Genomic DNA, 72,089 nt, shown 5'->3' with positions numbered 1-72,089 from the left:
GTGGAAAAAGTCTTGAAGAAGAAAGATAACAAAATGTACGTAAAATGGCTGGGTTTGGATAACGAACACAACAGTTGTATCGAAAATGTCGATTTTGTATAGAATCTTATGGAAAACAAGCACAATGACAATGTATAGGGAGGGCCTTTTGTGAAGAAATCTTTGGGTTTTCAACAAACGCACAATATCTGAAATGGACCACGTGATCTGAAGCTATGAGAGCGCATGCAAACACCGATGGATATTCAGTTTGAAAATGTCTCTCGATAGTGGTTACGGTAGTGAAGTTGAAGAAATGTTCGACAGTGATGGTGAATATTACAATGGAACTCTAAATGCAATAGACAGAGCATTGGAGCATTCTCCATGTCATCTTATGAAATTCGATGTGGCCTAAGTTCATGCAGAGACTTCAGCCCATGCATAATTTTGAAGCAGCAGTTTTCCATTCTTTCCATCAATTCAATAAATTATGAATGGGCGACCCTCATTGACATCCTGCAACAAATGAAGAAAAATTTCTTTGAATCACAAATCGATGGATATGTAGACGAATATGATCCAAATACAACACGTTTCGGGGATTACATTTACGTCACACGGTACATCGAAAGGGATACCAAACACGTTTTCATTTTCAAGGACACCATGAACATGGAGCTGTTTCAACGAGATCCTGAACACTCACTTTGGTGTGCTTTCTGACCGTATCGCTATGTTGGATGCTTTGAACTTTTGTGATTATTATCGAGGTGTCTTCAATATAATAAAATCATGGAAACGTGAAAATAAAACTAATTTAACTTTAGAAGAAATCATCATAGAATGTTTTTGTCAAGCCTCAGCTTTAGATAGTCTGTATGCTAATGCTTTACGTGAATATTTATTTTATTATATAGTGTATGATTTATGTAATAAATGAGAATATGTTGTAACATTTGTTTCATTCAATGTATGAGGTGAAAAATAAAACAATTTTAAAAAGTCATTTGATGGAATAAAACACCAGAATTTCAATATATATTTTATTCAAATTATATCAACATATACATGTACAATAATGAATAGTATACAAAAACTGAAACACCCAAACATATTTCTGTTTGCAGCCAATTCTTGCGAAGTTGGTGGTCTCCTACTGCTGTTGAAAATTCTCAGAGTAACACACACCTATCAGTCATATTCAAACAAGGACAAAATTCATCAATGAATCACATCAATGAGAATAAAATCCAAATGATAACCTCATTTCAAGCTATAGTGTCCCTAAGGGTAAAGTGTCGGATGATTTGGGGATTAATTTTCGTTTATCGTCGTGTGGACTCAAGCCTATTTTCACCTGCTTGATACTGAAAACGTTGTGAGCGTATGATCAAAAATTGAACTGCTCACATATTTTTTTTAATTTCTGAGACAATCGATATAATCTCTGAAATCAATTTTATTTTTCACTACATTATATCGAATTCCCTATGATTTTTTGATAACTTTTCCACCCTGCATTTTGTAGGTGTACATTTTGGAACGTATCCCTGCAAAGTGCGTGATGATTTTACCTTTTACTTCATCTTTCATTAACCCAGGAATTTTTTCATTCACAAGTGGAATTTGAAACTTATTATCGGGCGAATAACCGGACGTATCCGATTTTGATCGTTTTTTTAAATTGATTCTGAATTGGCATCTTCACACGTTATTTCGTAGATGAAGCTATCTGTATCTGTATATATCAACTTGCAAATTTCTATACCTAGAGTGGGCACCATGAAATCGTAATGGAAATCAAACATGCATGTTTTTGAAATATCTAAAAATCTAAAATTGCAATTCCAATGTCAGAGGTTTATTGAAAACAAGTTCATTCTTTTTCAATTCAATAGCCACCAAGTCTGTATCAAAAACGGTTCGACTCTGAAATCGGGGGCTCGCAATTGAATATTTGGCGCCATAACGACCGTTCCAGGAGCTCACAAGTTTATCACCCTGTGGAACCGAATGTTCTCCATCGTTTTTCCAGAAATGGCATTTACCATTAGTTTATATAGATTTTTGCCAGAAGAGTTGGTGGCTGCAGCCCTTAGACGAGTATTCAACTCGATGTAGGGACGTAGCCATGCAGATAGTTTGAATTCCACAACCCGATGAATTTTGGTCAGGATCCAACCGTTTTTCAATGCTTGTTTCAAGTTGCGATAATGCAAAATATATTTGTCTTTATTATACAGGGTACCCATTAATTTTTTTTGTTTGGAATTTGGTGGTGCTTGATGTTCTGGACAAAACGGAAAATCTTCATGTGAATCATGTAATCTCTCAGGGTATTCCAAATCAATTTTCAATATGTAGCCTTCTGAAGCATTGTCAGGAATTTCAGTTACATCTTCATCAAAATTTTCCACCCACTCAAAACCGTCGTAAGGTGAAAATTCTGACATTGCACATACATATAAATTATTAACATCTGAATATAACAGATATTTTGAAGGTTTTTCGGAATTGTATGCTTCCCTATATTTATCATTTGCTTCGGAATATCTATTTGGACAAACCGATATTCCACCCCTTATCCCCTCTTCTACAAACATAATCATGTCAATGTCTTTTAAAATGTGTAATTTACACATCGTATACTTCAACATGGCATCCCATGTGTACCCAGGCATAGTATAATACCATGCGGGATCCAACCCATAAGTTGCCATGCTTTTTTGACGAAAATTTTCAAAAACGTTCTCCTAATAAAATATCTGTTTTCAAATATAGGTCCGCATACGATCCCAAATTTGCAATTTCGAATGATTCCCAAACATTTTGTGCGTGAGCATATTTCTCTTCTGTTATGTATTCATCATTTAATTTATTATAGAATTCTTCTCTTGATAGTAACTCGGTGATGTTCAATTTTTCCATGCTATCTATATAATCATAGGGAAATACCCCTTTCCTGGTGAGAGGAGCGAATTTCTCATCATCTAAATAACTGAATTATTTTTTTTTTAATTTCCAAATCATTGTGATCCAATGTGGATACTAATTCATCCAACGATGTTCCCATGAATCGAAAAGAATCTCTAAATCGAAATTTAATTTTATTTTCAGCATCCTTTTGTGTGAGGGAAATGTATTTTGCCTTTTTTTGCAATATCTCTGTTAATGAAGTGACTGTCGGTATCCTGAAAGATTATGAAAAGTAATGGGTACTACGAATAATTTTCGAAAGTGGATATTACAGGCGGCTTGGTACGATAAACCAAGGAACGCCCCCGTATAGTGATCGTGATCGTACACAATAACATCTTTGGGGGCGAACGGTTTTTCGCAAATATGACAAGTCGTTGCAGCACCGATATTATTTGAAGGCACTGGCATCGGCTCGATATTCTTTATTTTTGATTCAACAAATTTTGCAGTATCAGACAACTCATTGGCAAACTATTCCGTAGAGTCTTCACCTCGATAGCTTTTGAAATGAGAAAGATTGTCGTCATAGGAACACTTGAAGTAGTAGCCTGCACTGAAAGGTATATGTTTTTGGTATTTTGTAGTTTTATTAGATATGCTTTCGTTACATTTTTCCAAGAATGATTCAAAATCAGCAAAAATTATAAACGGACATTTTTGTTTATAAACATAATTTCGAAATTTCACATAATCGTATGTAGGAAAGGAAATTTTACAGTCATTTACTTTTTCGCACAAAACAGTATGATCATTTAATTTTTGCTGACATGGAAAATAATTGAGGCATCTATCACAAATGATTTTTCTCATGCAATTTTCGTTCAGTTGTCTACTTAATAATCGGGACATGTCTTTGATCCAACAATAATGGAATTTCATTTCAGTCTCGTCATCGTCATTAATAGGTGGAGCCTCATAATCGTTCAATTTTGGAAAATATTCGTTTTGAAGTAACAATAAATTAACATGTCTGTCTCGTTTTGTTGTCGTGAGTCTGACAGGTACTACTACATAAAATGATTTTTCCTCTACTTGATTCAATTCCAAAGTGTAAACATTAACAGAAATATTATTAAGTTTTTCAAATTTGGAAATTTGATGTGAGTCCATTGGAGTATTAAGCCCTGAAGTGTTCAAAACAGTAGAATAGTGTGGATATTTTGACACTCTTTGTGGATTTATTGCTACAGGATACAAGGCGTTGATAATACTCCAGTACTCCAATACTCCAAAAGAAGCACATTTCGTCATCTTTTCGTACATCAATGCATGCCTGCTTCCTTGCGATTTCTTGCGGCAGTGGAATGAAAGAAGAACCGTCACCAATCACATATTTATTATTTGCCACTCCCAACAAAAGAATTTTACTCAAAGCTCACCTCGACAGTTGCTCTTCAAATTCGCCTATATTATTCGATATAACATCCACAGCGTTTTCATTGTACCAAGCAGCCAAGTTCGTACTTGAATCGATAACTTTATTTGGTGTACTGAAATATTTGCGATCAACAATATCCTCATCATTCGATTTTTTAATAAAATCCCCTGATAATGTAAAGTTAACTTTGAGGCATGACATTTGTTTCAAAACTTTGGAAATCTCACGTTCGAATAATGAAAAAGCATCGTCTAGAAACTTTTTAGGATCTTCATGAGTCAAATTGATAATTACCCCCGTTGTTACTCTAGTATTGAAAACATTGTTAACATTTTTCCAGTTTACCCTGGTGCTTCGTTTCAGACCCGAGCCTATACGTTCATCATTCAACATTTTGATAACCACTTTGAAGCGTTTCGATTCTCCAATTTTTCTAATTATTTTCTTTTTTCCCCAACCGAAAATTTAATTTTTTTCATAGCTAAATCGCATTCCTTTATATGTTTATTGATAAATTGTATAGCTCGTTTGGCAATATGATCTGAATAATTATCTTTGAAATATAAAATGTATTTATCAATTACCGACTTGATTTTTGGAAAATCAACCATTTGGATTTTATTTATTGACGTAAGTCACCGATATTTTGTTCCCAAATGAAATTCTAGGTGTGATGAGTCGGTTTTGAAAGCTGCAGAGAATTGAATCTCGTTCTGTGGACACTGTTGAGATGATTCTGGAAGCTGGTGTAATTTAAAACTCGTTCTGGAAAGTTGGATTTGGATGTAGTTCTTGAGATGACTAAACTGATACTGCAAACGTTGATGTAGTAATCAAAACACATATTCTGCAAGTACTAAACACATAAAAAATATTGAAAACACTTCTTTATGCAGATCATATCTATGAATGAAAAAATTTTTGAGTCGAACAAAAAATATAGTGTGCAACCACAAACTCTATACATATATTGAACAAAGAAAGAATGGGAAAGCTGTACTAACCTTAATTCCGTACAATTTCAGATAAAACAACACGACAGCGTATTTTCCTGATACAATTTTTTTCTAAATTGGGGTGACACTCCTCCGTCACTCGGTGTGGTAACAAATTGTTGTTATTTGGTTTCCTCTCCACGACTGAACTTGAATTTTAGGAAATCCACCTGCGAGAAATCAAAAATAAAAAACAATGTTTTAAATTATACGAACACTCTCTCAGTAAACGACAACATGAATGAAAGTTATTCGTAACTTACTATGCGTTTTATTCAACTAGCTGCTCACAAAATGAGCTTCTATTTACTACATTATTCAAGTGTATATAGACAAGCTATGGCATTATCAAAGGCAAATAGATAAAATACGAGAAAAACTCTTATTCAGCTTGGATGATTCTCGAGTAAAATTCATAATCACATTTCCCGGTTATGAGGCTGTCATCTAACATCAAAACAAATTGTGCGATACAATAATTACTGTAAGAGATAATATTCAAGAAAAATTTATGTCAGCAATTACCGGTTCTTATCTTTTATTCGTTATTAAAGATTGAGAAATATCAGCAATTGTCATTTTTCATCTTCTGATGTATGTAGGATGAAAATAATAGTCCAGGGTTGGCTTGAGGAAAAAGTAATTACCTCTAAACCGTTTTGTATTACAAAATAACCCTCAAAAATTATGTATAGAAAAACTTTCAAGTAAATTAATCTGGGAGAAATTTTGGAAAATTAATGATAATTCAACAACAACTCTCACCACCTTTGAATAAAATCAAATTTGAATAGATTCATTCGAGGAAAAGTCAAAAACGTATAAAAAAATCTTGCAATAAAAATTCATAAAGTGAGCATGAAAAACACTTACTTTCAGATGAAATCGTTGCACTCGTTACTGGTATCACTGATACAACTAACTCATCATTTCGCCTCGCAGTAGGTATTTATAGGAAAATAAGTGATGACATATTTCAAAACCAAACAGAGAGCCTTTGTTCCGTCGCTCTGAGAAGTCTGGGTGCTGATTCAGCATTGACAGTGATCAATGTCACCTTGGGTAAGAATAGGAAAATAGGTGATGACATATTATGAAATCAAACAAACGCTTTGAGCCACGTGTCTGGCTTTATCGATAAGTGATAGCGATAATTCTGTATACCTATATTATATATTTTTACCAACTTGAAATAAAACAGAAAATTTACTGTTTCAATCAAAATATCCATTTTTTCTAATTAAATTTCATAATTGTTGTACAAGTCTAATTAGAATACATGCTGACATCGTAGATTCTATGATAACTAAATAAACGTCAAATTCCATTTGTGACTTTTTTTCTGTAGCCTTGTTGCATGTTCTGGAACAAATTTAACAGTTTTTTGTATCTAACTGACGAAGATCTTGAAATATCAACTTCAATTCACATTTGAATGGTATATTCTTTAAAATTGCGCCTGCGCAAATACTGCTAACTGACCATCATTGACTGATGTCGAACGAATAGATTTTCATTGTTCACATGTATAAACACTAGCGCATATTTCCTTGGAATTTCACCCACATTCGGTACGTTTACATATTGAACAGAAATTATTGTAGTCGGAAGTACAAAATATGTTTTTCAGCATCGTTGACGACATATTCTACACTTTGAGGCTGGAAAACTTTGTCTTGAATGTCTAAATTATTCAACTGCTTGAGAACCTTTTTCTTTTCCTCATATAATTGAATATCTTAACGTAATTGTTGGACACGTTTCTCAAATTCCTCTCCTTCACGTATGTATACTCTGAATGCCATTTTATTACTAATTTTTGTTTACCAACGACGTATTCTGAAATGTCATTGTCGAATACTTTGCTCCTCCATTGTCCTCACGTAGAGTCTACAACGCGTAACCCCTTGACACTTTTGGGTGTTATCTTTCTCCTTATGATGCTAACTTGGTTAACAAAGATACGAGACTCAGTGCCCTTCTGACATGTTGGAACGCAAGACTTCTGTTAAACTGACATGTTTTTCTAAATGGTATATTTTGACGCACCCTGCACACTTCGACGCCATGTTTTCTTCTTTAAATGATTCATTTTGAGACATCCCGTACACAGTCGTATTCCCAACCCTTCATTTTCAAACCGGCAACGCTATATTACTCCATAAACAATGATTTATTGACAACCGGCAAGGCGGAACATGCCATGCTGGCATTGGCAGCGTATAACCTCGATATCATCCCCATCTCTCTTTGCCTCGATCACGTCACACGCGTCTCTCGCTCTTACACATCTTTACATGAAATATTAATTATTTCCCAAATCTAAGTATCCGGCAACGCTACATTGCTCCATACAGAACGATTTATTTGTACAACCGGCAACACCTGCTTGCGCTAGCAACCGGTAAAACCTCGATACCATCTCCATCTCTCTTTGCATCGATTACGTCTCACGTATCTCTTGCTCTAACACACACATACACATCTTCACATGAAATAATAATTATTTCCCAAATCTAAGTATATTCCCCTATCTTCAACATGATAATGATTATTACAGACTACGGAAATCAAAATAATGTGGTCAAGTATATAAAGTGAGTCAACTTCGGTCCCGACAAAGTTTACGCTGTAAATACCCAACATTCGCAGTTACTTTCAATATCTCACGTGGGTGTAGAGGCTAAGGACAATGTCTACCGCCCGGTCGATCCAGGTTCGAATCTCATAACTATAAACTTCTTTTAATTAAAATCACGTTACAAGGGGGCCTGGGAGGTGATTCGGAGTCCCAAGGGGGCCAAGTTCCATGCTTGAATCGCTACGATACTCGTTCCATCCTGCGTCGATGACGTCACACGTTTCCCCCACTCTTGTTTGAACTAAAAATTGCAAAAAGTTCAGCTCCATAAGAAAATACATGGGGGTTTGAGCTCGTACCGGTCTTGTTCATCTACTAACATTACGTTTGGAGCCTTCTACAACGACACACCGACTCATACGATATACGAATTTGCTGTTTGTGTTGATCCTGGGTACGCAATTGACGAAACACCTAATCACCCCATTTACCTACCTATTGCACATAGAGACGAAATAAACAATATTACGCTGCGAGTGCTCGACCAACATTCTAGGCTCATTGATTTCCGAAACGAAGAAATAATAATTCGTTTGGAATCGAAGTGAAAGTATGGTGCTGACTATAAAAATAATTTACCTCCATACCCCAAGTCAGTCTTCACCAAGACCTTCACCAGTTGATAACTATTGACAACGGAAAATAAATTGTTTGTTTCTGGAATCTTTTGGTTATCATGTTGTCCAATCAAGTGTTCAACATTTTCCGAAAACCGCAAATCGATGAGTCCATACAAAAGGTAGAGTGGCGTACCTACTATCCTTATGTCAAGTCTTTTCGCAACAACAATGTTATTGAAATCAACATCAATCAATCTGATGCCTACGATGCTTTGTACGATAGTCTGCTGTTCATTAGTGGAAAAGTTGAGAAGACCAAAGGGGACGGTAAGGTGTCATTCGTAAACAATGCTGGCGCTTTCATGTTTCAATCTGCTAGTTATGAGCAGAGTGGTAAAGAATTGGAAGCAGTACGTTAACTTGGAATTGATAGTACTGTTAGTGGCTTTCTCATCTACACCGACGAAGATATCAAACACTTGGCCACCTCCGGTTGGACTTTTCCCAACAATACAGGCGTCATCAACACAACTCATCTAACATTCAACATGATCATACCCATGAAGCATTTTTTGAATATCTTCAATGATTATCAGTGCGTTTCCTACGGTAAACATACCATTCGATTAGTACGAGCTGGAGATGATAGCAACTGTTTCAAAATAGAAGAGACTCCTGCTGCACTAACACCGAAAACGGAAGTTGAAATGGAAATTGAAAATATCGAACCGAAAGTTGAACGAATCTTTCCTTATGATCAAAATAAATTGCAACGTTTGAAAGCTATCCAAGCAGACACTCCTATTCTCATACCGTTCAGAAAATGGGAACTTCTTATGCTGCCTACTCTCACACAAAGTGCAAAGAATGAAATATGGGTCGTTAAGACTTCCTCGTTCCTCGAAAGCCCTCGATATGTGATTGTATGTTTCCAAAAAAATCGTGACTACACTAAAGTCAACAATGATCCAACAATATTCAATCATTTGAATATCACCAATATGACGCTCACTCTAAACAGTGAGAATTACCTCAAGGAAAGTATGCATTTGAATTTTGCAAAGGCGAATTTTTCGCAAGCTTATTTCAACTTCTCGCAATTTGGTCTCAGCTACAAAATGACCAATCAACCTAATCCTTTCCTCACTTCCATCGTCTTTACGGACAAAGCTCTCTTTGTCATCGATTGATCCAGAAGGAATGATAGCATCAAAAGTTCCAGTGTTGATGTAAAACTTGAAATCGTAGCATCCGAGGGATTTCCTCAAAATACTAGAGCCTATTACATAATTGTGCATGACACTGTCATAAAACACCTCCCACTCAGCGAAATTAATAAAAAATGGAACTGAACATGTGATTTTGCTTCAGTATCAATCGAAGAGTCGACATGAGAATAGCTATTGTAGATATTCAAGGCCGTCGAGCAAAAATTCCATCCTGAAGAAATGGCCATTAAGATTGGAATTCAGTGTAGTAAATTTTTACTGCTGCCAAACATACCATTTTCCTGTTTGAGTAAAGGAGATCGCCGTACCGCCTGTTACTTGGAGCGAAACATTCACGGATTGAAGTATTCCTCTGGCTTTGTGGAATATAATCACGACAATCCTCACGAAAAATCTACAAGGTGTCGATGTCATTTATGTGCAAGGACATCAAAAACATGACTTTCAGACTGAAAAATTTCACGAGTTGAATATACCTACACGCGTTGTGAATTTGGAGGACTATGACAATACAACATGGATGGTTCCCACATTCAAAAACAACGAAGGTGTCTCAACCTGTATGCATCACATTCGCAACCGAACCAACTACAATTGCAGTCTCCGTAACGTAGATATTTTATACAAATGGCTTTGTGACATATTACGAAAATAAAAATGTATAATAAATTTCTATTCACATTCATTTTTTCTTTTTTATCAACCTAACCGTCTTATGATAATATACCCTCAACAAAATAGAAAACGTATGCAAAACGGTCGAAAACGAATGAAAAACGATCGAAAACGCACGAAAAACGGTCAAAAACGCTCGCAAAATGGTCGAAACTCATGCAAAACAACGTATTTTGAAATGGCATTGTCGAATACTTCGCTCCCCCATAGACCTCACGTTGATTCCACAAAGCTTAACCTCTCGACGCTTGTGGATCTCCTCTTTCTCCTGATGATGCTAACTTGGTTAACAAAGATACGAAACTAAGTGCCCTTCTGGCATGTTGGAACGCTAGACTTCTGTTAAACCGACATGTTTTTTTCCTTAAATGATGTGTATTTTGACGCACCCTGTACACTTCGACGTCATGTTTTTTTCTTTTAATGATGTATTTTAAGACATACCGTACACAGACGTATTCCTAACCCTTCATTTCCAAACCTACATTGCCCAATAAACAACGACATATTTTATTACCGGCAACACCTGCTTACGATAGGACGTAAAACATCGATACAATCTCCATCTCTCTTTGCCTCGATTGTGTCACATGCGTCTCTCGCTCTTACACACACATACACATCTTTACATGAAATATTAATTCTTTCCCAAATCTAAGTATATTTTTCTATCTTCCACATGATAATGATGATTACGTTCTACGGAAATAAAAGAAAATGCTGTCAAGTATATAAAATGAGTCAATTTCGGTCCTGACAAAACAAACGCTATAAATACCCATCATTAGCAGTTACTATCAATATCTTACGGTGGTGTAGAGGCTAGGACGATAGCTACCACGCGGACGATCCGGGTTCGATTCTCATAACTATAAACTTTTTCCAATTAGAATCACGTGACAAGGGGGCCGGGGGGTGAGGCGGAGTCCCAAAGGGGGCCGATCGGTGATGCGGAATCGCTACGATACTCATTTCATTCTGCGCCGATGACGTCACACGTTTCTCTCTTCCACTCACCAAAGTTTCTCTCTGAAATACTTACCAGCAACGCATGACCTTGAAGTGTGCCTGGACATACATTGTTTATCTACTTCGTTGGTACCATCTACCTGAGTTTCTCCCCCTGCCTATGTTGGCCCGATTACTTGTGCTATCCCGCCTGCCTTCATCATTATACCTGAATTATCACGTGTTAAGGTTTGATTTTGTGATAAGATGGATCTTCACGTTGCTGGTAATCTTTGCGCGTCATCCCTTTTGTTCATACTACTAGGTTGTTTTTAAATGTCTACTCTCGAATAATCAAAGAGGCTATCGAGATCTAAAAACGACTTAGTAGAATGAACGAAAGGGATGACGCGCAAAGATTACTAGCAACGTGGAGATCCATCCTATTACTCTACAAAAAAACAGACCGCATAACCCAAAAAGCAAAACTAATCACATGATAATACAGGTATAACGAAAAAAGCAGGCGAAACAGCACAGTTAATTATGCCAACACAGGCAATCGGGTTAACACAGGCAATGGAAGAAACTCGGGTAAATGGTACCAACCACCCTTATACATTTCTTAACAGAGTTCGAATTTATTAGTTTAGTTCTGAACTCCAGATATCACCAGAAGATGGCAAATGAGACTATAGTATTGACTTGTGGCTCATTTACAAAACTTCATATTGGTGAAAATTACATTTTCATCACTGTTTCCCCATACCGGTATAATTTCGGAGGCTAAAATTTTGTATGAAGGATTGTCTTATATTGCAGGTGTGCAATGAAAAAGAATTTTTAAATAATCCATTGGGGCTCCAGCCGCGGGGGGAGAGGGGCGTTCATGAAATGAAGTTACGTTTTCATCACTGAAAACGTAACTGAAAATTTGTATGTGGGTTTGTTTTATGCAGGGTGTAACTAAATAAGTGTAAAATATTCGAGGAGGTGATTCCTCATCAAAAAACATAGTATCTTTCATATAAAGAAATTCCATTGGAGCATCCCTTGTTAAGATACAGCCCCTTAAAGGGGGTACATAAAATTTGTATGACAATTTTTTTCACAAGCACTAAAAAAGTTACAAAATTGAAATTAGCCTGACGTTTCGTACTACCGAAAAGACACTCAGCCAGAAATTCATTTGGTTTACCCCATGATTGCAAGGGGTGGAAAACGCAACTTCTAAAATTTATTTCCAATGTAACTTTTTGTCTTATCATGTGTTTATCATATAAAAATTTATTTCCAATAGCCTGTTTCATTCTAAACAAACAATGTCTCTCGGGTTTTTTGCCCAAAATAAACCAGTTCGCAGCAAAAAATTATTTTAAAAACAACTACAGAGAAACATCGTCATGAATGCAAAAATACGAAACTAACCTATCTAGTAGATCGCTATTAGCGATAGTGACAATTAAATTGATATGACGCTGTCAATTTGTGAATTTTTGAAATTGAATTAATATTGATTATGTGTTATTGTTCTGTTCTTAATTTGTTACTTTGATAATTCAGTTGTTATTGAAATGGCATACACAAATGAGGAAATGGCTGATAAGCATTACGTTTACGGTCTGTCGCAGGGGAATGGGTTAGAAGCTTCTAGAAGATATGCTGAAATGTATCCTCAACGGCAGCATCCTTCGCATAGAATATTTGCTCTACTTCATCAACGATTACGAGAATATGGTTCATTCGACAAAAGAACGCAGGATTGTGGTCGCCATCGAGAAGTACGAACACCACAGCCTGAGAAAGCAGTACTTAATTTGATTGAAGAACCACCTACTACCAGTACTAGAAAGATTGTTTTTCAGCTGAATGTTGATCATATGACGGTATTTCGAATTTTGAAGGAACAACTCTTTTACCCTTACCATCTGCAACGAGTATAGGCACTGTTACCGCTAGACTTTCCGAACCGTCTTGAACTTTGCAATTGGATACTGGAAATGATTAGAAGAAATTGTGACTTCCTGAAGACGATAGAATTCACAGACGAATGTAGTTTTTCTCGGGACAAGATTATCAATTTTCATAATTACCACATATGGGCTGATGAAAACCCTCACGCTATTGTCGAAACTAACCATCAAGAACAACAGTTTTCTCTAAACGCGTGGGTCGGTGTTATTGGAGAAGATTTAATTGGGCCTCATTTTCTACCTACTTGATTAAATGGTGAGGCATACGTTAAATTTTTAAGTGATGTGCATCCAGTACTGCTGGAGGAAGTTCCTTTGGGCGTCAGAAGGGACATGTTTTTTATGCATCATGGGGTTCCCTCCCATTTTAGTCAAGTAGCACGTCAGCATTTAACTGAAACATATGCAAATCGGTGAATAGGTCGAGGAGGACCACAGAACTGGCCCGCTCGATCCCCGGATCTCAATCCTCTAGATTTCTCTATTTGGGGCCATTCACAGCATTTGGTTTATCTTACTCCTGTTCGCGATGTAGAGGACTCAAGAAACCGCATCATCGATGCGTGCAGGGTAATCAGAGAGACTCCAGGAATAATTGAGCGAATACGTGGCTCAATGCACCGACGTCTAGACGAATGCGTAATGTCTGAAGGTAGACATATTGATCATTTACTAAGATTTCTACATGTTATGTGTTTTGTTATTAATAAATTAGTTTTGTTTATTACCCTCTAATCGTTTAATGCAGTTACTAACTACAAAATAACAATAAATCCAGTTCGTAAAATAATTTTTGGCTGCGAACTGATTCATTTTGGGCAAGAAACCCAAGAGACATTTTTTGTTTAGGCTATCGGAAATGAATTTTTAAATGGTAAACAAATAATAAGACAAAAAGTTACATTGGAAATAAATTAGGCGTTGCGTTTTTTACCCCTTACAACCATGGGGTGAACCAAATAAATTACTGGCTAAGTGTCTTTTTGTTAGAACAAAACGTCAGGTTAATTTCAATATTGTAACTTTTTCAGTGCTTGTGAAAAAAATTGTTATACAAATTTTATGTACCCCCTTTGAGGGGCTGTATCTCAACAAAGGATGCTCCAATGAAGTCGCGTCCATGAAAAAAAATCATGTTTCCATAACTGTTTCTCCATGCCTTTGAATTTTCGATGGGTGATTTTATATTTAGTACCAGCATTGCACCCGTGCGGAGTCGGGGGGTCGCTAGTATACCAATAATTTTGACGATCACATTCTGGAAACTATTCCAGCTGAAACCCTAATGGACATAGTTTCAAAAATTTCTTATATATATTTTACCATAAATACGTCGATGGATACGCCTCCAGATGTGTTTAAAGATGAATCGTTTTTTCATTCTTGAAATATCATTCAGTTCTAATTGGGTTCGTTATTCAGTTATGTGGTAAATTTTATATATGGGAATGTATTCAGTTGGCATAGTAAAAAAATAACACGCGAGTGAAAGGAAGCGGATTTTTTTCCAAGAATATACTCCTATGATTTACAATTCAATTCTGAGATCACGTCCCCTTTTTCAGTTCAATATACTGGCATGAAATAGGTGAACACCGGGAAGAACAATGCGGCGAAATGAAATATAAACTGTATTAGACCTACATATGCCACTTGAGGGCACTCAGCATGCATTGAATGGGAGTGTATCTATTACATTTTAAAATGATTCTTAAACCTTGATTTTGCGGTTTCTGTATATTGTTTTTATCTAAAAGAAAAAGTAGAGTGGATCAATAATCAAAAGGGGGCTGTATAATGGTTCTGTATATTGTTATTTTTGAAAACATGGAAACTTCCGATGAAATCCTGGAGAAAAAAAATAGTTTTTTTGATATCTTCTTACAAATGTAGTCACAGTGTGCATTTAGTGTTAGTGATTCATTCAACACGAAGCCTGAATACTAAAATTCTGTCTCCCTCCACTTCGAGTTGAAGCTTTTCATAGTCAATTGATTTCAGTTTATATTTCTTACTGATTATCATTGATTTGGTTTTATTCGTAATAATTTTTAGTTTATTTTCGTTTAGATATATTTCAATTTTTTTCAACAATCGATTCATGCGCTACACTGTTTCTACAGCGTCATGTCCATAGCATGCAATTAACGTGTCATCTGCAAATAAATTCGAAAAATCAAAACCTTGTATATAATTCACATCATTCAGGTGAATTATAAACAATAGTAGTCCCAGGGCACTCCCATGAGGTACGCCTATATTGTTTAAAATTTCATTTGAGAAACACTTTCCCACTCTAGTTATTGTGACCTGCCATTGATATAATGTTTGAACCAACTTAAGGCTGTTCCATCGATTCCATAATATCTCAGTTTACAGAGTAATATTTGCCTAGAGATAATTTCAAATGCTCTCTTGAAATCAAGGAACACTGCTACTATAAATTTATCGCTATCGATTTAATTCTTCCTTTTTGAAACTGTTAATTGAAGGGCAGCTTCACACGAGTGGTCTTCTCTAAATCCGGATTGATTTCCTATAAACAGGTGATTTTCAGTAAAGTAGCTAGATTTGTTCATGTAAAACAATTTCCAAAACTTTCTCAATAATCGGCAAAGTATTTATTGCTCTGAAGTCTGACATTTCCACTGCATTATTTTTTTTTGGGATAGGAATAACTGTACTTTTTTTCAACATACTTGGAAAGTTGAAAAATGTTGATTTCAAAAATGTAGCAGACGTTACTTTTTCAGCATTGCCTTCATTTTTGAGAGAAAAAATAATTGACTTCAGCTTATTTATATCAATCTTCTCGAATTCAACAAATCTCGTTTCTATATTACTTAGATTTTGAGGAGACCATTGTGTTACATTCACAATAGAATAGGAGATATCTTCAATGCTTTTAACAAAAAATGAATTGAAGTTGCTAGCAGCTTGCAGCTCCGTTCTCGCTTTGGTAGACTTCCATCCAAAATACTTAGGCGGGCCAAATTGGACAATTTTAAAGAAAAACTGCTGTTCTCAATCTATAGAGATGAAAACTGATGGCTGTGTCGGAGAAACAAATTTTATGACAAATCTGAGTTACAGCATGTTGATCAAAAAGGTGCATTTTTGAAAAGTTGTAACTTTTTCTGTCAAAAATTCCTTGTTTCTAGGGAAACATTTCCATAACACTTTATACGTAGAATTCAATAGAATGAAAAACATATTTTTTAAAATGAGATATCAATAGTTTTTGATGGAAAACTGTTTTTTCAATGGGACATCCTATATATTCCTGTCATCTTTGAAATACAGAGCTTCAAGGTTTTTTCATGTAGACTTTGAAACGAACACTTTGATTAAGTAGGCTTTGGATGACGCGGCGACACTTTTTCTGAACTTTTTTGCCGAATTAATAAGTTCAATAGGGGTGAGAGGAGCAAAATTTTGCATCACAGCCGCTGCCAATTCGTATCTAGAATTGATCGGCAATTCAAATTAATATAGTTTAAAAAAGTAAAAAACACGCTTTAAAAAAACATTGAACTGAAAAGTTGAAAATATTTTTTTATACGCTTGAAACAATAACGAACAAAAAATACTAGTTTTATTGTGAAAACAGCGACAAGCGCTTGGTATACAAAAAATATGGCACAAAGCGCCCACGCTTTTTCCACAATACTAGTATTTTTCGTTTGTTATTGTTTCAAGCTCATTTGAAAAATTATTTCTAACTTTTTAGTTCGATATTCTTCAGAAGCATGTTTTTAAGTTTTTTAAACTATATTTTTTTTTTTAGTTTCGTATGTTATGAAAGCGTGTGTTTTAGTCTTGTCAAACTATATTCATTTCATCTAAACTTTGGGATTATTCAGAAGTATATTGTTTAGATGAGGGAGCCTGAAAATCAGCTACCAAGCCCAAGGCAGCAGGTGCGCGTGTTAATGAAAAAAAAACTTATTTCAAATGAAGAAATACATGTAAAGTGAGTTCGAAATATATCAAGGAGGTTACATCCAGCGCCATCTGCCCGCGAATAGATCAGGCAATAATGTCCATATATCAAGGAGGTTACGTACAGCGCCATCTGCCCGCGAATAGATCAAGCAATTATGTCAATAATTCTGGAGTTACAAACAAACTGACAAACAAACAAATATACTTACATACAGGCGAAGCTAATATAAAGCGTGTAAAATAAGATTTCTCAACCTTCCCCAGAGGTGAAGGTTCATAGGCGTTAGGTCCTGTGACCTGGCAAAACAACGGTTGGGTTCTTGGTTGGCTATCCAAATATTATCAAATGTCGTAGTAAAAACATTGGTGACAATTACAGTGTTACGAAGCGAAACCTTATCTTGTTTGAAATATTTTTTTCTGAACTCTATTGTAGCAATTCATCAACAATTACCTCTGAGACATGACAGTGCCATTATAAATGAACGGGCCGTGGTATTATCTAAGGGAGTATATTTGTTTTCTGATAGGTGTCCGTCCATTAACCTACAGTGTAAGTGTTTTGAGACTGGCCAGAACGAATTGTTCTTTTGGATAACTTGATTTACGGCCTGCTCCAAGTATGCCCACATATATATGAGGAACTAGGTAGATTCTGAATATGCGGTTGGTTACTTCGTTCACAGGCAGAAGGGGCGATGACGAATAAGTTGTTTGTTGTTCGCTTCAGCCTAGTTAGAGGAATGATACTATAGGAATTTTTCAATTATCGGAAACCATTGACTTTTGTTGATAATAGACACTACCTTGCATTGACGAGTGACTAAACAGTCCGAAATCAGTCTGCAAATATGTTCCAACATTTGAAAATCGATTGCGGCAGTTATATCACCAACAGCATATGCAGGAATAATTTCAGTGAAGAATTTTGCACTGACACCTGTCGGAGATATAATTCAACGCCCTTCGTGGTATTGACCTGGGAAGTAGTTATTTTCTGATATGTGTCAGTCCAATAACCTACAGTGTAGGTAATTTGAGACTGGCCTGAACGTTTTGGATAATTCGATTTACATCCAGTCTGCAAGTATGTCCCAGAATTTGTAAGTTTTTTTTCTTATACGAGAAATTGGAAAATTTTGGATATGCGGTTGGTTACTTCGTTTACAGTCAGATGGGGCGATGACAAACCAGTTGTTTGTTGTTCGCTTCAGCCTAGTACGAGAAATGACACTCTGAAGGAATTCGATTTTCAGTTATCGGAAACAATCGACTTTCGTTGATGGTAGACACTATATTGCACTGACGCGTGGCCAAACAGCCAGAAACTCGTCTTAAAGTGTGTTTCAGTTATTGAAAATCGATTGCGGAAGATGTATTGCCAACATCATATGCAGGAATATCTTCAGTAAAGAATCCTGCACTGACAACTGTCGGATATAATCCAACGCCCTTCGTGGTATTAGCCAGGGAAGTAGTTGTTTTTTGATAGGTTTTAGTTCATCAACCCACAGTATATGGGGCGATGACAAACATGTTTGTTGTTCGCTTCAGTCTAGTTCGAGGAATGATGCTTTGAAGGAATTCGATTTTCTATTATCAGAAATCATCGACTATTGTGGATGATTGAAACTACCTTGCACTGACGAGTGGCCAAACAGCCCTAAACCGGTCAGCAAGTGTGTTCCAATTAATGAAAATCGATTGAGGCAGTTGTATCGCTAACAGCATATGCAGCAATTACTTGTGTGGATAATCATGAAACCTACTGTATGTGTAAGGGAAGACTGGTCTGAACGAATTGTTCCTTCAGATAATTTCACTTCCGAACCAGCCTGTCGTAATGAAGAGGTACCACATATTACGAGTATTGAAACTTAACATCAGTTGGAAACTCAGGCAGACATCTTTCCTCGGAAGAGCCGACTAGATAACCTAATATGGCGCCACTGGATGTTTTTGAAGAGAGACACTTGGATACACGTGGATAGAAGAAGTGGTGCTTGCAACAAAATTACACTACAGCATTTCATAACAAAATAAGTAAATTTGTTAACATTTCCCATCATTATCAAGTAGTGAATGGTAAACCTTTTGAACACTCATTATAAAGGACTAGTGAGTTTTGGATAAATTTTTTCTTGGAAATATGATATAGTTTGTTAGAAGAGTCCTGAAGCGAATACAAAACTGATAATAAGTATTCTATTTAAAATACCTAGCAAACGAGATGTTATAAAATCTTCTGTTCTGTTTTTCTGTCAAACAGCTGTCATCCTTCAACGAATGACAACCCTCAAATTCGAATCTTGTGCGAGCTAAGGATTAACGATGCCTAACCTTTCAACGTGCTATTTTATCATGAGTTGGATGATAGGCGAAGAAAATCGATCGTCCGGCCTCTCGGATAGAACCTCCGCACTATGGGACAGAATCGGGCGTACAGTCTCAAAAATAGGTTTCGCGAATGTTTGATATTAGACATTTTTCAATGCACATATATCTAACTGAATGTGTGATATGTATCATGTTGAATTCAGAATCTATTATTTCTTTTTTTTTTTAACGAAACTTGACTTGCAAGTTGACGCTCAAAATAATGTCATTCATATAGAACAGAATTGCTCTAGTTCACATCTGCATATTTTCAATATCTTCAATGCAAAATGTAAGTGTGATATATGGTTGGAAAAGTTATTAGGTACCTGATTTAAAAAGCATTCCACTTGATCATAAGATATGTAAAAACAAGAGGTACGCGATTGTTTTTGCAGAATCTGATATCCTAACCTTATAACTTTAAATAGGCTTTCAACAGTTAGCGGTGTCTGCCGGTGACATAATTTTGTTACCATCATATAGAACGGCTCATATAAAAGTTGAGGCAGAACAAAATTTTGCCCGAATCTGCCCTTTCATATGGGGCGAAAATCAACAGATGGAGAGGAAAGTGTATAATATACCTTTTTTTTTAATTTGATTCAACAGATTTTTTAAAAAATAAATAATTTTTGACATTTCATTGTCGAATAATATTATCGATTAGCGTCTATAGTGGATATACTTAGGCAGGTAGGTTTGCAGGTCAAAACATTTTTTGTGTTTTATATATATGAAAATTGATCATTAACTACATTAACAGATGTTTGTCTTTCATTATGTTGATTTCATAAAAAAACAAGTAATAGTTTACGTCAAAAAATTATTATTTGTCAATAAGTTGAGTTAACTTTTTTTTGGATGAAAAAAGTAATTTGTGTCATTGTATTATTTTTTATATGTTATCCACATATAAACGCATTCCTCGCTAGGTTGAAATAGTTGTTATTGTTTGTTTCTCAGTTTTCTTCACCTATCATTTTTTCAGCCGTTGTCTGCCTTATTCCCTATACCTTTCCGAGAATATTTCTTGCATAGACTGTTATTCATCACTTCCAGAAGGTTTACTGACATATTAGAGCCATATCGCCTGAAAAACAATATTAGTTAGCTCTGGTTTCTGAATACTGTTTGATATTTTCGGTAAATATTCTGCATAAGATGAATGTTCAAATATTCGTACTGAATGGGAAAGATGTGACGACTTACCTTATATGTTTCTATTCCATCGCATAAATAAGGATTGGTAAATAGTTGAAAATAGGTTGGAGTGAATACTTTTGTAAACATTATAATATACAAGGTTAAGAGACAGCTGTTGGTTGACATCTGCCGAACTTTCGTAGTGTCGTTCCGTCGACTTACACCGAACTAGTTCTACAGTTGTTCACGGGTGAGGGATTGATCGGTTACTCAAGTTGTCAAGGGTTGTTTAAGGGTTGCATTGCTTTGAGAAGGAGTTTTGATGGGTCATGGACTTGTTGATATTGTCTCAAGTGGCTGTGGAGGAATTGATAGATTTATGATGTTGTGCATAGCGCCCCCTTGGTGCTTGTAGGGTAGGTTGGACGCACTGTGGCAACAACTGGTTAGCTGTCAGATGTGGCAGTCTCGGAGTATTCGGAAGCTGGCCTTCGATGAGCTTGGTTCGGAGTTCAAAGCGTACCATCAGACTGATTGTAGGATATATTTGGTTGTATTTGTGCCATCCTTCACGGGGATTATTTCTACAAGTCAGGATTGTATAGTGGAAGACTGATTGGTCATTTTGGTGTGGATATTTGCAGTCTGAAACTTAAGCTCTTTTGAGGATTTGTGGTGGTTACCGAACTCGTGCCAGGTGGAAGGATTTCCGAAATTAGGTATGTCTGAATCACTGTCGCATCTCTCATGTGGTCTTAGCTATGATATCACCTCTTCAATTCTACAACCTTCGTTTCTCGTCTCTAGATTCATAAGAAACAGAAGGCCCTCAGTCACTCATCAAGTCCCAGTAGGACTTCCGTGCAGAACACCGCACACGAAGAAACGTATAGAAAACCCCTTGGCCAGGGTAAGAATTTTACCATTAAATGTGTTTTAACTGATTTCAGTAATATTTGCTCCCAGCGTTGTCATTCAAGTGAATATTAGTTTTGAAGAGAGGTTTCAACACTCATTCAATTGTTTTGATTTTTACGGGTCATATGGTTATACAGGGCACCCAAAAATATACTCTTGTTATCTTGCTACTTTGCTTAATGAAAATATACCAGGGGTATTGATTAGTCAAATAGTCCTATTGAATGGGGGTTGAATCTCACCTTGTTTTTATCTGATTCTGATTGAGAATTTTCTTCCGTAGAGTTTTTTTTTCTTCTCCTTTCCTTTTTTTTTCTTCTCCTTTCCTTTTTTTTTTCTTCTTCTTAAGTTTTTTTTTATCTTTCTGGATCTTATTTGGTGATCCAGTACTGGTCCAGCTTGTCGTGCCCTACAGGGTGATCTATCTTGGTGGTGCTACAGGGTGATCCATCTCCGCCGTACTACAGGGTGATCCACCGGTGCTACAGGGTAATCCATCTCCGTCGAACTACGGGGTAGCCTAACACCATATACCGGGTGACCCAAAAGGAGCACGCAAGTTATAATTGATTTATTTGAAAATTTGTGCTATACTGAGATATTTAAATAATTGTTTGCCCTTATGTTTATTGACACCTGTTGATATAGTGTTGTTTATCGTTTATTGATTAAGAGTTGTTTATTGATACCTGATTGATATAGATATTTGTGAAACGGAAATTGAGGTATATTCTTCCTTTCACGATTGCTGATTGACACCGATGCGCCTACGCCTGAGCTCACGCGACGCAAACGAGTTTGTCTTACCATCCGATACTAGTATTTACGATTTCACCTACTCAATTTTCGTGGTAGTTTTACTCGACGTATTGTAGTTTTTTTGAGCGTCGCTACTACCGTAATTTATGGCTGATTGAATTCGTGGTTATATACACCGCGCTCTTGTATTGACATCTGAACATCGCGTAGTAGTGTGAATATTGCATTGTTGTCTTAGAAGCGTTGTTGGTTAATCCATGTAAGTTAGGATTACCGAATAAATCATATTGGGGATCTTTATCTTTTATTTCCAATATTAATTGGTAAGTTATTGATATTGTGAGTTACTTAGGGTATCTGGAGGATTAAATTTACCTGGCGCCCATCAAGATCTATTTGAAATTTGCTAAGTTGTTTAACCCACTCCCGTCTCCACTGTTTAGCTTAGCCGCGGATACCCATCTGTCTTATTTGTTACCGACAGATGATTTAGTCTCCTCTTGTGGTTTGTGAGGTGACAGGGAGGGCAATAAGATCAAGGAAGACCAAGAGAAAGACCCAAATTTTGGTTTAGTCATCAGATGGAAGAACATTTTTCAAAGACCATCGTGGCAGAAGGTAGCAGGTTATTCGAAAGCGGTTGAGTCCTACTGGCCATAATAAAACTCCCTTACTTTGGAAAATAGGGTTCTGAAGCGGGTGTTGGGTCTGAATCCGGTTGATATGAAAGGCGCCAGACAGTGGTAGCCAGGAACAGACGACGGGAAGTACTCAAAGAAATACATGATGGAGTCACTGAAGGACTGGTGCAGAAAGTATGCGCTGCTGGTAACGAGTCTCGGATACGACCGAAAGCTCCGATGCGCCAGTATAACGTGTGTAGTCCCTTTGAGAGAATCGCCATCGCCATCGCCGGCCCGTTTCCAGAGTCCGACCATGAGAACAAATACATCCTGGTAGCCATGAATCACTTCGGTAAGTGGGCAGAAGCATATGCTCTGCCCAACCAAGAAACCTTTACCATCGCTGGCGTCCTGGTGAAGGAATAGATATGTCGATTCGGTGTCCCATTGGAGCTGCATTTGGACCAGGGCAGAAATTTCGAGTCCAACCTGCTCTTAGAAATGTGTAAGCTGTTGGACAATCAAAAGACCAGAACTACAGCCTTATATCTACAGTCCGATGGAATGGTGGAACGAATGAATAAGACAATAAACCGCCACTTGTCCAAGGTAATCTCTGACCACCAAAGAGACTGGGATCAGTACCTCCATCTGTTCCTGTTGGCCTATCGTTCGGCAGTGCACGAGTCAACTAATTGAACTCTTGCCAGTATTATAATGGGCCGATCTGAAATTTAGGATCCCGGCAGAATAAGACACTGCGGGAAAACACTATGTCAGCAAGCTTCGGCAGAGAATGGACGACATCCATGAACGAGTTCCTCTGAACATCCGGAGTGCCAGCGATAGGATGAAGAAGGTCTATGACATCAAGGCAAATGATGGAGGATTCGAGACCGGTGACCTAGTTAGGCTGTACAACCCTAAGCGACACCGTTGTTTATCATCGAAGTTGCGGAACTCGTGAAAAGGTCTGTACAAAATCATAAAGAAGATAAATCACCTCGTCTACCGAATCCATAAGTCACTTCCAGGAAAGCTTAGGGTCGTCCATTTCAATTGATTGGCTCTTCATGCTGGAAATCACGACCAAGTTCGCGCCCTCAGTCCACCAGAGGTTGAAATAACGTTCCAGAATTTCATGTATTTATACTCGAACGGACAGAAGGTCGTACATGGGGTAACTCATGAAGAGTCACGAGACTTTCCCGAGATTCCAGTTGATTACTCACTAGCTCACTCACTGCATGGCAGAGGATCTCCAATTGTCTAGGGGTATCGCTGTGTTATCCAACAAAAATTCAGTCAGCTTTAAACATTACGAGAATAGAATCCAGAAGTCGGAGGAGTGCTACAGTTAAAGAAGGGCCAGAGGAACATTCTCTACTTGGTGACCAAAAATCATAATCGAAACAAACCGTCCTATCAAGATGTGAGGAGCTTCACCAGACTGAAGGACACGATGCTCGACCAGAATCTTGTGGACTTGGTAATCCCGAAATCATTCTCTGTGCTCGACAGACTGGATTGGAGAATTTTTAGAAACATATTGGAAACGATATTCAAATCCAGTGGTGTGGTGTGCGGTTACCATCTTCCTTGACCGAACATCGAACTTCACAGTGCAGATATGGAGAGCAGGTATCGACACACACCAAGGATGTCATTTCGGGGAAAATGTCTATGAAAAGGGGGCGACGTAAAGAATCTGAAGACGCCCCTGACCGATATTAGCCCGTCTTCCCGACCCAAGAGGCCAGTTTGTAGCGCTCGATCACGCTACGGTGTTGGGTAGTCACTGTGACAGCCCAAAAATTCGGCTCCGGCTAACTGAGTGAAGACGGGAGTGGGGGGAAATATGCAAGCTAAATTTCAATTGTGGGCGTCAAATAATTTACCCCTTCCGAATGCTTGTCTGAACCCTGTTCCTAAATTACCAAATGAACTTAAGCACATCTGTCACAAAAAATTAGCATAATGGACTGAATTATCATCAATAAGAAAAATAACGTAATGATCTGGTTTATTATGAATATTTCACGAAAACATCATATTATTTTTCAGTATACAAATTCATATCAATAAATAATATTTATGGACATACAATTTGTATTTGGTGTTGAAATATTATTAGTCATTAGAAATTAATGTAGGTTTCGAAATAACCAAAAAAAAAACCATAAATAACCCCAAAATTAAACAGCCGCTAGCTTTGGATCCAGAGCGAAAGGCGCGTTTCACGTATGTCAAACATAAAATAAAATCATCAGTATGAAACTAATTTCTACCCCTGGTACAATATATTGTCTATATATGAAGGTATTATGGCAAGTGGCGAGAAAAGAAATATTTAAAAAAAAGCGACGAATCATTCACTATCTACTTGCGTGGCTTGATATATCCTGAAGTGCCAAACTCAAGGTTAAAGCCCCTGACTCCACTGAATTCGTGAAAAAAAAACACAGTCCTTCTTCTATAATTTTTCACTATTGAGTGAACAGCTCTCATTTAGATTCGGCTAAAGGATGTTCAAAATGAAAAAAAAATGCAGCTTCCGCACTGCCCCATAAAACCCTAGGAAGAATTCAAAGAATTAGAATTTCTCCCATTTGAATAAAATCAAATGCATTTAGATACAAAAAAAGAAAACTTCCACTGGCCGTTAAAAATAATCGCTGCATGTATATTTTTTTCCAATAGATCATTACAAAATAATATAAACATAATGAATTGTTTTTTCCACCAGGACAACAGAAGTGCTGATTCAATTCTTTTTAAAAAAAATTCGATGTTCCTTTCATTTTTATTATACGAAATTCTGTACTTTCCATGAAATCTGGCAACCTCGCCGTGAAATATTTAACGAAACTACTCATTTAAGTAATTTCAACGTAACTAAACTCAATAATGAAAATAAAGGTGAATAATCATTTAGTAAAAAAAAACAACACATTTCAGCTCACCGGTATAAGCTGAAGAACTGAGGAAAGAAAACATTAATTGTCGCCAATATTGTTCACCTTCCTTTCCTAGATTCTAAAATAAATATTCTCGGATGAAGTTCCATGTATAAAAAATAAACTATTCAATTAAATTACCGGTCGAATGTTTTCCCTGAACGGTAAATATGATGAGAATTTAAAAAAACCTAATACATATTTCGCTAGTGATTTCGATCGGAAGGTCAGGACAAAATCTATGTCGATAACAAATGGAACAGGAAGCAATTAAAAAAACATTCGGAGGACTGCAGAAGTTGTGAAATTAATTTTTTACAAATCAACTTCGTAGCTACCATTTCTGATAAATAAAATTCACCTTTTGATGGAAAATAATTTCCTCCGAAATTAATTAGCAACCTCTTCCTAGCTAAAAAAAATTCTAACATAAATAATAATTGAAATTTCAACCAACTAACCGAATTTATTTTAAAATTACGAATAATCCGAATGAATTATTGCCGATTCAATAAAAAAAAATGTATCCTTTGTGATTATTCTCACATGTAAAAATAAGAAAATGCATTTACCACAAGCTCGTGAAAGTCAAACAAGTATACGTTTATTATGATATATACAGAAGGAAAAACCATAATGAAACCTACCTTCAAGTTTCGGAAGGGTTTTCCAAAAATCCTAATCGGAATTTTATTTCACAATCTTTTGGGCAATGTCTTCAATTTTTTCAGTAAATTATCAACCGATTGTATGGTGAACACCAACTGAAGAAAGTTATGAAACGACAACAGGTCCTATAAGAGGAAGGAAAAGTACATAAGTTGAAGGTCCAAAATGGCGATGCTGAAAAGTCGGGGAAAATTTGATGTCACTTACGTGAAGTTCTTTTATCCTCCAAAGAGAGTGAAAGGCCAATTTACATCAAATGCTATACCCAAGCAAGCAAAACTAGGCACTGTTTTCACTAAGTGAAGACCCTCGGAAATAATCCTCAAAGAGATGTTTCTATAAACAAATTTTCCAGGCGGGTCTTCTTCGAATATTCACAAAACAACCTCAAAAATGGAATCCGTAGGATCATCATATTGAAACGGAATAATATGAATTCCAGCGTATGACCATACGTCATGGACAGGTGTGATGAACCAATGGGCAATCGAATAGAGCTGTTTCAGAATATCAAATCATTTAAATGCATTTTCCAAACTGGAACAATCTACTGAACGATTGGAAAAGCAGGGATGAATACTATGGGGAATATTTCCTCTCAGAGACAATTCCACTAAGATATTCAAAATATAATATGAAATGAAATATCAACATTCCTTCAGGGATACGGTAGTTGATCTTTAATTATGACCTTGACTACTAGGTAGTTGCAAGTATGAAAATATATTTTCATAGGGATCGGTTCTACAAAAAAACTTAAAATGTGCAAGATTTCGCCAATAGGATGCCGAAATATACTTAAAAAGAGTTTGAAAGGGATATTTAAAGATTGGAGCAGGGTGGTACATCGCACTCTTGGTATAGCATGTCAGTGGAATAGCGTTTATTTTTTTTTTCAGAATAATTCTTAGAAGAATATTTTGTGTTTTTTGTAGAGAATCAAGTGTAGTATTGAAGGCCCCATCCGATGCTGTAATACAGTAGGTCATTACAGATTCAGCTAGGGAATTGTAAAGTAAAAGGAAATTTCTTCTGGTGAGTACGTCTCTCAGGATATAAAAACTGTGCATCAAGACTCTCAAACGGTTATTAACATTTGTGATGTGATCTGACTACAGCATTCTCAGTGTTTGAGTTCTGCACAAAACCATATTGCCTATCAGTGATGACATTATGTTTGTGAAAAAAATCCAACAGTCTTTTTTTTACCACCTGTTCAAATATTTTTGCTAAGTTGTTTATAACAGATATTGGTCTATAATAACTTGGTTCACGACGGTCACCTGATTTGAAAATTGGAGTGATGAGAGACTCTTTCCATTTCTGTGTAATTTTTACACTTGATAAGCATAGATTAATTATGTGTACTTGTGGGGATAGGATAAATTCATGAATGTATTTTATGGTTTTAACTGAGAGTTTGTCTGGACCTGAAGAACAATTATTTTTCAGTTTAGATATCTAAATAATGATTTCATTTTTTGTTGCAGGTTCTAAATATATAGTTGAATCATTTTTTGCTGGGGAGTGTCTGGCTGAATTCATTTTGGGAATTTTTTCTGACATATTGATACCGAGATTGGTGTAAAAATTATTAAATATGTTGGCTTTTTCTTTGTTGCTTGTTATCATATTTCCAGTTTTATTTTTCAATGGTATGTCTTCTATTTGTATATTGTTCTTTTTCTTATTGCGAACAGTTATATCATTTATGACATTCTATAATTTTTTATTGTCTTTTCCAGCTTCCTCTATTTTGTGCTGATAAAATTCATTTTTTGTTTTTTTAATTGAAGCATTGAGTTCATTTCGAAATTCTTTGTAGTTTCTCTCGTTTTCGACAGTGTGGTTTTTAATTAGTTTTTTTCTCATAAGATCCCTGCGTTTAATAGATGTGATGAGACCTAAGGTAATCCACGGTTTGATTTTTTTATACTTTTTATTAATTATGATTCTTACTTTACTTGAATTTGTTTGGGATTCATTTGATATGAGAACGTCATCCCATGTTTCATTTATAAGAAAACTTTTCAATTTTTTACAATTTACGTTGGTAATTCTGACATCATTTTCTGTATTTTCAGATTTGTTATTGTTCAATGGAATATATATGAAAGGTGTGAAGTGGTCTGTCATGTCAGTTCGAAATATCACGGGTTCGATTTCGGTTTCGTTTTTTATACTGTTTTTCATTCGGACAAATATATGATCAATTATAGATTTTGTGTTTTCTGTAACTCTTGTAGGTTGATTTATGTACGATATGAAACCATTTGAGTTCAATATATTCAGGTAATTGCTTGATTCTTTTTTCGAGGTGTCACTATTAATGTCTCCAATATATACCTCTGTATTTTGTTTTTCAATGTTATTTAAGTATGTCTCGAGGTCGTCCATAAATACTGTACAATCTGTTGCAGGTTGTCTATAGTATGCAGTAATACCTATTTTACATTTTTTTGTTGAATACCCTACGTTACATATCAGCCTGAGGAATTTACTTTTACTTTTTTCAACAATAATCGCTTCCACTGATATGCTATTTTTTACGTATATAACCACACCATCACATTTATTAATTGTAGATTCGTTGTAATGAATACTATAGTTAGGAATACTGAAGTTAGAAATGTTTTTAATATTTCCCGTTTCTGATAATACAACTATATCTAATAAAAATTTTGCATTCTCAATATAAACCAAGAGTTCGTCATAGTGCTTTTGAAGACTTCTAATATTGAAGTGAGCTATTCCTATGCCATACCTGTTTCTATCTGTTATCTCCTGTATGTAGCCCTGGAAATTATCGTGAACTTTCGTATCAATTTCAGTGTTATTATCTAGCACCTTCACATAACCTAAGTACTTCATCTGAGGCCGGCAAAATTGACACTTTTCAATGCTTATGGTTAAGTTAGCTTCGCGAAGTCTCCTGAAGACTTCCTCCAGCACGGATAGGTTCTTTTCGAATGTTTGAGTAACGACTACCATATCATCTAGGTAGACGAATACATGAGGTTCCAATTCTGGACCGAGGACAGAGTCAATAAGTCTCTGCCAGGTAGCGGGGCTATTATGAAGACCAAATGGCATACGCTTAAACTGAAACGATCCTCGCCCAGGAACTGTGAACGCAGTGTATGGCCTAGATGCCTCAGCAACCGGCACCTGCCAGTAAGCGAACTCAATGTCGAGAGATGAAAGGTGATGCGCATCCCTCAATTTATCTAAGGTGTTTGACACATATGGAAGAGGGTAACTATCTCTCTCAGTGACAGCATTCAATTTTCGATAACCTACGCAGAATCGATAACTCTCATCCTTCTTTTTAACCAAAAGAACTGGAGAAGACCAGGCGCTCTTTGATGGCTCCACAATATCATTGGCCAGCATTTCGTCGAGTTCCTTATTGATATGTTGTTGATTTACTGGTGAAACGGGATAATATCGCTGCTTAATAGGAGTGGAATGAGTAACAATCACATGTTCCGCCATACTGGTACACCCTAATCTGGTTCCCATCAATTCCATATTCCTACCGATCACTGCCTTCAATCTAATTTCCTTCATTTCTGTTAGGACAGTTTGACTACGTAGATGATCAACTACACCCAGGTGATAGGTTTCCTTTGAAAACTACCAGTCATTATGTCTTAGACCAGGTACAATTCCCATCTCTTTCCAGAATTCTATTCCAAGTATCAATGTATGATGCAACTCCGGTACCAATAATACCTTAACCAACTTGACTCGACCTCGAAGAGAAAATAGTATCTCGCACTCACCACTACTATGACAAACATTTCCATTAGCTACAGTGCATGTCGTATGCTTCGATGTGTCCAATACTAAGTTAAAGTACTTTATGATATTCCAACCTCGACTTTCCATGATCGTAGCAGACGCTTCAGAATCAAGAAGACCCAGTACTTGCTTTCCAAATATTTCCACTTTGAGGTATGGACGTTCATCATTTTCTGCATGATCAATAATGAAATCCAATACCGGTTGGAGAGGTGTAGTCGAGTACTTTGAACGAGCATTCCTATCTCGACTTTCTAAGAATGCCCGTGTCCGTTTCCCTTATTGAAACAATTCGGACAGTTTCTTTTGGTGAATCCTTCTCTATTACATCCGTAACATTGCCGTTTCCCTGATGAAGCACAACCTACTGCTCGATGTCCTGGCTGTTTACATCTGGAGCAAATTACTTGAAAGGACCCCTGTCCACTTGTTGCAGGTTGAGTAGTAGCTACATTCATTGCACACATATTTTCAGCTAAGTCCACAAACGCCAAATCTTTTTCAATGATATTTCCCCTACGAGTCGATGGTTCGACATAACTGTTGATCACGTCTCTCCTGGACTCCATTTTCCTGCAGGTATCACGAAGTTCAGAAATACTCGTAGGTAACGGATCCCTAAGACGATCCTGATAAAATGGATGGAGATTTTTCATGATGATGGCTAACTTTGCATCTTCGGACATCGGACATCCCAAACGACTGAAGTAGTTAGACATAACAGCCAAGTAGACTCCCATGCTTTCGATCGGGTGCTGAGTTCGCCTTTGCAACTCCTTAAAGAGTGCGTCCATATGGTTCGCAGATAACTACTCATCACGAAGTTCGCCAACAAGTTTCTCCCAACTATCAACACGACCACGACAATCCTTATAAAATTAGTAAGCTTTTTCAGCAAATAAGTCCATGCCAGAATGCAGTAAAATACTGTCGAGAACGTGTCTTGCCAATCGATGCTCTTCTACCATCTCAAAAAAAGCCGTAACTGACAAGCCTTTAGCATCACCAGTAAATTTCTTTATGTTCCACTTGTATGGTGGAATCATTTTTCCATCTGAAGCGACCTGATTTGGAAAGGTTACGGCAGCTAAAGATGAGTGGGCTACCGGTTGAATATTTGCATTGAGAGCCTGATTAATGATTCCATTTTGTAGTTGCAAAAGTCCGGAGGAAACTGTCCTAGTGGCTTGCTGTGCATTGTGAATTTTCTGGTTGAATTCATCCATGAGAATCAAAGCTTGTGCCACAAGATCCGCCTTAGTAGTCTTTTCTGTACAGTCCTTTGGTTCCATCCTATCAATCCGTCCCAATACATAGGAAAGTTTCGTTTGAAATTTTAGTCCTTCGCCACTATTTCTTTGTCCATCAAGATTCGCTAAGAGGACTGTCAACTCATCCAAAGCCGTCTTAACTGCCGTCTCATCATCAGAAAAGATGAAAGGGTAGTCCGGGTATCGTAAGCTGTCCCCATCTTTTTCCATTTGTGAGGCTACAGAGAGCCTATGACGCATTTCATCGACAGTACCCACTGCGACACCACGAACAGTTAGTTCGTAACATAATTCGTCTCTGTCTAACCGATTGATCTGCATTTTACGAGCCATATTATACCAAATGATTATGTCAATGATAACAACTCAACAAATAAAAAAATCTTTCAAGATTGTCAATAAACTTATCTGTTTAAAAAGAAAAATCATTCAACACGAACTGCAAGAGTAGGTTTTCAAAATATCTCCAAAATATCAAAAAAAAAATCAAAGTTTCGCAAAAATTTTCGTCCCTTTTTTTTTCATTCTATAATAATATTTTTTTATACAGGCCCCACGTTGGGCGCCAAAATGTAACGCTCGATCACGCTACGGTGTTGGGTAGTCACTGTGACAGCCCAAGAATTCGGCTCCGGCTAACTGAGTGAAGACGGGAGTGGGGGGAACTATGCAAGTTAAATTTTAATTGTGAGCGCCAGGTAATTTACCCCTTCCGAATGCTTGTCTGAACCCTGTTCCTAAATTACCAAATTAACTTAAGCACATCTGTCACAAAAAATTGGGATAATGGACTGAATTATCATCAATAAGAAAAAAATCCACATAATGATCTGGTTTATTATGAATACTTTACGAAAACATCATATTATTTTTCAGTATATAAATTCATATCAATAAATAATATTTATGTACGTAAAATTTGTATTTGGAGTTGAAATATTATTAGTCACAATCAATTGTGGTAGAAATTAATATAGGTTTCAAGATAACCAAAAGAAACCATAAATAACCCCAAAATTGAACAGCCGCTAGCTTTGGATCCAGAGCGAAAGGCGCGTATCACGTATGTCAAACATAAAATAAAATCATCAGTATGAAACTAATTTCTAACCCTTGTACAATATATTGTCTATATATAAAGGTATTATGGCAAGTGGCGAGAAAAGAAATATTTAAAAAAAAGCGACGAATCATTCACTGTCTACTTGCGTGGCTTGATATATCCTGAAGTGCCAAACTCAAGGTTGAAGCCCCTGACTCCACTGAATTCAGGAAAAAAAAAACTCCTTCTTCTATTATTTTCCCACTATTCAGTGAACAGCTCTCATTTAGATTCGGCTAACGGATGTTCCAAATGAAAGAAAAATGCAGCTTTCACACTGCCCCATAAAACCCTAGGAAGAATTCAAAGAATTAGAATTTCTCCCATTTGAATAAAACCAAATGCATTTAGATACAAAAAAAGAAAACTTCCACTGGCCGTTAAAAATAATCGCTGCATCTATATTTTTTTCCAATGAACCATTACAAAATGATATAAACATAATGAATTGTTTTTTTTTTCACCGGGACAACAGAAGTGCTGATTCAATTCTTTTTAAAAAAAAAAATTCGATGTTCCTTTCATTTTTATTTTACGAAATTCTGTGCTTTCCATGAAATATGGCAACTTCGCCGTGAAATATTTAACGAAACTACTCATTTATCAATTTTAACGTAACTAAACTCAATAATGAAGATAAAGCTGAATAATCATTTGGTAAAAAAACAACACATATCAGCTCACCGGTATAAGCTGAAGAACTGAGGAAAGAAAACATTAATTGTCACCAATATTGTTCACCTTCCTTCCCTAGATTCTAAAATAGATATTCTCGGATGAAGTTCCATGTGAAACAAAATAAACTATTCAATTAAATTACCGGTCGAATGTTTTCCCTGAACGGTAAATATGATGAGAATTTAAAAAAACCTAATACATGTTATATTAGAAAAATCAATGCACCCTTTGTCCAAGGATTGCACCATAATAAACAAACATTGCATCAGCCACTACGCAGTTACCCAGGAAATGACTCAGCATATTCAGCACATTTCCAAGGTTTTTCTAGAACATTCGAAGAAACGCATATCTACATCAGCAGTTCCTGATCCTATAAATATGGGAAAACAAGAGGACGCCTCATTCTTGAATCATTTCGCGACTATCCAAGTTCGTCGATTTCTTGAATCATTTTTGTAACATTTCATACTTTATTGTAAATAATTATATTCAATAAAGTTTATTTTTAAAAATATAAATTCAGTGTGAACCACATAACAAATTGGCGCAGTCGTACGGATCTTGAGAAACGCTGACATCCAAACAGCGGTAGTCTCCAGACTTTCGACAAGAAGAAGAACAAGCACCAACCCCAGTGGACAGGACGGTCTCTTCAGCAACAAGAAACCCGCATAAGTCGTCGCCGTTGCCCATCCGTTGTGAAGAAATCACTCCAGGAAACACGCGTAAGTCGTCGAACGCTGCTCATCTTGCTGTAGCCAGAGCTCATGAAGTAGGATTTCATCCCGCCACACCAAGCAACCAGAAGCCACAACGAAAAAAAGAAAAACAAAGAAGAATAGAATAAGAAACTAGGATAAGGAAAAGCGTGAGTACACTTTGAATTATCATCACAATTGAAGTTGAAATTTTGATTAACCCTTGTTCCAATTTTGAATAATAATTTAAAAATGGCTGAAAATGATCCAATTGAACCCTACAAACTTTCTGAAATATTTTCAATTGTTCCCGAATACGATGGTGATTCAATTTCGCTAGGAAATTTCATAAATGCTTGCGATCATGCCGAACGCATGGCCGTAGACCAACAAAAAACTTCACTTACAATACATATTAGAAATAAATTAAGAGGAAAAGCTGCTCAATTGATAAATTCCAGAAACCCAGGAACTTATCAAGAGATCAGAGGTTTATTAAATTCTCACTTTGGTGATACGCGAGATCTAACGTCACTAATTGAAGATCTACAGAGAATAAAACAAGGAAATGGAGAAAATGCACTGACATTTTTCTCAAGACTACAAAGTCACAATGCAAAAATGTTATCTTGCATACAAGCTTCAAACTTGACTCACGAACAAAAATTAGCACAATCAGTACTAATCGAGTCAATGATATTAAATACTTTATTGACAGGATTAGAACCCAAATTAGGTCACATTATACGAGCAAGTAACCCAACAACGATGTTAGAAGCATCAATCAGAATAAAACGTGAGATACAGCTCTCATACTTTGAAAATCAAAGATTGAATACACGTTTACCCCCAAATCAAAGTCAGAACAAGCCAAGACAAATGGCAAACACCCAAAATAATTTCCAAAGAAATTATCTGCAAAGCCAAAATCCAATAAGACCCATTGGAAATCAAAATCAAAGTCAAAGCTTTCAACAAGGTTTTCAAAGACCACAAAATTACCAACAATCATATATTCCAAGACCCAACTTTCCAGTACAACAACGTACACAACCTAATCAAACAAACCAATTCAGACAACAGAATTACGGTCAACCACAAAATAGGCCAACAGTAATTCAGAAAAATCCCCAAAATCCAACAAATAATAACATGAGAACCCATTATCTTGATTATAATGATTATAATTATGACAATGAGTATGACCAAAATGAATACTTTTATAATGACAACCAATATCAAGACGAATACAGTTTGGAAAATAATTCATTTTATGATGAAAACAATTATTTTCAAAATCAATATGAAGAAGAACAATTCTATGAAGATTTTCACAATACTCTGTCTTTAGACAACCCTCCTATAGCCAACCCTCATATAGAGAACCCATGTATACGAACTACCAACAGTCATTTAGACAATATCAATCCCCAATTACGACAAACCCAGTATACAGACAAGTTATTAATAGACCCATCATGCGTAGCACAGCCGATAACCGAGAAATTTGCGGCAGTCATCAAAACGAATATCAGTCCCGTTCGAACAATGAACAAAGAACAATTATTCGTATAAGTCCGATCCTAAGCCATCTTTATTACATAAACAGTCTAAGCAACTTTAAAATACTAATTGATACCGGAGCAGGAATATCAATTTTCAAAAAGAAAACTGTAGAAAATTATTCAAAACGATTTAAAGAAAATATTCAAATAACAGGAGTAACTGAAGGAAAGGTAACAATCAATGAATCCGTATTATTACCATTTGGAAAAAATAGAGTTGAACACAAAGTTTATATTCACGATTTAGATATCGATTTTGACGGAATTTTAGGATGTGATTTTTTGGAACATTTTGAAGGAGTTGTAGATATAAAAGATCAACAATTAAAATTAAATTATGGCACAATCCCGCTAATAAAAGCAACAGAAATGATTGATGACCAAAAACCGGAAGAGGAACAAAATCAAAATAAAGTCACTCTCAATCCTGAAACATCAATGGCTGAAATAAATGATATTTTTGAGTATGACCCTGATAATTATTTTTTCGAAAGTAAATACGACTATTATAAATACTTAGAAGACGAAATTCCCATCAATAACATAAAAATCGAACCAAGAGTAGAAAAAGTTTTTAAATTAAAATCGAAACTAAGAAATACAGAAGCTATACTGTTAGCTGCTGAAAAGGAAAAAGTAAGACTTCCAAACGCTCTTGTAAAAATAAATGAAAAAGGAGAATTTTCAGTAACAGTTGTAAATGGAAACGCAATTGAAAAATCCATTGATTTCCCAGACTTACAATTTGAAAAATTTAATGAGAATGAAATTCAAAATGATTTTAGTGAAATTTTTCCAAATCGTTCAACAGAAATAAAAAGTTTGCTTCGTTTAGAACATTTGAATGAAGGAGAAAAAGAACTCATTGAGAACCTTTGTTTAGAATTCTCAGACATATTCTATATAGAAGGAGATCCTTTAACATTCACGAGTGAAATAAAACATTCTGTAAAACTAAAAGAGAATGCCCCACCCATCTCAACAAAATCTTATAGGTGTCCACACATTCATAAAAATGAAGTGAAAACTCAAATTTCAAAACTATTAGAACAAAACATAATACGACCATCAGTCTCACCTTGGTCAGCCCCAGTTTGGATAGTACCTAAAAAACTTGACGCATCTGGAAAACAGAAATGGCGCGGTGTAATTGATTACAGGAAATTAAATGAAATCACAGTAGACGATAAATATCCTCTACCTAATATCTCAGACCTTTTAGATCAATTAGGAAAGTGTCAATTCTTTACAACACTTGACTTAGCATCAAGATTCCACCAAATTGAAATGGATCCTAAAGACATAGAAAAAACTGCATTTTCCGTAGAAAATGGCCTCTACGAATTTCTGAGAATGCCATTCGGGATGAAAAACTCACCCTCCACCCTTCAACGAATTTTAGACCATATATTAACTGGACTTAGAAACGAAAGATGTCTAGTCTACATGGACGACATAATAATTTATTCCCCAACAATTGACGACCACTTGCAAAATTTAAAACTAGTATTCAAACGCTTAAGAAAAGCTAATTTAAAAATACAACCCGACAAATGCGAATTTTTAAGACAAGAAATCGCATACTTAGGACACCTTATAACCAAAAATGGAGTAAAACCAAACCCAGAAAAGGTGAATTGCATAACAGACTTTCCAGAGCCTATAAACGTTAAAGAAATAAAACAATTTTTAGGTTTAGCAGGTTATTACCGAAAATTTATCCCAAATTTTTCCAAAATATCTAAACCAATGACACATTTATTACAAAAAGATGTGAAATTTAATTTCGACAATGAATGTAAAATTGCATTTCAAGAATTGAAAAAAGCATTAACGTCAACCCCAATTTTAATATATCCTAATTTTGACGAACCCTTTATTTTAACAACAGACGCATCTTCCTTTGCAATAGGAGCAGTATTATCTCAAGGACCCATAGGAAAAGATTTACCTATAGCCTATGCATCTAGAACATTATGTCCAGCCGAGACAAAATACTCTACCACAGAAAGAGAATTACTAGCTATGGTATGGGCAGTTAAACATTTTCGTCCCTACCTTTATGGAAGAAAATTCAATTTTATAGTAGACCATCGCCCTTTAACGTGGTTATTTTCAATCAAAGACCCTGGCAGCCGATTAGCCAGATGGCGATTAAAATTAGAAGAATATCAATTCAATGTAATTTATAGACCCGGAAAAATACATAAAAACGCAGACGCTTTGTCTAGAATTAAAGTAAATTATTTCAAAGAATGCGCAAAATTTCATTCAAAAATTTTCGCTATTGAAAATGAAGCAATCGAAAATGAAAACCAAAATGAAAACGAAGAAATTTCAGATACTGAAACTGAAATAGGTCAAGAAACAATTTTTGAAGAATTGAAAAACTTCACAAAACTTCATGAATCAAAATCACTAATTGACTATTCTCAATTCATTTTTACTAATGACCAATTTTTAGACAAAAAACATAAAGATATAATTGTTTTTCTGCAAAGAAACAAACTTACAGAAATTCATGACAAAATACTTGAAGACATTTTTGAAGAATATCCCGATTTCTTCTATAACAAAATCAATGTTGTATCCAGCAAAACGGTGAAAGATCGAAAATATTACTTGATCCCATTACCTTTTGATCATGACGGAGCAATAGAATACTTGTTTAGCTCCCTTTATAAAGACCAAAATTTATTTGTACCAAATAAAGTATACCAACTCGAAACAAATGTAGGATTCCCAATACAAGAAATGTTATCCTATATTTTAGCTGACAAAGATGACATAAAATTCCAAATATGTCAAAACATTGTAACGACCTCTGACAAAGATCAGATTCCAATAATATTAGACCAGTTTCATAACGGTAAAAACAATTTACACCGAGGAATAAATGAAACTTTACGAAGAATAAAACAAAAATACAACTGGAACGGTATAACAAAAGATGTTGAAAATTTTATTAAAGCCTGTGAGGTATGTCAAAAAACAAAAATCTGCAGGAAAAACTTAGAAAATCCGTTAGTAATCACGGAAACCCCCAAAACAGCTTTTGAAAGAATAAATATAGACATTTTAGAAATTCCAACAAAGAATTATCTCCTTACAATTCGAGATGAACTTACAAAATTCACTCAAGCATACCCTATATCTGATAAAACAGCGAAATCAGTTGTAAACACATTATTACTATATTTCCAACATTATGGAACACCACTAAGAATCCATGCCGATTCAGGAAAATAATTTAACAATTACCTATTGAAAGATATATGTTTACTCTATAATATTAAATTAACATTTTCTAGTGTTGACCATCCACAATCAAATGGCTACTTGAAAGATTCCATGCCACCCTAATGGAAATGATAAGAGTAAATCTAGCAGAAAACCCCAAAGACCTCCCATTTTCTATTATACCCTATGCTGTTATATGTTATAACAACAGTATTAATAAAACCCACGGATTTAGTCCTTACGAATTAATATTCGGACACACATCCGGTAGACCCCCAGAAACCTTATATAATCAAAAAGACCTTATGACGAAGTATGTCAGAGATCTTAATAACCGTATGGAATATTATTACAAAGTAGCACGCACAAATACTGAACGAAAGATTTGATAGTAACTTACATCATGAACCAAAAACTTATAATATAGGTGACAAAGTATATGTAAAAGAGTTCCAAATCAAAAACAAGTTAGAAAATAAATTCAACGGACCTTTTGAAGTAATAGAAATTTTCAAAAACTCAGCATTACTGAGAAATCCTGAAACTAACCAAACAACAAAAGTCAATTTCGATAGACTGAAACCAAGTTTTGTTTCAGATCAAGAATGATTCTTCTACTGGCACTAACGATTCAAATAATCAACGCCCAGTATATGCTAGTACCTGTGAACAACACTATAGGTATTTATTACCATGAAACCGGAAGCATGAAAATATCAAATGAAAAATGGACTTTATTAGTTGTAAAAGACATGGCACCTGTAAAACAAGCCATTGCCCATAATCGAAATATTTTAAGTAATATCATTCACCTATTTGAAACAAACAATTTAAGAATGAAAACTTTCAGTTCAGAGATAAGCACACATATTAGCCTTTTAAATAAAGTAGCTGATTCAGTAGAATTAAAATATGAAGAGACGCAAATAGACGCGAATGATTACAATAAGAATAATTAGCGATATAAACGAGGACTTTTAAATGGAATAGGTTCCGTATGGAAAGCAATAACCGGCAACCTTGACGCCAGTGACGGCGAATATTTTAATGAATGTATTAACAAGATTTATAAAGATGAACACCAAATTGAAAATTTATTAAAAAACCAAATTTCAGTCACAACCTCTGTAATTAAAGAATTTAATACTACAATACGACAATTACAGGTTGATGAACAAGCATTTAATGAAGATATAGTTCAAATTGAAGCATGGATATATACGCTATCCGACAGAGTATCTTTAATAAACGCAAGGTTGAAAGCCATCCAAATTTGCGAACAACTTTTAGAAAGTTATGTATTTCTAGAAGATTATTTAAATGATATGCTGAACGCAATTACTTTTGCCAGACTTCATATCATTCACACATCAATTATAAAGCCAAACGATTTAGTTTCGTCCCTTCAGGAAATTGCTCAAACAATACAAAGAAACAATTTACCTTTACCAACAAGACTTTCTTCAATATCAAAATATCTTGACATAATTGAATTACAAGCTTTTCAAGCAGATTCAAGACTTGTCTTTATTTTAAAAATACCACTAGTAGAACCTGAATTATATACTGTTTATAGATTGTACCCCATTCCAATTTTGGATAATCGAACAGGGTTACATCACATTTTACCCACAAACAAGAAATTTATAGCAAAAGATGATGATTCAATGCTGTATGCTGCATTTGAAAATCTAAATTCATGTAAAAACTTAAACTATAATATTGATATATGTCAAAATGTAATTTCGTACCCAATTGATAGTAACGCAATGTGCGAAGCTCAAATTTTGAGACCACTTTCAGAACTCCCTAAAATGTGTTCAATTTCACTTTTATTTGCAAAAGATTATAATTTGTATGAAATCCAAAGTAATACTTGGCTAATTGCATTATCAGATCCCTTAGCTGTAACAATAAATTGCCAAAAACGTGAGGTTGAAACACGAATTATAAAAACCAATTCAATCTTGAAACTTCAAGATAATTGTAATGCTTTCATTGGAAACACAAGAGTGTATTCAAAAATACTTGCAAATGAACAGAATGTAACTTATAAAAGTCATCCAATTTTGATACCATATCAATGTTGCAAAGATGTACCAGAAAAAGAAAGTTTACCACATTTAAAACCTTTGAAATTGAGTAAATTGAATGTAGACAATCTCAATATTGCTCAACATAAATTAGATCAATATTCAGATCAGTTGGACCAAATTATAAATGAACCATTCGTAAACCGACATGTTTCATGGTTTACTATTTTCACAATTGTAATAATTGTAATAATAATAGTACTTTACATATTTTGTAAATGTAGAAAAAGACGCTCTATGCAAATTGGTATAATGACATCAAGCAATGATGATCAACCACCTGGACCCAGAAGAACTTTCGCTTCATTACGAAGACTACTCCCAGCTCCAGGAAGAAGACCCAGTATCCACCTAGAGGAACCCATTGAGGAAGAAATTGAGTTAAACTCAAATAAAACATTTGCTTGACTGAAAGTTGCAGCACCGCATCAAGGGGGAAGTTGTTATATTAGAAAAATCAATGCACCCTTTGTCCAAGGATTGCACTATAATAAACAAACATTGCATCAGCCACTACGCAGTTACCCAGGAAATGACTCAGCATATTCAGCACATTTCCAAGGTTTTTCTAGATTATTCGAAGAAACGCATATCTACATCAGCAGTTCCTGATCCTATAAATATGGGAAAACAAGAGGACGCCTCATTCTTGAATCATTTCGCGACTATCCAAGTTCGTCGATTTCTTGAATCATTTTTGTAACATTTCATACTTTATTGTAAATAATTATATTCAATAAAGTTTATTTTTAAAAATATAAATTCAGTGTGAACCACATAACATACATATTTGGCTAGTGATTTCGATCGGAAGGTCAGGACAAAATCTATGCCGATAACGAATGGAACAAAAAGCAATTAAAAAAACATTCGGAGGACTGCAGAAGTCGTGAAATTAATTTTTTACAAATCAACTTCTTAGCTACCATTTCTGATAAATAAAATTCACCTTTTGATGGAAAATAATTTCCTCCGAAATTAATTAGCAACCTCTTCCTACCTAAAAAAAAATTCTAACATAAATATTAATTGAAATTTCAACCAACTAACCGAATTTATTTTAAAATTACGAATAATCCGAATGAATTATTGCCGATTCAATAAAAAAAAATGTATCCTTTGTGATTATTCTCACATGTAAAAATAAGAAAATGCATTTACCACAAGCTCGTGAAAGTCAAACAAGTATACGTTCATTATGATATATACAGAAGGAAAAACCATAATGAAACCTACCTTCAAGTTTCGGAAGGGTTTTCCAAAAATCCTAATCGGAATTTTATTTCACAATCTTTTGGGCAATGTCTTCAATTTTTTCAGTAAATTATCAACCGATTGTATGGTGAACACCAACTGAAGAAAGTTATGAAACGACAACAGGTCCTATAAGAGGAAGGAAAAGTACATAAGTTGAAGGTCCAAAATGGCGATGCTGAAAAGTCGGGGAAAATTTGATGTCACTTACGTGAAGTTCTTTTATCCTCCAAAGAGAGTGAAAGGCCAATTTACATCAAATGCTATACCCAAGCAAGCAAAACTAGGCACTGTTTTCACTAAGTGAAGACCCTCGGAAATAATCCTCAAAGAGATATTTCTATAAACAAATTTTCTAGGCGGGTCTTCTTCGAACATTCACAAAGCAACCTCAAAAATGGAATCCGTAGGATCATCATATTAAAACGGAATAATATGAATTCCAGCGCATGACCATACGTCATGGACAGGTGTGATGAACCAATGGGCAATCGAATAGAGCTGTTTCAGAATATCAAATCATTTAAATGCATTTTCCAAACTGGAACAATCTACTGAACGATTGGAAAAGCAGGGATGAATACTATGGGGAATATTTCCTCTCAGAGACAATTCCGCTGAGATATTCAAAATATAATATGAAATGAAATATCAACATTCCTTAAGGGATACGGCAGTTGATCTTTAATTATGACCTTGACTACTAGGTGTGTTGCAAGTATGAAAATATATTTTCATAGGGATCGGTTCTACAAAAAAACTCAAAATGTGCAAGATTTGGCCAATAGGATGCCGAAATATACTTAAAAAGAGTTTGAAAGGGATATTTAAAGATTGGAGCAGGGTGGTACATCGCACTCCATCTACATTGAAAGTACTTCAATAACAATTGGAAAGGTACTGTCCATTAATTTAATGAAAGTAAACAACAATGGTTCAAATCTGTAATCTCACGGCCCACCACAGTTTACAAACGAAAAGGAGAGAGGGACCTACGGGTGCTTGAAAATTGTTATTCTGGCGTTTACGAATGATTATACCTTGTGGAACAAATTGGTACCGTTACAAGTTTAGCAGTAAATCGAACGGCTAAACAAGAAATTCAAATAGTGGACATAAATTACGTGTTAGTGGTTAAGTGTTGTAGTAAATAAATTAGTTGGTGATTATTGAAATATTGTTAAAAAAAAAATTGTTCAAGAGAGTTGATCTATTAATTTTTTCAAAATATAATTATATAGTCATCGATTGTTATTGAAATATACTTCATTTCGTTCATTCGTGCATTCGAAGTTTCATTGTAGGTCAATGGTTCGCCACATTTCTTTAAAATTTCTCCACCTATTTATAAATATTTTTTTTATTATCTATTTGAAATTATGATGAATACGACTTTGCATTGTGAAACATTTGGTATTTTACAGAACGCCGCAAATTACGACACACGAATCAAATCTTATCTTATTGCAGAGAGAGTTAAATCCCAGATTAATTAAAAGAACTTCCTGAAAGTACCCCAGCACATCCCGCAGATTACGTTATTGTTCTCGAAAATTTGGGCGTGTGCCGAATCAAGAATGGGCCAAATAGAATACTAACCTTTACTTGGTGCAAATGCTTCTTCCAATAAATTGTCGAAGTTCGGAGACGAGGCCAGAGAACTAGCTCTACGCTAACTATACATTTGAACAAAAGCTGTCGGCTCAATTTTCCTGAATGTAGGTAGCGCCTACACAAGAGTGGAGTATTAATAATGACAAAGACTTCGGAACTTTTCTTTGGGGCCATTGTGTTCAAAGTTTTAACTAAATTATGAAGTTCGCCGTCATTTAGAACAATAGGAAAGATTTACGTCTTGTACAGTTTCTCTTGGAAAGGATTCGCTTTTTTTGTTTTATTATTCAACTATGGCTGTTAAACGTTGGTATACGAAATTAGTTTATGTTTCGAGCTCATTCTTTTTCTCAATTCACTGTTTCTCCGATTAATTTAGTGGGCGAAATTGTGGCTGGAAAGTTAATGCAGAAGTTTCAACAGTTTTGTGTATTGTTTGAATGATTCGAAACAGAATACAAATAATAACGACACAGATTACATAGTTATATTTATCATTCTCAAATATAATGAATGGACCATAAAAGATCTTCAGCAAATTCAGAGTCTGTAAGGGTTTTTGTATAATTCAATGTCCCTATGAGAGGAATTGGTCAGAAAGTAATTTTCTTTTGTACACTTCAATTTTTATATGAAAGTAGTTGTTTCAAAAGTCCATTTCCTACAGTTCGTGTGTGAAAATTAGTTTTTTTTTTGATCTATACATATTTGGAAATAGTTACTTTTGAAATGAATTGCTTTTTTCCTTTCTTTGGAAGATTCTCATATTTTTTTATATAAAGATGGAGAAGTAGAAAGCTAAAACCTTTCTTTCCAAAAAAATGTTAATATATTTGAACTTTGTTTTTTCATTTTCTTTTCAATTCTCAACGGAGTTGAGAAACAGAAACAGAACAGAAGAGAAGTGACATTACTAAATCTGTAGTTAATGATTTGAGTTATCTGAAAAATATATTCCAACAAGACAAACCAAACGATGGTTGAATGGAATTTCGCAAAGCATATATCCGTAAATTTCTGATCTGGTCAGACCACTCAGCACTTTGGTGGCTCTTCAACTTCAGAACACCAGAAGGACAACGATTTTGAAATTCGACATCAGAAAGAAAGAGTCACGTAAATGCAGATAGCCTGACATCCGGATGCAAATTTTGCCAACGCCAGGAGGACAAGGATACCCAGCTTCCAGAAGACAAACTTCCCACCAGACGTGATAAGGTAACTGGAAGAGACTTCTTTATGGACAGCTCTGATAGAGAGATAAATAAACTCCTCTACCCAACGCCGCTTCGGGTTCCCTCTGGCCCGGAGGGTAGCCACCTGTAAGGGTCCCTTGTCCAGGGATAGGGACAGACAGTTTGAGACATCACCTGACCATGGTGTAGTACACTCGTTAACAGCCACTGAGGGTGACACTACCTTCGTGACAACGCAAGACATCATCGTAGCGCAGAAGGAGCATTCCGTCTTGAAAACTGTACGAGAATGGATTGCTGAAGGAGTGAAGCCGGAATGGCAAGAGATTTCGAAACACGGCCAGCAGAAAAAAAATGTTACTGGCTCCAAGCCCGGATGGAAGAACCCACCAATTCCAGATAATCCTTCCAAAGACGTGTATCCCGAGTATCCTTGAACAGCTTCACGATGGTCGAACTGGAGGGCATTTTGAGGTAAAAAAAACTCTAGCGATAGTGCGTGAGAGGTAGTATTGGGTCAATTGCCGTCAAGATGTGAAAGAGTTGTGAAGGCGCTGTGACCTGTGCTCTTCGAGAAAGGGTTCGAAGACGAAGCAAAAGGAAAAGTTGAAGCAGTACCTCAGTGGGACCTCTGTCGAGAGAATCACTATTGACTACTCCATAGGGACTACTCCCTATGACCACATCCGGTAACAAGTACCTTATGTTTGAGATGGACTAATTTTCCAAATGGCCTTACCCAACCAAGAAGCTAAAACGGTGGTGGCAGAATGTTACAGAATGTAATTGCTAGACACGGAGTACCCCAAGAACTACATTCGGATCAGGGCCGTAACTTCGAATCGGGTTCATGGAAGGAAATGATGACTCTGTTGGGAATGAAGGAAACAAAAACAACTGCTATTCACCGACAGTCCGATGGAATGGTCGAGAGGTATATTCGCATCATCAATAACTACCATAACTACCTTTCGATGTTTGTCTTTGAAAACCAAAGAGACTGGGATGAATTGGTTCCTCTTTTTTTGTTGTCATACAGGTGCACCCAACTTGACGTGACAGGTTACACATCATCCATGCTGTTATTTGGTAGGGAACTGAAGTTTCCGATAGATGTATTGTGTGGCAGTCCTTTCAATAAATCTCAAGAGGTACCTCTTTCAGAGTATGTTAATGACCTGAAGGACAAACTGGAAAGTGTACACAAATTTCCTGGGATCAAATTGAAGCTTTCCAGCGACAGGATGGAGTTAGATTTTAAAAAAAGTCTCTGCCAGTGAACTTCAAGGAGGGCGATGCAGTGCGGCTCCACCAAACCCAGTTGCAAAGACCATGGCAAGGACCTTACTTGGTTAACAAGAATATAAGCGATCTGGTGTACAGAATCCAATTATCACCCAGAAGCAAGCCCAAATTTGTCCACATAGAGAGGCTGAGTCCTTGTCTTTCTTGTCTTTTTTGTCTTTCTCTTACTCCATATTGTTACAGAAAAATATGGGAATCTTCCAAAGAAAGGAAGTAAGTAATCAATTTCAAAAGTAGTAACTGTATACACATAGATATGTAGACCATTCAAACCTTCATACACAAATCTGGAAAAAAGTATTTATTTCGAAAGAATTTTTTTTCATGTAATTCAATGCTTATATTAAAGTAACTGTTTCAGGAAGGATGTTTCTTCCATATTTGTGTCCGGAAGTTGCTTCTTTGCATGATCTACATCTATGTATACAGTTACTTTTTTTGAAATTGATTATTTCCTTCCTTTCTTTGGAAGATTTCCACATTTTTCTGTATCAAGACAGAGTAGTAGAAATCCAAAAACTTTTTTCCCAGAAATCACATATCTTTGAATATCACGCCGCAATTTTCATTTGCTCAAAAAAGAGAAGTTCACACTGAAAATACGAGGACAGACTTTAATGTGATATGCTTCAGGAAAATCCCTATCACCCGTGATATATCGGTTTCGAATACTCAACATAAAAAGAGAATGTTTTGTAAAGTTTACGTTTGAAGTAAAACGGAAACTTTTAAATAGATTCATAACTCGTAATGAACACTCATGAACACTCCAATCATACATCAGCAAAATTTATTATATGATGCTTTTCTAATGTATTCAAGAGAATGAGGAATTTCAGATAATTTCAAAAGAATTTTTCTTGAGGAAAAATATAGTAAAAATGGCAACATACTCACATCATAATGAATGTTTCGAAAGTCAATAAAATTTTTTAAATGTGATCAAAGTAAAAGGGTTTTATATTTTTTGATACAATACATACTTTGTTAAATTAAAAAAAATGTAGTCCAGTCTAGAATTACTGATGAAGCCTATGGCGAGTCGAAACAACGCTGTCTGTTGATATATGATAAATGCTTTGTATTTGGGCCTACTAAACAATTTTCTTACTCACTAGAATTGAGAAAAGTCTCATCAATGAAGATGAAATAATCAGGAAATCATCTAGAACAGATTGCATATAATCATTCCATTCTTTAGGATAATTCCAACGATGAAAATAAAATAAATCTAGAACTTTTTCCAAATCTCTACATTTGTACCGCGTTTGTAGTTTTCATCTTTTTGACGTTTCGGCTTCTGCTTTGAAGCCATTTCCAAAAACCTCTTGAAATTGAAGTTACGTGACTCGACGATGGGGTCGTAATCTATCTGATCTCCTAATTCTCGTCACTGACTTAGTCTCCAGGAAGATTATAGAAAAAGAAGAAATAATTTGAAAATCAATAAATATTTTTGACAAGGATGCATAACCATTCCAAAATAACTATATTTGTTTCTGAACAAACATTTTCGAAATGAGAATGAGAACTATCAATCACCCTAGGAACATTCATGTTTTCTGCAACGGTTCGTAGATTTTCATGAATTAAATTCAGGCTTTCTGCTACCAGGTCGAATAAATGAACGAATATCCCTTTTTGCTATATATTTCAATTAGAGTAATTATGAATATCTGTTCGTAATACACGAATAGAACTGTAAGGATTCACATAATCTGGAATGAAAACCAATGTCATTGAAATAGCTTCTCTGAAACGCATTTCGTTTCCGTTCTCACTGAAATGGCAGTTTTTGTACCAATTTCGCGTTTCGACGTTCTATATATACATTCATGCTAAAAGATCATTATGATTCACTGGAATTTTTGTAACTGAATTCCGAGGCAGAAATTGGTTTTCATGAATTGAAAGTAAAAAAAGTAGTTACAATGATAATAAAAATAATAGTATATACTTCCAAAAACTTTAGGATTATATAAAATTGTAATGACTCCTTCCAGGCACTGAACACCCCATTAAAATCAGTGAATCTGATTTGTGCGTGGGAATGAATATTTCCAGAAAGGGATTGTAATTGAATAGAAAAACGCAAAACAATATTCGAAAGAGAAAAGTAAATATGAAACTGAAAATGAGTTCATACAAAAACTGAAAAAAAGAGTGTTTGATTTCATACGAATATTTCAAAAACCATTTGACATTTTTTCAAACTTGAAACAAAATTCAAAAAGAGAATGGAATTTCCCAAAAATATTTCTGCCTGCCAGAATTGTTGAATCAAATTTTATAATGTTCCCAGAGGGTTGAAAATACATCCTGAAACGGGTACTCTGGCTTGCGCAAGACACGCCAATTTTGGACCTTCAATTATCAGCTTAGGATAATAAATTTGAAGAAAATATTTCTTGTTAACTAATTTTCATTCATAATTCAACATAATTCAAAGAAAAATTGCTGAACTGAAATAATTAATAAATATTCATCAGATAGAAAGTACCATGAATGATATAGTCATATTAATTGAATTTATCAGATATTCAAACATGGTAATCAACATAAAATTCTGAAACTTCATGAAACAGTCAATGAAACACTGAAAAAATTTCAAAAACAATTAATAGAGATATCTGAATTTGAGAAAAGTTCCTAAACCCTTCATTTCAACACCTCGACACGTGTTTCGAGCACCAAGTGATCATCTTCAAGAGGAAGATTAAACTACTCATACTTAATACAAAGCTATCCCTACTTATACCCTAGATAACTGTTGCAGGTACCTGCGTCTTGAGTGTCTTAAATTAATTGCACATTTTGCCTTATGTACTTGTCTTAAATTAATTTTACGTGTCCTCATGTAATTGTCAGGTGAATCTAATAATTGAAATATTATAAGCTATATAAAATTATTTCACATGTTGCCTTATCTACTAGTCTTATATAAATTTTACAATGTGTCCTTAAGGTAAATCTATTAATTGAAATATTATGAGGTATATGAATTTAATTGCACAAATTGCCTTATCTAACGAAAATGTCGACCTTTAGAAGGGACAAGAACCAAGATGAATATATCCCAGTTCCATACCACCAATACTCGGAAAAATTTGGAAATATTTTGAAGGAACTAGGTATGAAGGTGGTTTTTAAAACAAGTCATACACTAACGAGGCTTTTAGGAAGTTCAAAAGACAAATTGAGAATTCAGAAAAGTCTGGAATTTACGAAATCAAATGTGAGGACTGCCATGCAGAATATTATGGGCAGACAAAAAGATCTATCAAAATAAGATATAAGAAACACTTAGCACACCTAAATAAGTATAAAAATAAGCAGTCACCCATCATATTTTGCAACAAAACCATTCCATAGAGTTCAGTTCATAAAGATTAGTCAGACAAGTCAAAGTCAACAACAACAGGCATCTAGATGCCTATGAGAGTGTAGAAAAAGTGAATATAATAATATTTTGAATAACCAATATCTGAACCAATATCTAATAGATACTATATACTCTGTTGATATAATATTTTATTTATTAGATTCACCTGACTATTACATAAGGACACAGCGTAAAATTAATTTGAGGCTAGTAGATCTGTCTGTCTGTCAGACAGACAGCTAGACAGACAGACAAAAAGAACAATCAAAATAAGATATAAGAAACACTCAGCACACTTAAAATATGGGAAACCTGAAAAATAAGCAGTCGCCCATCATATTTTGCAACAAAACCATTCCATAGAGTTCACTTCATAAAGATTAGTCAGACAAGTTAACAACAGGTATCTAGAGGTCTATGAGAGTGTTGAAATAAGTGAACATAATAACATAATAACAGTGAACATAATAATCTTCTGCACTACTTTCGGAAACATGGTTCAAACCAAATACATATTATAATTTTTCTGGTTATAATGTAGTTCGATTGGACCGAGATGATGGTAAAGCAGGAGTAGCTATTTTGGTTAAAAAAATATTCATTGTGAACAAATACCAGCCAATATTACTTCATTTCTTGCCGTGTGTGTGAGAGTTCAATTGGGCAATATCGGTAACATAACTGTAGTGTCACTATATGTTAAACCTAAAACTATGATTTCAAAACAAGAATGGATTCACTTTTTTAATAACATACCGAAACCATGTCTGATAGGGGGGGGTTTTAATTCACACCATACAGCATTCGGTAGTGAAGTTAAGGACTCATATGGCCGAAATCTTCTGGAATCCCTAGAGGAAACCAAGCTGATATACCTGAACAATGGAGAACCAACCTTAGTATCATATCTGAACCAGAGAAGAAGTGCAAGAGATATCACATTATGTTCACCGGAAATATCTCAATATTTATTAGTGTGAAGTTAGCCACGCTTTTCTATCCACAGTTTCTGACGTGTTGACTGTCGATGTTGGGATAGAGGAGATATTGTAAGCAGTGTTGCCAAGTTTCTCACAAATCTAAGACTGGTATTCAATTGGGCGATATCATACAAATGAGCCGAACAAATCAAGAAACATTTTCTAAACGTATATACAAAGAGAACTTGAAATGAAATTTGTCACTGATAATTATTCATAACCGTATTGAGTAAGCATAGGAAGCGTATTGACAGTACCGATTTTGACACGCATTATTATTTTTTTTGAAGATGAATACCTACTTCCTATTCTCTGACAAAACTTCGTATTTTACAAATAACGGCAAGAACTTCGTGAAATTTTGTGGAATACCTTTTAGTGCACTGATAAAGTGAATCATTAAATCAGCGTGACGTGCCGTATCGCCTTGATTACAATATTTTATACTTAGGAAAATAAAAAAATCATATTTTCCTATTTACGATGAGTAACCCCATGGAATTTGGTGGAAAACCATTTGCTGATGTGTACTAACAGGGTGACTCCTCAAATTAGCGTCACCTGCTGTACCAACTCTGATACAAACTTTAATTGGTGGGAAAATAGAAAAGTCATATTTTCCAATCTACGATGAGTACCTCCATGGAATTTTGTGAAAGACAATTCGAAGGGGTGTGCTAACAAGGTGAATCATCAAGTTAGCGTGACATGCCGTACGGACTACCATACGAATTTTTATTGTTTTAAAAATGAAAAATTAGTATTTTCCAATCTACGATGAGTACCCCCATAAAATTTTGTGACAGACCATATAGAGGGGTGTGCTAACAGGGTGGATCATCAAATCAGCGTGACATACCGTACGGACTGCGATACGAATTTTTTTTGTTCGAAAAATAAAAAATTCGTATTTTCCAATCTACGATGAGTACCCCCATGAAATTTTTTGACAGACCATATAGAGCAGTGTGATAACAGGATGAACCATCAAATCAGCGTGACATGCCGTACGGAGCGCGATATGAATTTTTATTTTTAGGAAAATGAAAAATTTATATTTTCCAATCTACGATGAGTACCCCCATGAAATTTTGTGACATACCATATAGAACAGTGTGCTAACAGGATGAATCATCAAATCAGCGTGACATGCCGTACGGACGGCGATACGAATTTTTTTTGGTGGAAAAATAAAAAATTCGTATTTTCCAATCTACCATAAGTACCCCCATGAAATTTCGTGACAAACCAATAAGAGGTGTGTGCTGAAAGGATGAATCATCAAATCAGCGTGACATGCCGTACGGACTGCGATACGAATTTTTATTTTTCGAAAAATAAAAAATTCGTATTTTCCCATCTAGGACGAGTACCCCCATGAAATTTCGTGACAAACCAATAAGAGGGGTGTGCTAACAGGGTGGATCATCAGATCAGCGTGACATGCCGTACGTACTGCGATAATAATTTTTATTGTTAGGAAAATGAAAAATTTATATTTTCCAATCTACGACGAGTACCCCCATGAAATTTTGTGACAGACCATATAGAGCAGTGTGATAACAGGATGAATCATCAAATCAGCGTGACATGCCGTACGGAGCGCGATACGAATTTTTATTTTTAGGAAAATGAAAAATTTATATTTTCTAATCTACGATGAGTACCCCCATGAAATTTTGTGACATACCATATAGAGCAGTGTGCTAACAGGATGAATCATCAAATCAGCGTGACATGCCGTACGGAGCGCGATACGAATTTTTATTGTTCGAAAAATAAAAAATTCGTTTTTTCCAATCTACGATGAGTACCCCCATGAAATTTCGTGACAGACCAATGAGAGGGGTCTGCTAACAGGGTGGACCATCAAATCAGCGTGACACGCCGTACGGACGGCGATACGAATTTTTTTTTGGTGGAAAAATAAAAAATTCGTATTTTCCAATCTACCATGAGTACCCCCATGAAATTTCGTGACAGACCAATAAGAGGTGTGTGCTGAAAGGATTAATCATCAAATCAGCGTGACATGCCGTACGGACTGCGATACGAATTTTTATTTTTCGAAAAACAAAAAATTCGTATTTTCCAATCTACGATGAGTACCCCCATAAAATTTTGTGACAGACCAATAAGTGGTTTGTGCTAACAGGGTAAATCATCAAATCAGCGTGACATGCCGTACCGACTGCAATACGATTTTTTTTTTGAAAAATAAAAATTCGTATTTTCCAATCTACGATGAGTACCCCCATGAAATTTCGTGACAGACCAATAAGAGGGGTTTGCTAACAGGATGGGTCATTAAATCAGCGTGACATGCCGTACGGACTGCGATACGAATTTTTATTGTTCGGAAAATAAAAAATTCGTATTTTCTTATCTACGATGACCCCATGAACCAGTTGAATTTTGTATGAATGCCATTTGTTTCTTTCAGATACTTCCAAATTGAATATTGGCCAAATTAGTGCTACAATGCATCTTCACGTCTTGGTTATGTGAGAATTTTCTTGTACTGTTTACAGAACGTCCACTTGATTGTCTTCAGAAATTGACGTTTGAACTTTTCTGGCGTTATCTTTTACGTAGCCCAACTCTCGTTATTTGTTAGGTACTCAATTGATAGCATAATTGGTCGAACAGGCCCCAATTTTCTTGTTGTGTCTGAAATTTGTCACCGAAACCAATCAGCATTAAATTCAATCTCTCTGTGTTTCACTTGAACCTACAATTTCTCATTTAAGTAACGAAGAGCACATCAGCTAAGAGCAAACTAATCAGATAACATCAATTGACAAGTTTCAGAGTTCATAAATATTAACCTCATCCGCTGTGCAAAATTCAGCAAATATCGAAGTATGAAAATATGTAAGTAAAAAAATTCGCATCAGAGTCGGTACGGCATGTCACGCCTCTTATTGGTCTGTCACGAAATTTCATGGGGGTACTCATCGTATATTGGAAAATACGAATTTTTTATTTTTCGAACAATAAAAATTCGTATCGCCCTCCGTACGGCATGTCACGCTGATTTGATGATGCATCCTGTTAGAACACCCCTCTTATTGGTCTGTCACGAAATTTCATAGGGGTACCCATCGTAGATTGGAAAATACGAATTTTTTATTTTTCGAACAATAAAAATTCGTATCGCGCTCCGTACGGCATGTCACGCTGATTTGATGATTCACCCTGTTAGCACACCCCTCTTGTTGGTCTGTCACGAAATTTCATAGGGGTACTCATTGTAGATTGGAAAATACCAATTTTTTATTTTTCGAATAATAAAAATTCGTATCGCAGTCCGTACGATGTGTCAGGCTGATTTGATGATTCACCCTGTTAGCACACCCTTCTATATGGTCTGTCACAAAATTTAATGAGGGTACTCGTCGTAGATTGGAAAATACGAATTTTTCATTTTCCTAACAATAAAAATTCGTATCGCAGTCCGTACGGCATGTCACGCTGATTTGATGATCCACCCTGTTAGCACACCCCTCTTATTGGTCTGTCACGAAATTTCATAGGGGTACCCATCGTGGATTGGAAAATACGAATTTTTCATTTTTCGAAAAAAAAAATATGTATCGCGCTCCGTACGGCATGTCACGCTAATTTGATGATTCACCCTGTTAGCACACCTCTCTTGTTGGTCTGTCACGAAATTTCATAGGGGTACTCATCGTAGATTGGAAAATACCAATTTTTTATTTTTCGAACAAAAAAAATTCGTATCGCAGTCCGTTCGGCATGTCACGCTGATTTGATGATCCACCCTGTTAGCACACCCCTCTTATTGGTCTGTCACGAAATTTCATAGGGGTACCCATCGTAGATTGGAAAATACGAATTTTTTATTTTTCGAAAAATAAAAATTCGTATCGCGCTCCGTACGGCATCTCACGCTGATTTAATGATTCACCCTGTTAGCACACCCCTCTTGTTGGTCTGTCACGAAATTTCATAGGGGTACTCATCGTAGATTGGAAAATACGAATTTTTTATTTTTCAAACAATAAAAATTCGTATCGCGCTCCGTACGGCATGTCACGCTGATTTGATGATTCACCCTGTTAGCACACCCCTCTTGTTGGTCTGTCACGAAATTTCGTAGGGGTAATCATCGTAGATTGGAAAATATGAATTTTTTATTTTTCGAATAATAAAAATTCGTATCGCAGTCCGTACGATGTGTCAGGCTGATTTGATGATTCACCCTGTTAGCACACCCTTCTATATGGTCTGTCACAGAATTTAATGAGGGTACTCGTCGTAGATTGGAAAATACGAATTTTTTATTTTTCGAACAATAAAAATTCGTATCGCGCTCCGTACGGCATGTCACGCTAACTTGATGATTCACCCTGTTAGCAAACCCTTTTTATTGGTTTGTCACGAAATTTCATGGGGGTACTCGTCGTAGATTGGAAAATATGAATTTTTCATTTTCCTAACAATAAAAATTCGTATCGCAGTCCGTACGGCATGTCACGCTGATTTGATGATCCACCCTGTTAGCACACCCCTCTTGTTGGTCTGTCACGAAATTTCATAGGGGTACCCATCGTAGATTGGAAAATACGAATTTTTCATTTTTCGAAAAAAAAAATATGTATCGCGCTCCGTACGGCATGTCACGCTAATTTGATGATCCACCCTGTTAGCACACCCATCTTATTGGTCTGTCACGAAATTTCATGGGGGTACTCATCGTATATTGGAAAATACGAATTTTTTATTTTTCGAACAATAAAAATTCGTATCGCGCTCCGTACGGCATGTCACGCTGATTTGATGATTCACCCTGTTAGCACACCCCTCTTGTTGGTCTGTCACGAAATTTCATAGGGGTACTCATCGTAGATTGGAAAATACCAATTTTTTATTTTTCGAACAAAAAAAATTCGTATCGCAGTCCGTACGGCATGTCACGCTGATTTGATGATTCACCCTGTTAGCACACATCTCTTATTGGTCTGTCACAAAATTTTATGAGGGTACTCATCGTAGATTGGAAAATACGAATTTTTTATTTTTCAAACAATAAAAATTCGTATGGTAGTCCGTACGGCATTTCACGCTAACTTGATAATTCATCCTGTTAGCACACCTCTCTTATTGGTTTGTCACAAAATTTTATGGGGGTACTCATCATAGATTGGAAAATACGAATTTTTTATTTTTCGAACAATAAAAATTCGTATCGCAGTCCGTACGGCATGTCACGCTGATTTGATGATCCACCCGATTAGCACACCCCTCTTATTGTTTTTTCACGAAATTTTATGGGGGTACTCGTCGTAGATTGGAAAATACGAGTTTTTCATTTTTCGAATAATAAAAATTCGTATCGCAGTCCGTACGGCATGTCACGCTGATTTGATGATTGACCCTGTTAGCACACATCTCTTATTGGTTTGTCACAAAATTTTATGGGGGTACTCATCATAGATTGGAAAATACGAATTTTTTATTTTTCGAACAATAAAAATTCGTATCGCAGTCCGTACGATATGTCACGCTGATTTGATGATTCACCCTGTTAGCACACCCCTTTATATGGTCCGTCACAAAATTTTATGGGGGTACTCATCGTAGATTGGAAAATACGAATTTTTCATTTTTCAAACAATAAAAATTCGTATGGTAGTCCGTACGGCATGTCACGCTAACTTGATGATTCACCTTGTTAGCACACCCCTCCGAATTGTCTTTCACAAAATTTCATGGAGGTACTCATCGTAGATTGGAAAATATGACTTTTTTATTCTCCCACCAATAAAAATTCCTATCAGAGTTGGTACAGCAGGTGACGCTACTTTGAGGAGTCACCCTGTTAGTACACATCAGCAAATGGTTTTCTACCAAATTCCATGGGGTTACTCATCATAAATAGGAAAATATGATTTTTTTATTTTCCTAAGTATAAAATATTGTAATCAAGGCGATACGGCACGTCACGCTGATTTAATGATTCACTTTATCAGTGCACTAAAAGGTATTCCACAAAATTTCATGAAGTTCTTGCTGTTATTTGTAAAATACGAAGTTTTGTCAGAGAATAGGAAGTAGGTATTCATCTTCAAAAAAAATATAATGTGTGTCAAAATCGGTACTGTCAATACGCTTCCTATGCTTACTCAATACGGTTATGAATAATTATCAGTGACAAATTTCATTTCAAGTTCTCTTTGTATATACGTTTAGAAAATGTTTCTTGATTTGTTCGGCTCATTTGTATGATATCGCCCAATTAAATACCAGCCTTAGATTTATGAGAAACTTGGCAACGCTGCTTACAATATCTCCTCTATCCCAACATCGACAGTCAGCACGTCAGAAACTGTGGATGGAAAAGCGTGGCTAACTTCACACTAGTTCAATATTTTACCTGGACTGCAAGTACAGACCCCCACGGATCGAATCACCTACCAATCTTCATCAAATGCTCAATGGAGGAGGCGACATCAAAATTTTGGAAAAAAACACACAAAATATGGAACCTTTGAAAGGCAAACTGTGAAAAATATACAAACCATTTTGAACAAACAGAAGGAGAGGAGATGAATTACCAAGAGCTAATAAACGAAATGAATAAAGCCGCAAAAAAATCTATACCCAAATACCCCGTCAAAGATAAATCAAAGAAGAAAACTGGTAGAGTCTGGTGGAATGATAAATGTGATAGGGCATGTAAGAAAAGGAAAGAACTGTATATCAAATACAGAGATGAACCGTGTATTGAAAATCTCAGTAACTACAAAAAGCAAGATGCGATGGTGAAAAAAATAACAAATAAAGGGAAACGAGACAGCTGGAAACATTTTTGTTCATCGCTAAACAGAAATAATAATATGAAAGAAATATGGAATAAAGTTAATAGGTTCAAAAACCGGAAACAAAGTAATAGAAATCCAATAGTCGAAGAAGGGTGGATAGAAGACTTTCATAACAAAATTGTACCAGCCTGGGTGAATCCCTTGATAGAATTTGATGAAAGCCATATAAACAACGAAATACAAAAATCATTCACTCTCATGGAACTCAATATAGCTCTTCGTCAACATAACAATACAGCTCCAGGAAAGGATAACATTCATTACTCCATGATTGCGGAACTGCCAATCAAAATGAAACAAAAATTACTATCTATTTTTAATAGAATATGGAGTGGGCAAATAGAAATCCCTCAGGAATGGCACGAGTATATAGTGGTACCAATACTCAAACGAAAAAAACCCGAGAATCAAGTTGACTCTTATAGACCAATCTCTCTTGCTTCAGGCGTCATGAAAACATATGAAAGACTTATAAAAAACAGAATTGAAAGGTGGTTAGAATCGAACAAACTCAGTCCGCATAATCAATATGGCTTCAGGAAAAAAAGATGTACTCAGGAAGCTGTTGCAAATCTGATAATAGACGCAAACTTAGCATTTACCAAAGGAAATTCCATATCAGCATTATTTTCAGATATACAAGGGGCATACGATAATGTGAATATGGATATTTCAAAAGGCAAGATGAAACAAATGGATTTTCCCCACATTATTACAAAAAGTATATTAATCCTCTATCTAGACAGAAAAATATATATTAAAATTATTGAAAACATATTAGGACCTCGCTATACTCAAGCAGTATTTTGAGCCCTTTACTATTCATCATCTACACTGCAGATATAAACCATTCTCTGTCCATGTCAACCAAACTTCAATTTGCGGACGACTTCTGTTTCTACAGCGAAGGAAAAAATATAGAGCAATCTTTACAGGAACTCGATTCAAACATGAATATAGTTGGAGAATATATTAAAGATCTTAGAATGCAAGTTTCACCTGAAAAATCAGCAGCGTGCTCCTTTTCCCGAAGCCGTTTTCAACAAGATCCAACAGTATCAATAGGACCATACATTTTACCATACAAAAGCTCAGTATGATATTTAGGAATTGTAATAGATAAGAAATTGACATCTGCGTAGACAACTACTCAGCCACGAACTCATCACTGAATTATAAGCCAAGAAAAGTGATTTATTACTCAAATTATATGACTTGAGCGTTTTGGGACTGACCAATAAATATTGGCGTAAGAAAGTTTTGCCACTTCACAACACAACAAAAAAATATTTTTTGAATGTTTCCTACACTAAATTAGTCAATTTCTACTAATTTTGGGGTGATAAAAACGAAAATAACAATGAAAAATTTTTTTCAGCTCTGGTTTTTGAGATACACAGTACTTAATCTTAAAGAGTAGTTATACTATACGTGAAAAGTGAAAGTACATAAAACAATATTGTTATGTTTCTTTTAGAATATTTTAAGTACAAAATTATTAAAAAAAAACATTATTCTTAGTGTTTTGACAAATAAAAGAAGTTTGTACCACCAAATTTCAATTAAGTCCATCCGATTCATTGTAAGATCGCTGTCGTTTAGCTTGTCTTTTATAAAACACTTCTGGAGCATCCCTACACACAGACCAGCAGTAGTCTGCAAGCATTGCTTCATTCCAACGGCCCTGATATCTCTGTTCCATTAAGGCAATGTCTTGATGGAATCTTTCTTCATGTTCGTCACTCACAGCTCCACAGTTTTGTGGGAAGAAATTAAGATGAGAGTGAAGAAAATGAATTTTTAAGGACATGTTGCATCCAAGTTGGTGGTAAGCTTGAAGAAGCTCTTTAACCAATGCTGTGAAGTTATCATCTCTTTTGTTACCTAAAAACCCATGTACAACCCCCTTGAAGGCTTCCCAGGCTCTTTTTTCATTTCCTGTTAAAATCATGTCAAAAGCAGGATCATTTACGATTTCACGGATTTGAGGCCCAATAAAGATGCCTTCCTTGACTTCAGCATCACTCAACCTGGGAAACTTTGCTCTCAAGTACTTAAAAGCTTGTCCTTCCTGGTCCATGGCCCTCACAAAGTTTTTCATTAGTCCCAACTTAATATGTAATGGGGAAGGAGAACATCCTTAGGATCTACAAGAGGCTCGTAAACTACATTTTTCTCATTAGGGTTTAGGTCTCGTGTGGGCCAGTTCATTTTTTTATAGTGAGATTTTCTCTCCCGACTGTCCCACAGACACAAAAAACAACAGTACTTGGTGAACCCTAATTGCATTCCTTGGAGTATAGCAATGACTTTCAGATCACCACAGATGTGCCACTTGTGTTGTTCATATTTGATTGATTGGAGAAGTGTTTTTATATTTATATACGTTTCCTTCATGTGAATTGCATGACCTATAGGAATAGAGGGTAGCTGATTTCCATTATGCAGAAGTACAGCTTTTAAGCTTAGTTTTGAAGAGTCTATAAACAGTCTCCATTCAGATGGAGTGTGATCCAAATTCAAGCAGTCCATCAAACCATTAACATCAGAACAAACTACGAGGTTTTCTTTTTTCTCAAAAAAAGGAAGCAAATCTTTTTGACGCTGTCTGTACTGAGATATTTTCACATCATGTTTTAGAAGATTCCACTGTTGTAGTCTTGACCCTAACAGCTCAGCCTTTTCCTTAGACAAGCGAAGATCTTTTATAAGGTCACTCAACTCTGCTTGACTAATTCTGTGCGGATCACTAGACCTATCGCTTACCTCAAAATCAGGGTCATAGGATGTAGAAGGATGGGTTGCTCCTTCTAAACAGTCTTCATCACCTTCCTCTAAAATTTCATAGTTTTGGGGTGGAGAAGGGACTGGCAAATTGTCTGAGTATGGTACAGGCCGAAGAGCAGATGGGAGATTAGGGTATTTAACCGTTCCTCTTTTCTTCATAGATAAACCTTGCTTAATGGGAGGAGTTAAGCAGAAATAACAGTCGTCTGTATGATTGGTAGGCTCACGCCAAACCATAGGTACTGCAAAAGCCATTGCCCGGTTTTTATTTTTCAGCCACTCTCGCAATATGACGGAACAAGAATTACAACATATATGAGGAGCCCATGATTTATCTTGGTCCCCAACTTTCACACCAAAATAATGTGCATAGGCTGTCTTAACGATAGGTGTCATTTTACGTTTCTGAGCCTTAAATGTTATTTCACCACATATATAGCAAAAGATATCGACAGAATTCACACACTTTCGAGGCATTTCCGATCAGCACTTAAATTAATTTAAAAATCAACTTCACACGATAACTTCAATAGCAACCACGTGCGTACAATTGACAAACTCACATAGGTTATGTTTACTACTTAAGAACAGCTGATGAGAGGGGTGTTATGTAAACAAACATGTGTACCAACTGTTGGTGATGAAATATTTCATTTGTTGAAAACTCAATATATATATATATATATATATATATATATATATATATATATATATATATATATATATATATATATATATATATATATATATATATATATATATATATATATATATATATATATATATATATATATATATATATATATATATATATATATATATATATATAATATAATGATACTATATCTTGAAAACAAGAGCTAATATATAATTTTTATGGTCACTTTCGGTTTTAACACGTGGAAATACATTAAAATCATCTAATTTCAACCCCGAAACAAAAACTTTGTTGTGTTGTGATGCAATAGTTATACCAAGGCTTCTAGTTTTGCAGATATAATATATTCCAATGAAATACTTCCCTTATTCCAGGGCAAACCACAAGATTATAATTATTCCATAGTTAGTACGTATGGAACCTCACTTCAAGGGAACTTCCTCACTCAACAATCCAAAATATCTTCAAAGAACGAATGTCCAAAGAATGGGCTAATAGAGAATATATCTATACAGATGGCTCAATAATAGATGATAAATGTACTTGTGCATTTTACCATTCCAATAATAAATATTCAGAAACTTTTAGGCTATCTCATAAGGCATCGATATACACTTTGGAAGTCGTAGCTATTCAAAAAGCCCTTGAATATATTAAAGAAAATGATAAAACGAATTTCATGATATTTACAGATAGCAAAAGTGCTGTAGATAAACTCAGAAATTTACAAATAGACATCAATCTTTCACATATTCTTTTGAATATAATTGGTTTGAATGAAGAAATTCTAGAAAGTAACAAAACTCTAGAAATTGTATGGATTAAGGGTCATGCAGGAATTGAGGGAAATGAAATTGTGGATAAAATGGCGGAGAAAGCAGGTGGTAACAATATTTCTAATATCAAAATACCATACACGGATCTAACGAAAGTATTCAGGAAAGAAATGTTATATCACTGGCAGGAATTATACTCTGGATCAACTTCTGGTCAGAGATATAGGATAATTCAGGAGAATCCGCAAAAGTCTCCGTGGTACAGATATGAAATTAACAGAAACTTCATCAGATAAATCTGCAGAATGCGAACTAGACACGCAATGTATCCAGAATATAAATTCAGAATAGGATTAGCCGAAAATCCAAATTGCTCATGTGGAAAAATTGGAACGTTAGATCATCTAATTCTAGAATGTATCGAAAATAAAGAACATATTGATAAACTACACAAAATACTGAAAAGTGAAAATATAATATTCCCGGTAAGATTGGAAGAATTTCTAATCATTAGAAAAAATACAAATCTTTTTAAAATTCTATTCGAATATATCAAAAAAGTTAAAATTCTGTATTCTCTGTATATTGTAGAATAAAACTAACAGGACTACCAGCTAGCTTATAAGTCGCGTTCTGTCACGTCCCAAACGAATGTAAATCCATTCGTATATTGTAAGATGAGAATAAGAAAAACAGAAAGAAGGAAAAAAAAGAAGGGAAAAAATAAGAATTAAAAAAAAAGGAAAATCAAACAGAGAAGAGAAAAATGTGTACATATTGAAATTCTTAGATAACTCACATAAAACAAGAAATTAATAAAAAAATAAAAAAAATAAAATTTAAAAAAAAACGAAAATGAAAACAAATATTGAAAAATTAATGAAATAGTAAGAGAAAAATAAAAATAGAAAAGGAAAAGAAACACAACTCATTAGTACTAACTAAATACTAACCTTCAGAAATAAATAAGAATGTATTGTAAATCTATAAAATATCAAAATATTGTAGGAATTTTACATGTTAAAATAGACTGGCAAATTGGTTATACTAACGCCATTTGAACTCATCACACTCACAGTAATATTTTGAATAACGAATTGTGAACCAATATCTCATAGTTGATGTAATATTTTATTTATTGAATTTACCTGACTAATACATAAGGACACATTGTAAAATTAATTTAAGACTAGTAGATAAGGCAATTTGTGAAATTAATTCCATATAGCTTATAATATTTCAATTATTAGATTCACATAACGACACATTGTGAAATTTACGTAAGACTAGTAGTTAAGGCAACATGTCAAATAATTTCATTTAGCTTATACTATTTCAATTACTGGATTTACCTGACTATTTCATAAGGACACGTTGTAGAATTAATTTAAGACAAGTAGATAGGGCAAATTGTAAAATTAATTTAAGACACTCAAGACGCAGGTACCCGGAACAGGTGTCTATGGTATAAATAGGGATAGCTTTGTGAGTATGATTAGGTTGATCTTGTCTTGTAGATGACCACTTAGTGATCAAAACACGTATCGAAGTTTTGAAATAACGGTTTGGTGTTGGAAAAAACTCCAGTGATATTCATTACTACATCGAAGGTTCCAAAGAGTGCATCACAAGTACATAATTTTAAATACTTTGAAAGACATTTTTGTTGTTATGAAGAACTCAATATTTCTGATATTTTGAAGGTATATAACCTTCCACAATCTGAAAAATGAACAAAGCTGAAACAGTGTAGAATCTGCTGAAGGGCAAACTGAAAAATTCGCCCGGAAAAGTTACTGCGTAAATTTAAACCACCTGTTCAAACGTATCAGTCTTTTTACATAATTTGAAGGATTCTATGAGTTTTTAATCCAACATTTTCGACCCTTGGGTCAAGTTGTAATCTCAAGATGTTTATTGTGTTAACCGTCAATAAAAAGCCTATACTTCTATCAATAACTTTCTCAAGATCTCTATTTTATTCAGTTATTATTTGGGTTCAAATACCGAGATTTATAAAGATAACGTGACATTTCTCTGCATTCTTATCGTTTTAAATTTATGACAACTATTATCTACAATCCTTACTGATTTCTCTGCCGAATTTCGACCTAAGCATCCTTTTCCAAGATGTTCGGGAAAAACGTGACTTGGCAATAATTCCAGCCGATCCTGATAAATTAGCTTCATTCGAAAAGAAATTTTTGGGGATAGGACCAAGTGAAAATAAAGTTCAGTATGCATTCGAGAGTACTTGTAACAAAACGTACCGTCTTACACAAAATACAGTTCATCGTTTGCAAGTAGCGTAGAAACATCTTGTTGCCAAACATAATGTCTTACCAGATACCGTTAACAATACCAATCTCATCTGAGTTTTTCACCACACATTTTTTTTATACATTAAGGCTTCTTATAAACACATAGTAAATAAAATATTGATTCGACATCAATTTATCTGGTCAAAAATGATTGGTGAATTTTTTTTTAATAATTGTGAAATTTGGATTAAATCAATAATGAAAAAACATGGTCTTTTGAGCCGGATAGTAATACTTGTGCAATCAGTGTTCTTTGAAACGTAAAATGTACGTCCTAATGAGTACAATCAAACCAAAGATCATTTACATCATCATTGAAAGCAGTTCAAATCGCAGAAGCAGTTCAAATTGCAGTCCAGTTAGCAGTACAAATCCAATCCCTTGTTTTTCCTTAATACCGTAATAACTCTCCTAATTATTCATCAATTTATCGTATCGTATTTCCAATCCTATCGATCAATATGACTGAATTCACAAAATTGAAGAGAAAACTCGGCCATATCCAAGTTACTATTACATTATCGAGAAAGAATCTTGACAAAGCAGAATGAAGATTCCCAGAACGCAAATAAACAACTGATTCAAGCGTCATTAGATACAGCAGTTGAAGCATTCGAAAAGTTCGATGGGATTCAAGACAGCTTAGAAGATTTAGACGATGAAGAGTACGAGCAACGTAGTATATTCACTGACAATTTCAATGCAGAAAAGGCCCATGCACTCAAACTTCTGGAGAAGTTAAATCCACTAACCAACAGCAACGCCAATATTGTACAACCAGTGATGCCTGTCCAGGCGACCAACCCTATGGTGATGAATTTACCTCCTATTATGCTAAAACTATTTGATGGAATTTCGGAAAAATGAAACGAGTTTTTTAGTCTATTCCAGGCCGTGATTGGGAACGAGCAGATACCTTGTGTGAAGAAACTGAACTATTTGAAGTCATCATTAACCGAAAAGGCAGCAAGAGCCATTGCTTCATTGGAAATCATTGAAGGCAATTATGACGTTGCAATATCAATACTAATGAAAAAATTTGAGAAAAAGCGTCGCATGGCACGTCGTCACATGTCTAATTTGGGAGAGTTTCCGCGAATACAAAAGGATACACCGATTGCTATCAATGAACTCGTTGATACCTTTCACCAGCACACCAGAGCATTAGAGAATTTGAAGGCCCCCGTGGCCTCATTCTATCGAAAGTGAGTCAAAATACCGTATGACAGTGGGAATTAACACTACAGGATGATACATTTCCGTCATTTAAATCATTGCTGAGTTTTTTGGGAAAGAGAGTTAATTATGCAGAGCCCTCGCTTAATGACTTTATGAACAATAAACCAATGAAAATATAGGAGGTAGGAACATGAGAACACATACATTGTTTACCCAAGGTCAAGCGGGACACCACGACAGAGCTATTAGATGTCCATATTGCAGTATGCCTTATCTATTATATACCTACCCAGCTTCTTAACGAAGCCGATTAGTTTGTATGGTGAGTGGTCTTTCAGGTCAGATGGTGAGAGTACGGATCTGCTGAACTCAAAGAACCTGATTCAGTCCCCAGCGGGGCAGGCACAAAGTATATGCTCTGCAGTTTCATCATTTTCCAGACACTATCACCGGGTAATCGTCATAAGATTGTATTCGAAGCACGTTTATGTTTCAATTGTTTTGGTAAAAATCACGGAGTTAGGACATGTAAGTCACAAACAATACATGCACACACAGAACAGGACCTCGGCCAACATCAATCTCAAGAAAGTACCTTTGAACAGAGCAATCGGACCCAACCAAATTTTATCGACAGAACAAAGACAAGTAGCTCTCGTAGTTATTGCTATGTCTGAAGACATAATGGTTACCGCAGTACTCGACATTTTGGACAATGATGAGAGACCTATACAATACAGAGGGCTGCTCGATACATGCTCTACTACGAATTGCATCAATCAACGTCTTGCCGACATTTAAAGACTAAAAAAGACAAAATGTCATATACCTGTGGGTGCATTAAACTCCATTACTACCTACTGTACCGAATTGACTTCGATTACCATCAAATCACGCATCAATGCCTGTAACAATACTTTAACGTTTTTGATTTTACCAGCTATTTCACATATCATACCAGATCAACCGATTCAACGTGAACTGATCAAACTACCTGCTAACGTTGAACAAGCAGATCCAGATTTCCATCCACCCGCACCGGTGGACATATTATTAGGAGCGGGCACGACACTCTCTTTATTATCCATAGGAAAAAATAAATTATTATCTTCTGGTTAACAGGAGCTATATTTACAGAAGACAACACTCGGGGATAATGGGAGGATCTGCTCCGTCCACTATACCTGCAACCTCAAAATGACATTTTACTACTACAGCCGCACAATTTGAATTTCATAAATTCTGGGAAATATAAGAATGCCCGCGAATAAAAAGATTTACCCAAGAAGAAGAAAGATGCGAACAGCATTTCCGTGAACACGTAAGTCGAGACGTAAATGGACGTTTTGTTGTTGCTCTACATTTCAATCCGCATGCACCCAAGTTAGGAAAATCTTACCATATAATGCTCAAGATATTTGGAAGTACCGAACGTAAGTTTAGTCAAAATCCAGAATTCAAAAAATTGTGTGATGAAGTACTAGATAATTATTTGAAACAGGAACACTAGTCTTCAGTGACAAACAGTCAACACCTGTCGAAGGGTTATTAATTGCCTCCCCACGCAGGTTGTAGAAGAAAGCAGCCTTACCACGATGGTGCGTGTAGTATTTGATGCTTCATCTAAAACCACCACAGGTGTATCCCTTAATAATGTTTTATATACCGGACCTATTATTCAGTCTCCGTTATTTGTCACCTTAATGTGTTTCCTTGAGCACACCTATGTGATTACTGAAGACAGATGTTTCGACAATTCTTGATGAGGGAACAAGATCGTCAATTCCAACGCAAATTGTGGAAATGCAAGGAATCTGAGATACATATATACAGGGCTATTCAAATTCGTTTCTGTACATGGGGATCTCGTAAACGATGAGAGATGGAGTATCGGTTAAATTGTGGCAAAGTTGCGTATTTCAGAGACCTATTCAATGATGTGAAAAAATCGAAAATAGAGTTTTCGGTTCTGGAGATATACTTGTTCCTGTATATCTCCAGAACCGAAATATCTCCAAAATTAGCCTAATAATTTTTTTGGCTATATCTTCTTTATCCGCAGACATATTGAAAATCGTTCCACATTTTGCTATTGGCACTGGATGTGGGCTATCATAATATGTCCGTGAATGTTTTATGTAGGGTTTCATCTGACTTGGGCCACCCCTATCTTTGAATTTTTGAATACGGACCTGAGGAATAATTTTTGAATACTGAGGAATAAAATTTTATATTTCGGGATGTTTCGGTAATATTTGATTATGATTGGGTGAATTATTCCCTTTTAAATTACGGCCCTGGAAATTGGTTGACTGAGTTAAATAAAAACACAATAGCAACTTCCACGTCTCCCTATGTACCATAGAATTTTCAGACAGTTTTTTAAAATTTTTAGGCACCTATTCATATTTCCATTGCTCTGAGCGTTTTCTACAATGAACTTCGAATAAGAAAACCTTTTATGTTTATCTGAAACATGTCTACAACAAAAATATATTATATGTATTTTGATGAGCAGAAAAAAAATAATAGCAATAATAATATCCAAAACCAACACTATAATTGTAATGAAAATTGAAATGAAGTAATTTATATACACAAAAAAATTAATGGCGCAATAAATTTTCGAATTGGAGTTCTTCCATTTCGAGACAAATACTGGGCCATTATAATGGCCTGCAAGATCACCAGATCTTACTATTTTGGACTATTTTCTATGGGAGACATTGAAAAATAGGATTTACGCTGGCAGAGAGATAGAAAATGTAGAACACTCGAGATTGAGTATTTTGCATGATCTCGCAACAATGCAGCAAATAAGTGTATCAAGAGCAATAAATAATTTGAAAAACCGAGTTCAAAAATGTCTCGAAATGAAAGGACTCCAATTCCAACATTTATTGCGTCATTAATTTTTTTGTGTATACTAGTTGTTGCCCGCGGCTTCGCCCGCGTAGAATTTGGTAGTTGTAGTACTAATTAGTACTATGTTGCTGTATCGCTGGTGTTCCAATGTTTTGATAGAATCAGAATCAACGAACTTAGGCGTGCGCAGCGTTATAGAACAGTGCTTTCAAAAAATTGTTCTACAGTGCCATCTAGTGGCGAGTTACAGAAAAATTGATAGCCTAAAAACCTTCTCTATGAAAAATTACTTATACCTGTCAAGTTTCATCACGATCAGTTGAGCGATGTAGAAGTTTATCACTTACTAACCAATCAACCAACTAACCAACAAACATCCATTTTTATATATTAGATGTTTTGACAGAATCAGAATCAACGACCTTAGGCGTGAGCAGCGTTATAGAACAGTGCTTTCAAAAAATTGTTCTACAGTGCTATCTAGTGGCGAGTTACAGAAAAATTGATAGCCTAAAAACCTTCTCTATGAAAAATTACTTACTTATACCTGTCAAGTTTCATCACGATCGGTTGAGCGATGTAGAAGTTTATCACTTACCAACCAACCAACCAACTAACCAACAAACATCCATTATTATATATTAGATTAATTACTTCATTTCAATTTCCATTACAATTATAGTGTTCGTTTCGCATGTTATCGCTACCATTTCTTTTTTTGCTTATCAAAACACGTATAATATATTTTTGATGTAGATATGTTTCAGATAATCATAAAAGGTTTTCCTATTGGAAGTTCATTATAGAAAACGCTCAGAGCAATAAAAAAATATGAATAGGTACCTAAACATGAAAAAAAAACTCTCGAAAAACTCTATGGTACATAGGGAGTCGTGAAAGTTGCTATTTTGTTTTTATTCAACTCAGTCAACCAATTTCCAGGTTCGTAATTCCAAATAACTCACACAATTATAATCGAATATTACCCATACATCCCGAAATAATGAATTTAATTTAATTTCTCAGTATGAAGTGAACATCTATGATCCAAAAAATACAACAAAAATACAGGTCCGTATTTAAAAATTCAAAGATGGGGGTGGCCCAAGTCAGATGACACCCCATATAAAAGATTCATGAACATATTCTGATAGCTCACATCCAGTGCCAATAACAAAATGTGGACAGATTTTCAATATGTCTGCGAATAAAGAAAATATAGGCAAAAAAATTATTAGGGTTTTTTTGGTTTTTCCTGTATATCTCCAGAACCAGAAGAGCTATATTTGATTTTTTCACATCATTGAATAGGTCTCTAAAATACGCAACTTTGCCACAATTTAACCGACACTCTATCTCTTATCATTTACGAGATCCCCATGTACAGAAACGAATTTGAATAGCCCTGTACATATTATAAGCTAAACACCGTTTCATTTGGCGTGACTTACGCAGGATTTCTAGCCATACGCTATTTGGTGAAGATGAAGGAGATGCCTATCCTTTAGCTGCACCATTATTATTGACTGACTTTTATGTCGATGACTTTCTCAGTGGAGCAAAGGACAAATCTACAGCAAAAGAAAAAAATAATGAATGATAGGAATTCTAGCGACTATAGATCCCTTCATATTGGGAGAGATACCTGTGGAAGATGTTAATCCTCGGCTGGAGTAGCCAAAATATTTGTTCCATTAGAATTACTAGCACCTGTTATTATACAGGCCGGAATCATTTTGTGAAAGCATTTGAATTATAAGCTTTTGATTTATAAGCTTGACTGGAACGAGTCTTTATCTGCCAATCTACATAATGAATGAAAAGCTATTGTGATCAACTACCAGCTCTGAATTTGATATCCTTTCCAAGCACATTCGTTAATTCGGATGTGGAGGAAATGCAATCACATGGATTTGCCGATGCAAGTGAGAAAGCGTATGGAGCCTATATTCATTTACGTACCATTGATGAAACGCATAATGTCAGAATACAACTATTATGTACCAAATCCCGTGTCGTGCCTATCAAAAATGTAATAATACCGAGATTTGAACTTTGTGGAGCTCAGCTATTGACTACATTGATGAAGACCGTGTAGAATGCTCTACAAGAAGAGATGGAAACTTTCCTTTGGACCGACTCTACCATTGTATTACGTTGGATACAAACTTGCCTCCAGCAGTTGAAAACCTTTGTCGTCTACAGAGAAGCCGAAATACAAACTAACTTCCCGATACAATATTGGCGGCATGTATCGACATACGACAATCTCGCGGACCTTGTATCTAGAGGAGTATCACCCACAGACAAACCCGGGTCCAAAATTGTGCAGGACTCTGTCGTTCTATTACGTGAAGATAATGTACCACGAGCTCAATGAGTAATGGGCAGAATCATCGAGTGTTTTACTGGTGCAGATGGTGTTGTTCGTAATGTGTTAGTGAAAACCGCTAAATCCACATTCGTAAGGAATGTCAAAAATATCGCAGTATTACCTATGGCAACTCTTGATTGCCAAACAAAGAAATAGAGACATTAAGTAATTTATCGTAGCCTCTCAACGGGGAGAGTATGTTCAAACGTATCAGTCTTTTTTGAGTTATTTCTATAATTTTTTAATTTATCATTTTTGACCCTTGGGTCAAGTTGTAATCTCAAGATGTTTATTGTGTTGATTTCTCTTTATTTGAAATTGGGAACTTTCACGTTATTGGTATTTGTTTACGTTAGGTAGATTTGCAACTTAAATCTCAATAAAAAACCTATACTTGTATTGTTAACTTTCTCAAGACCGTCTATTTTATTTCTTCATGACTACATTATTTGGGTTCAAATACCGAGATTTATAAAAATAACATAACATTTTTCTGCATTCCTATATTTTTGAATTTAAGAAAACTATTATCTACAATCCTTTATAATTTCTCTGTTTGCCGAATTTCGACCTAAGTACTCTTTTCCAAAATGTTCGGGAAATACGTGACTTGACAATAATTCCAGCCCATCCTGTAAATTTCCCTCATTCAAAAAGATATTTTGTAGGATAGAACCAAGTGAACATGAAATTTAGTTCATCGTTTGCAATTACCGTAGAAACATCTTGTTGCAAGACATACCGTCTCACCAGATACCAATCTCACAATACCAATCTCGTCTAAGTTTTTCACCACACATTTTTTTTGTTTTTATACATTGAGGCTACTACTATGAACTCATAGTAAATAAAATATTGATTAGATATTAATTTATCTTGTAAAAAATTATTGGTGAAATCTAATTTTGTTTTGAATTGAAATATTTGGATTGAATCAATAACTAATTAAAAAACGCCATCTAAGAATCCAATTGGACAGTAACTTAACGTTTTCATGAATGTAGCTTACACATTGAAAAAAAAATTATATATTATACTTAGCTTCCTTCACTGGTCGACGTTTGGAAAAAATCTTTTTTTGATATACGTCAACAGAATGAAATGTTCAGATGTCATATGTGAGAGTCTACATGAAAACATATATTGGATATGTCATTTGCTTTATAAACGTAATGATAGTTATTTCCTTTCATACTTGAACTGCAAACTGTCTTTTTCTTGCCATACAAACTTTGATCTTCCTCTTGAAGATGATCACTTGTCGAGGTGTTGAAATAACGGCTTGGTGTTGTGATAAAACTCCAGTAATATTTATTATTCTTCATATATTTTTTTGCAAACTT

The sequence above is a fragment of the Leptinotarsa decemlineata genome, unplaced genomic scaffold, assembly GCF_025532065.1.
Source record: "Leptinotarsa decemlineata unplaced genomic scaffold, Ldec_3_MD MMD2_tig00000026_RagTag_RagTag, whole genome shotgun sequence".
Lineage (NCBI taxonomy): Eukaryota > Metazoa > Arthropoda > Insecta > Coleoptera > Chrysomelidae > Leptinotarsa > Leptinotarsa decemlineata.
The sequence above is the reverse complement of the archived record's forward strand: the minus strand, read 5'-3'. Positions refer to the sequence as shown.